Genomic DNA, 72,089 nt, shown 5'->3' on the forward strand with positions numbered 1-72,089 from the left:
ATAGTAGTAATCGTGTTTTGTACATTAATCTTTATTTCCTCCCGTAGTTTAAGTGCAAAATCTCATATAAGTCAAAACTTTATCGCCAATGCTCGCAGCTTATGATCTTATCCATTGTTGTACATTTAATTAATGGATTAGTTGATGAAAATGTGTTTATATGAGGCCCTCATGTCACTAAGTTTGCCTAGCTAGATCTTTCGGATACATAGTTGTGTCCCTGGTGTCACCTCCATGGGAAACCAAAGTTAGAAGAGAAGTTATGCTTCTCCATTTCAATTTTAGGGCGCCTAATCTTCTATGGTTATGCAACAAAATTATACTTTATCTATCCGGTAGATATTGTAATTCTAAAGATCTTGCTGCCTGAAATCTCTGGTGAATGACTAAATCTAATTTTAGTTCAACCTGCTGTTCACATGGATAAGAGATATCGGGTTTGGCGTTGGAAATCGATCTCTTGAAATGAGAAGAAACTTGAATACAAGATGATGTTCTTCTCACGATCTCCGTTGGTAGTTCTAGAGATGAAGAACCCAGATCTTCTACCGGAGTGGAGTTGTCTTGGATTGGAATTATCGGAGTTGTTGAATTCAGCCACTCACTTGGAAGTATCCATTCAAACCTCATTACCTTCATCATCAATATGAGTCTCCTGATGATTCGCTCTCCGACAAGTACCATGGATACATTCAACAAGAGGCTAATTACGAGATAGCATGTATAGAGACCATCTTGCTTAAAGATTTCATCACTCCGATGAGCCATAATTTCTCTTTTCCACCAACTGAATTTTTGATATAAAATCTATACTCCACTACACTTCATATTTATAACCATGCACTTCTCTAATGCACTTCTTCAGATGCAAAGTTATATATCTACGTTGCTTTCGAGTAGTTTATATTGAAAACATAACATGCAAAGTTATATACATGAATCTCTAGTATTGGAGACTTGATCATTTCATTAAGATTGTGTTAAGGATGAATATACAAGTTATATCACAACTTTGTTATATTGTATTACGAAGTATAATATCTATCTTTTGAACTTCGTAATTGCAACATAAACACTATTTTTAACTTGTTACTGTATTGTTTAAATAGAATTTAGATTGATTCCATGCCTAGAAAACTATGTCTGACTACATGAGTTTAAGGAAGTAAACGTGCGAAACTTGTTTCGTAGTTGAAAGAAATCAATGGTATTGGTGGTTCGATTCCTATTGAAGATCTATAGTAGGACCAATCGCTTCCTTAGGGATCTATAAAAGGACTGATCCCTATTGGGGATCTATAGCAGGACCAGTCCCAATAGAAAAAAGTATTTCCGGTTTCATATGTACTTTAGGGTCTGTGTGAATATCGACATATGAGTTGTTATTTAGGAAAGTTCAAGATGTGGACATAACGAGTAATTTGAACACATGCTAAAATTGTATTCTTTCATTGTTCAAAGATATTCCTTGATACTCAAGGTCAGATCCAAAACCAAAATATTTGAGAATCTTTTAGTTAGGGTTTTGGAATTTATAAGTTTTATTTTCCCAGTAAGTAAAACATATCTCTGGAAGATATATTAGTAAAGTATACTTGTATGCTTGTTAATATTAAGTTATCATCCAGGAGGGATTTCGGTTAATTAGTTGGATATTAGATAGAATTAGACAAAACCAAAAATTGGTGTTTCATGCATATCTTTTGATATTTTCGGTTATGGAAATTCCTTGGTATCCAATCTACCTTGTTCTTCTTACAAACTTATCATGACACTCGTACCTCGTTTCGTAATCAGAGTGACAGCCGATTAATAGTTTTACTTGTAATACTATTTTGGATAGGAGAGTAATCTAATAACACGAAATCTCTTAATTAAGTCCGCTGATTTAAAGTCTTATGTGGGATCAGGAAGCTTTAGAAGTACCATTGGTGAGAAATTAGAATAGTATTGTTATTTTAGTTTTCGATTATTGATTTGATTGACTAACTGTGGATGAACCTTAATATTCACCTAGATCAAGGATCGACATAATTAAGATCTTTTTTTTTTAAATCTGACGATAGGCTTGAAATCATCCGTTGTTAGACACCATTACGTGCGTGATTCATCATAAGGGAATCAAGTTGTTTGTGCAAGTACACTGAAGGCTGAAGATTTGAAGACAAAAAAAATTCTTATTGGTTTCTGATATTTGTGATTACACTTTGTGCACAATTGATTGACTGGGATCTAACACTTTGTGCACACTTGATTGGATGGGATCTAACATAACTTTATTTATATTTGATAAAAATCTAATAGCTTGTTGTATAGATCGACGATCTATCATTTGGTGGTTTTCTTCAGGATCAAAATCTGATAGGTTGTGAACCTAGATCTGATTAATTTGATGATCTAGATCTTGGTTGATCAAAACCGAAAAAAAAAAGTTTATAATATTTAAATGGAAGATCCTTTGTTTAACTCAACAATATCTTTGATTTAGTTCTTGAGAGTTTGAGAGGTTGGCGAATAAAGATTAGTCATTTACTATTTCAGAGGACGATCCAAAGGAGTTGAGTGCTTAAAGTCTTCACAGCATGTGGATCAACTTAAGAAAGTGTACTCTATCTTAAGATCACTAGGTAACTTGGAGTTAGTTTACTTGGTATCAAATATACAAAGTTGATAATAGTCTTTGTATAGCGGCTTAATACTAAAAGTATTTAAAACTGGACTGGGTCCAGGTTTTTCTGCATTTGCGGTTTCCTCGTTAACAAAATATTGTGCCGTGTTATTTAATTTACTTCTGCAATATTTTGTTTATCATTATAATCAAAGTAAATACACTTATACGTTAGTCCAACACTTGGATTTCATCCCTATAATTAGGTTCGGTTTCAATCGATACATATTTTATTTACCAAGTGTATATCTTATGGTTGCTATCTTATTGACAATCTCTGTCTATATTATATCATGCAAGGTGTATGTCACATAGGTTGATATCGGAAAAGTTTGTGGTGTACTTGGTACCGTCGTATTTTCAAGACAAATTTGTAGAACCTAACACTCTAAGAGGATTCAACTTAATAACATGTTTCATTAGGTTGTTCTTTGAGTAGTATTTTTTTGTGCATTCATAATTATGATATGTGATGACATAAGGAATTTACCAGAGTATACTATTGATGGGGTGTTCTAGGCTCTTTATAGCGAAAGATTAGGTAACAACTCGAGATATTTATTAAAGTACATGTATTATGATTGAAGATGATTCCTTAACCAATATTCTCATCTCACTAGTTCTTTTTACTCATTCTTTGCAATCATATTAATTAGATTAATCATATAAAATCCCTCATGTTATATAAGTTTTCAGATACAAATAGAAACCAATCCCTCCTTATGTAACGATCTTGTTATTATCATTGTACTTTAATCCATATCTTGTGGAATGAAAAATTTGAAATAATTTTGCGTGGTTAAAACCTACCACGAATCTTAGTCATTTTTTATCTTTCATCCCTAAGTATGATCCATGAAGCATAGATAATTTGTGGATTTCGTAAAGATTTCATTTCTAACCTATAACAAAATTAACCCTGATTTATTTACTGGACGTTCGATAGTTGATTATGATTTGTGATTATATATAAATTCCTAAACTAAAATTGTTAAATTAAAAATGACCAGGAGGGGATGATAGTCCTTTTGTTGTCCTCTTGAAAGTTAAGATATCTTTTCGAGAATTTATCTTATTTTCATTGCACTAGCGAATTAGTAGTGATTTTTTTTTAATGAAAATGCAAGCATATCTTAAGAGACATCGTATTTTCCTAAGATCGGCCACCGTGGACCACTTCTATCAGATTCACAACCAAAAACTATAGTCGTAAGAGGCGATTCATAAAGGAAATTATATTTGGGTGAAAATGGGTTGTGAATTCGCGGGCATAACACTAAATGATTTAGTGCTTAAAATTTAATTTTAAGGCTAAATCATTTTAGCGATGAGAAAGATCACTAAATTTGGCACTCCACGATAATATTAATTTGACATTTTTATGATTACACTTCAATTGCACTCCTAGCTAAACTTTCAAATATTATTAAAACTTCTCCTATGATCTAAATGGCTATATTTTTTAGAAAAAAATAGTTATTGGAATCTTTTCTATGTAATCAAATCCTTTGTTCATCATCCATACACTAAGTTTTTGAAACAAAAGATTATATACAATCAACACTATTAATGGCTCACTTGCGCTCAATTATGAAAGATAATGATTTGGTTGCAGTTATTGCGTACACCCCTGGTCTTAATATGCAAGATATCGGTAAGACCGACTCTTTCAACCACTCAGACATCCATCCAAAGAATTGACTCTTGCAGATAAATATTTCTAGTTGGGATCTTCATGTCCCTTTTCTTGAAGGGCGAATGACTGGGATTGAACCAGCGGATCATGGATTCAAAATCCACTTCCTTGAACAACTTGGATATATCCGCCCATACCTCATAAATTTTAGCATGTGAGTGAAGAGGGGGAAATTTATTGATTGCAAGAAGCTTCAGATCATGATCCTGATGGGTAAACCCGTTTCTCTACCCTGTTTGAATCAACATCACTCCTGGAGAGGGATTTGAACCCCCGGTACCACTTCTAGCACTTCGGTTTCAAGTCAATTCCTTCAACCACTCACATTCTCGATGAGCATGAAGTCATTGAGGGGTCAGGATAAGGACACAAGTAAGGGCACAACGAGATCTGTTAGAACACTTCTCGGTTGAATCCGCCTAGTGTTGGTATGTCAAGTTAGGTTATAAAATTTAGTTCCAAAACTCAGAGTCGCTTTCTAAAGTTAACTTCGTTAGGTTAAACTGAGAACAAAGGAATGTTGAAACTTTCTATACCTACTTGTGAACACTTGAACACGTACAAGAGACAACGTAGACATCGTCCTTATGTGCGAGGTTAGTAACTAAGGAATTGACTTGTTCCATTTCTATATTTGTTATTTTAAATCTTTATTGATTGAAAACATTACATGCGAAGTTAAATTTGTTACAATGACTTTAGTATTGGTGACTTGATCATTATATAATGACCAAAACGTCTTAAGGAGTGATATACAATAGTTGTTTCCACGAAGTATAGTTTATTTATGGACTTTGTGTTTTCGACACTACACTAATTGATAAGTTGTTATTATTTAGTGTGTCGAAATTATGTTAAAAATAATTTCTTCATAAACCGATACCATAATCGATCCTTGAGGTAAGGATCGATCCCAGGACCGATCCTGACTATATCTAATTCGTTTTTAATATTTTTCGATTGGTCTGTTATCTTTGAGTTTCTGCAAGCATCGACATATACGTACATGAGTTAGACTGAGAATGTTCATAAGTGTCAACATAATGTTTGAACATGTGCTAAGTCTAATATCTTATTTTTCAAGTATGTTCTTTTGATACTCAAGGCAAGATAAAACTGATTTATTAATACCAATTTTGGTACCAAATTATATACTTATCGAATCCCAGAGGTTTGCATATATCTAATTGTTATATTAGTCAAATACATGGATGTTTGCTAGCTAATATTAGTTTTTATACTACGAGTGAAACCGCTTATGAGATAGAATACAATTAATATTAGTTAATTTTGAAACTAAACATATATTGCTAATTTTATGGATTTACAAAATTGGCAGATCTTGTTTCCAAACAAGCATTGGTCGTAACTTTATAAATATGGAGTCTTGTATCCTTACAAACTCATCTCTTGAACACACCTTTATCGTGTGGGAAAGCGCAATTGAAAGAGATATTAGTAATTTAATTAAGTGAAACATCTTGCATTGCCTTTCATTTGAAGTCTTCTTTGGGATCAAAAAGCCTCTAAACTTATCGTTGGTGGAAGCTATACTATTATTTTTTTCATTGTTTATACTTGTTATGAAATAATAGTATAGTTATCTTTGTTAATACCGGAATTCTCATTAGGTTCTACCCGTCCTAGTCTACCAAAATGACCCCATTTTTCTTAGAATAGTATGAGGGAGAGTTGTATTTCCATTGTACCTTGTCCTTTCTTATATAGACTTTACAAAAGCCCCTTCTTTTTTATGACATCTTGCCATGTGTCCTAAACCTCCTTAATTACTACTAGTGCCATCCCTTCTCTAATATAACCTCATTCTTCCTTGTTAATTCCTTAATTGTCCCTTCCAACTCATGGATACTTCTTTGGTGGACTTGAGCCTTAGTCTCCAAGTCCCCATGTTCTATGTGTGGCCTTTCCCCTCTTTGGGGAACCCTAACCTGGTTAAGGGGAATTATTTTTCATGTATCAACATTATTCCCCTGTCTATGAGATTAGTCGTAAGATAACCTTATAGTCACACTCATATGATCGAGTCAGCATACACATATCTTTGTGCATGGGGAAGATCGCCGGTTACTGCCTCGTGAATGGTGTGTCTCTCTCTTATATATATATATATATATATATATATATGTACAGCTGGTACATTCTCATCGTATTCTTTAATATCTTCTTCTTTCCTTCTTTTGTGGGCTACTCGACTTGCATGGCTGACTCTCTCCACGGGTACGTGCTAGTCTTAGCACCTATTCCTGCAATAACCTTTGTGATGTTCAAGCATGACGAACTGAAGCGTCTGCTGCTTGTGAAGGATGAAGTCGAAGCGCTACGGGAGCGGAGAATTGCTAACAGGCATGGCGCGAATACTAAGTTTAGGGAGGTGTCTGAAGCTTATGAAACCGAGTTAGACACGGAGCCAGCGGGTGGGGTATCGTCAGAGACTCAACGCACGCTGAATGATGCCGCTACGGCACATGGCGCTGATAATCAGTTGTATGCAGATTCCTTGACGATAGTGGCTACAATAGACCGGGCTATTTCAGATTGTCGCCTCTGGATTTCCAACCTAGTGATGCGGCCACTCGTTGGTCACACTCTGGTCTTAACAACGACCACTTCACTTGTACCTCATCCTTATGTTGAGGACGAACTAGCGCGTTTACTTGTTCTAAGGGAGGAAGCGGGAATGTTGTGGACTCTTCGTGCGTTCCACTGAGACAAAACGCGTAGAGAATATGATGAACACGAGGACACACCCTTTCACTTGCCCAAAGGTCTGGGGCCGAGGACAAGATCATTCAGGCTATTACTAAACGAGTTCACGAGGCTGATTAAGATTTGCGCTTGGCTGATGTACAAGTCAGCGATAGTCGCCTGATGGTGGAGTCTCTGGACGTAGACATTGCTCGTTGTCGTCCGTTATCGGCAGACTAAATTTATTCTTTTTAGTATATATTTATTATTATATATATTTTTTTAATATTTCTCGGAGTACGACCCTCTTTCGATGATATCCACGTGTTAGTCGTGGTTTTGCGGTCGTTTTAATCGTTCATGATTTCCTGATTCTCTATAAATATGCAATTTTAGCTTCTTTGAGCTCCAACTTGTCTGTTTCTTTATTTTGTTCTAAATGGCATAAAGAGGAGGAACTCGCAAGGCTTTTGCTAGTAAAAGCGTAGATTGAAGCACCCAAGGCGCGAATGGAGATTGACAGGGATGCCAAACGGGCCCAATTTTCTGATCAATGCGATACATTATAGATGGCTGAAAGGGTTCGAGCGAAGGGGCGCGTATACGTCCAATCCGCCGTGCGTTAGACGAGACGGTTAAGATCCGCCAAGCTGCCGATCAGCTCTTTGAAGAGTCCGTTGTGATGATGGCCAGTATAGATCAATCCATAGTTGACTGCCGTCTATCTATCTCTGAGCGGGATTCCCTCATTTGCACGGTTATACTTTAACCCTTGCAGCGGCCTCCGCGCTTGTTCGCTCCTTCGATATCCCTGGTGAATTGAGGCGTTTTCTCCTTTTGAGGGGGGAGATAGATATGTTGTTGGCTTCTCGGGTGGTGCACGTGGACAAGATGCGTGTGATTTATCATGGTCGAGAGGAAATGCTAGACGCTGCTCATAAATCAAAGGTTCCCAGCGAAATAAATGATCTCGCTGAATTAGCTAACGAAGCCGATTATGCTATTGATCAGCGTGAGGAAGCGCTCTTAATGGTGCATTCCGTAGATGCAGACATTTCTCATTGTCGCGTGTTACTATCAGACAATGAATGAGTGACATTGTTGTCGTCAGGTTTAATTAGTTTTTTTTATATAGCTTTTCTTTGTACTCGGGTATTTATTCTATATAGTGTATTTTACTCCGTCTGTCTTCCTTCTCTTCCTCTATTTGTGAGGGTTTAATTAAGGATATGCTTATTTCATTTCGCTTTTAACAGGGACGCTGGGTAGGAACTTGTGATAAAGCATATTTACCCTCTCTTCCCCTCTCCCTCCCTTTTTTAGCGTGGATTGGGAGGGTGGTATGTATGTTAAACGCGCCTACTCCCCCCTTCGTTTTTCTCAATGGAGGTTGGGAGGGCGGGATGTATGTTAAACGCGTCTACTCCCCCTCTGTTTTTCTCAACAGGGAACTGGAAAGGAGGGATGTATGTTAAACGCGCCTACTCCCTCTCTGTTTTTCTCAACAGGGAACTGGGAGGGCGAGATGTATGTTAAACGAGCCTACTCCTCCTCTGTTTTTCTCAACAGTGAACTGGGAGGGCGGGATGTATGTGAAACGCGCCTACTCTCCCTTTGTTTTTCTCAACAGGGAACTGGGAGGGAGGGGTGTATGTATGTTAAACGCGCCTACTCTCCTTTTTTTTTTTAATTTGATGGGAGTCCGGAGGGCGGGATGTATGTGAAACGCGCCTACTCCTCCTTCGTTTTTCTCAATGGGGGTTGGGAGGGAAGGATGTATGTGAAACGCGCCTACTCCCCCTCTGTTTTTCTCAACAGGGAACTGGGAGGGCGGGAAGTATGTTAAGCGCGCCTACTCTCCCTTATTTTTTTATTTGATGGGGATCAGGAGGGCCGGATGTGTGTAAAACGCGGCTACTCCCCCATTTACATTCATGTGTCTTTTAGTAAGTTTGTCAGCCGATCGGGCGTCATTGGCATTCCCGCGGCCTTTTGTCAGATGATCAGGCGCCATTGGCATTCCTGCAACCTTTAGTAAATTTTTCAGCCGATCGGGCGCCATTTGCATTCCCGTAGCCTTTTGTAAGTCGATCGGGCGCCATTGGAATTCCCGCAACCTTTTGTCAGTCGATCAGGTGCCATTGACATTCCTGAAACCTTTAGTAAATTTGTCATCCGATCTGGCGCCATTGGCATTCCCGCAGCTTTTTGTCAGTCGATCGGGCGCCATTGGCATTCCCGCAACCTTTTGTCAGTCGATCAGGAGCCATTGGCATTCCTGCAACCTTTAATAAATTTGTCAGCCGATCGGACGTCATTGGCATTCCCGCAGCCTTTTGTCAGTCGATCGGGTGCCATTGGCATTCCCCCAACCTTTTGTTAGTCAATTAGGCTCCATTGGCATTCCTGCAACCTTTAGTAAATTAGTCAGCCGATCGGGTGCCATTGGCATTCCCGCAGCCTTTTGTCAGTCGATCGGGAGCCATTGGAATTCCCGCAACCTTTTGTCAGTCGATCAGGCGCCATTGGATTTCCTGCAACCTTTAGTAAATTTGTCGACCGATCGGGCGCCATTGGCATTCTCGCAGCCTTTTTTCAATCGATCGGGTGCCATTGGCGTACCCGTGATGTTTTTTAGTCATTACTAATCATATATCAAAATCGGCTTTTATTTGAAACAGGAGTTTTACATTGATCTGTTTATGCATAAAACTTCTTTAGCCATTTACTGTTGATGGGTGAATTGACCTTTGTGCCATTCATGCGTCTGAGCTTGTAATACCCGCTTTCTACTACCTTCCTTACTCTGAAGGGTCCTTCCCAGTTCGCGGAGAATTTCCCTGCACTAGCATTTCTTTGCACGTGAGGGAGCAATCTGAAGGACCAAATCGTCTACCTCGAATATCCTTTCCTTTACGTTCTGATTATAATAGTTCGTTGTGCGCTTCCTGTACGCCTCGGCAAACCATTCCGCACGGGCTCTCCTCTCCTCTATTGTATCTAAATGGGAAAAGCGGCTTACTTCGTCTGGTGTTGTATGGCTAGCCATTTCTACCCTCGCAGATGGAATTGCAATCTCTGCCGGTAAAATTGCGTCCCCCCATAGACCAGAGAATATGGCGACGCCCCCGTGGAACTCCGTTTCGAGATTCTGTATGCCCATACCGCGAGCGGGAGATGTTCGTGCCACTCTCTGAGGTGGTCTTCCACTGTCCTGCTCAAGATCCAGATGAGCGTCTTATTGCTCGCCACGGCTTGCACGTTTCCTTGAGGATAGTAGGGGGTTGACGTATGAAGCCTCACATTATATTGGCGTAGCAAATCTATTACATCCTTGTTTACAAACGACTTTGCATTATCCGCCCTGATAATCATGGGTGCGCCAAATCTGTAAATAATGTATTCTCTGATAAATGTTGCAGTAGTTACCCCGACATAGTCTTTGAGAGGTATCGCTTCGACCCATTTCGTGGTGTACTCGGTGGCGGTTATTATGTACTTGTGGCGCTTCGAGGATATCGATTTGATCTGCCCTATAATGTCTAAATCCCAACGGTGGAACGACCATGGTGTTACCACGCTATACAACAGGGTGTGGGGTGTTCTGATTAGGTCTCCGTGTGTTTGGAAGTTGAGGCATCTTCTCACAATTGGTAGCGGGGTAAGTTTTACCTCAGGAATTTCTTCCGCTTCCTTAGCCAAATCATAAAAAACCACTCCTGCCATATAAGCTTCTTCCGGGTCAAAGGGGTGGCTCGTGGCTGGTATCCGGAATTTCCTTCCTCCTATGTTAGTTTTGACGCACTGGTGGTATGTTGACGCTACCACCTTATGGTTGAGTAACCACCCTCGTCCTATCAGTACATGGAACGTCGTGTCGTCTTCCAGTACATAGAAAGGGGTAAGCCCGCGAATGGGACCAATCTTCATAACCAAATGGACGATCCCGATGGACGTCTGAGTATGTCCTCCGAATCCTTTCACCGTTGTGGTTCGCATTTTGACTGCAGACTGCTGCACCCCAAGAAGGTCTAGTGTGTATGTAAAGATTAAATTTAGAGATGCACCCCTATCTACGAAGGCCCTCTTCAAAGGAATCTTATTGATATGCGCGGTCAGATACAGGGGTCTAAGGTGCTCTCCCAGATAGCAAATATCCTCGTCTGTGAATACGATAGCTTCTTTGGGGTGGGAATCGTAGGGCTTTCCTGCCGCAATTGCTGCAATAACTTTGGCCGCTTCCCTACTTTGATCCTCGCTAAAACCCAGCGAGTCAAAAAACTGTTGGGCCAACATTGTGCCCGCGAATTTGCTAGCAACGCCATCTGTGTTTGTAAAACCATCGCATGCTCCTTCGTCCTTTTCTTCCCAGGGTTGCCACTCGTCTCCGCTGGGATCATGAGAAAGCATCATTACCTGATTTTGAGTTGCTTTTCCTCCCTCGAAATCCCCTATTTCGATTTCGCCCACTTTCAATTTCTTCTGAAACATTCTTTTTAGGTTATAGCATTCGACCGTGGGGTGATGTACTATGAGATGGAAGTGACAGTACCTAGTATTGCTCTTCTGGATATCGTTGGGGTACGCCCTTGTTGAAGGTGACTACATTTCTTTATTCGCTACCCACTGCTCCAAGAGTCCGATGATCTGCTCTTTACTACAAGGCAACGGGGGAGGAAGCGGTTGGTCCATGTATGAATGATTTGTTTGCGCGCCCCAACCTTCTTGGTTGTTGTTTGTGCCTGTGTTCCTTGGTGTTGTTGAGACAGTGTTGACTGCGTTGCGCCAGACATAATCCGAGTTGCTTTCTTCAACACAATCGGCGATCCTCGCTGCGGCTTCTTCCAGCTCGACGAAAGTTGGGAATCAGAAGTTCACTAGGCTTTTCTTGAAACATGGTATCATTCCTCGTAAGAAGATCTCCACTAATGCATCTTCTTTAACGTCCTCATGGCAATCCAGTGCGAAATGTCGAAACCGAGTGATATACTTCCATATGTCTTCCCCTAACCGCTGGTTACACTTACTCAAGTCGATGGTCGTGACTTTTCTTTTTGCGGAGTAAAACTTTCTGAGTAAGTGTGTGGACAGGTCCGTCCATGAGTTGATGCTTCCGGATTTTAGGTTATCATACCAAGAGAAGGCCGTCTCAGACAACGACTTCGAGAACTTCCTTAGGCATAACTTCTCATCATAGGATCGATCGTTCATAGAAGCGATGAATCGGCTAAGATGTTCTCGCGCATTCCATTGTCCGTCATACACTTTGAACTTTGGTGAGGTATAATCTTCTGGATATTGATAATCCACGATCTCAGGGGTGTACGGGGTTGCCATAAAATCGTAGTTATTCTGTTTTACCACTTTGTAGTTCGTCTCGAAAAACTTGGCCATCGCCTCCTGCATCATCATTCCGTGATCCTCTCCTTTATCCTCGGCGCTTTCTAAGGCTTCCTTGGCGCTTTGCTCATTGCTAGATTCTTTTAGCAATTTTCTCAACTCCCTTTCCCTGCGGATGTGTTCCTCCAACTCTTTCTGCATTTCCTTTAGAGGAGGTTGCGCGAGTGATGTGCTTCCGCCCTCTAGTTGCTTATCCTTCTCATGCGTCGCCTCAGGTCTTCTCGCTTGTAAGATTGGATCTGCCACTATCCCTATCCGCTCATCTTCTAGGTTAGGGGGGAGGTTATTCAGCTGACCGCTAGTCACGTTTGGGCTAGTATCGCTCGGCTGCATTGTGATAGACTAGGCACGAGCCTCCGGGTGTGATCGCCAAATGTTAATACCGGAATTCTCGTTAGGTTCTACCCGTCCTAGTCTACCAAAATGACCTCACTTTTCTTAGAATAGTATGAGGGATAGTTGTCTTTCCATTGTACCTTGTCCTTTCTTATATAGACTTTCCAAAAGCCCCTTCTTTTTTATGACATCTTGTCATGTGTCCTAAACCTCCTTAATTACTACTAATGCCATCCCTTCTCTAATATAAGCTCCTTCTTCCTTGTTAATTCCTTCATTGTCCCTTCCAACTCATGGATACTTCTTTGGTGGACTTGGGCCTTAGTCCCCAAGTCCCCATGTTCTATGTGTGGCCTTTCCCCTCTTTGGGGCACCCTAACCTGGTTAAGGGGAATTACTTTTCATGTATCAACAATCTTCAATAGATTAAACTTGTTTATTATGTGGTCTTTCTCTTCTGATATAAGGCCACTCAAATTTGTTTGAAGTTTTGACTATCACAGGTCAAAGTGATTCGAGACTTATAGGATAAAACCGTTGATCATTCAACGTTAACAGAATCCGTTCTGTGTATATTGTTCGATAGTGGATTCAAGTTGTTTGCAAGAGTTAATTTGACGATTCCAATTGAAGACTCGAAGACTTTTAATTTTGGTTCTGATTTTTGTATTACTTCTAGCGAACTTGATTATCTGGGATCCACAAGCGGTTTATCTTGATAGATGTAAGACTGGTAGGTTGCTTGGATAGATATTGTTTATCAAGATTGATTATTTCGATAATCATTGTCTTAGTTTGATTCTTAGATATAAATGTATGATCCCTTAATCTACTTTATCTGATCTAAATATTGAGTCGGGTGATATATAGGTAAGTTGGTTACTGGAACAGATTTAGTCCTTTAATGTTTCAGGTTACGTTCCAAAGGAGTTGAGTATGGAAATTTTCATGTTGGTGAAGCAACTCAAGATAGTGAACTTTATCTTGGGATTCACGTGCATTGGCCGAATTGATTGTAGGCACATAAATACTGAAAGAACTGGGTACTGAATGCATGTTATTACTTGGTCTCAACTATACGAAGTTGCGGTAGTTAATTTGTACAATGGCTTAATTATAAGAGAATTCAAAATTGGACTAGGTCTCGGGGTTTTTCTGTCAGGTCAGATTATAGAGAGGCCCGGTTGACCAGCCAAGTGGTAAAAGAGGATTTGTTATCCATTATTTTAGAGTTGTATGTATAAGAGCATCTCCAACAGATTTATTTTTATATGACACATAGGATTAGACCCCCTATTTAACTAAAACCATCTCCCACAGTAGGTCCTGTAATTCAGGAGGGTTGTCATACTAAATAAAAAGGTCTTGAAGAAAGTGTTAACTACACCTTCAGATGCACCTCCACGTCATGTTTTCTCTTTTAATAATTAATTCCGAGGAATAAAAATCTCTAAATGTTGAAGATAGTTTTTAGAAATAAGGTCCTAAATTTGCTCAATTGATGGATTGTAAAAGAACTAAATAATAAATCCACGTAGAATTTTTTTGTACCTTCCGTTGGAGATGCTCTACGAGAACAGAAAGTGCCGAGAAAAAGGTGAAGATATTTTAGATTGGAGAGGAAAGAGAGATTTAATTGCACGTGTTCTTGAGTGTTTGAGTCCATTTACCTGTAACACCGAAACTACGTAAACTTACTTTTGTCTTTACTTGGATTGATTCCTTTACTTCGTGTTTGGCCCCTTGGAAATGCCTATCCTAGGTTGGGTTATCAAGAAAATACATTTAAATTATGTTTGTCTTGTTATAATTCTAGTCTAGGATATGAACAACTAAATCTTCCTTGATTTTAGGAAGCTAAAAAAGCAAGGTTATGCTATTCTCCAAAATAGCCAGGATACCAATATCCTTGCCTGGGTTAAACGGTTATAGAGGTAGTTATTTTAATTAATCAAAATATTTTCAATTTTTTTAATTTTATTGTTACGTTTTTATTTTTTTCTCCGACAATTTTATCCATAATACATAATTATTTTATAAAAATACAGATTTAAAATATGGAGAGACAAACATAATACATGATAAACCCGTGATGGATATAACGGAAAGACAAACATCATCTTTATTAATACATCTTGAGATAATCCTGCTCAAGTTAGAGAAAAAAATTCCCTAACTAAGCTTTATGTAATCAAAGCTCCCAAACACGGCCTTAGTTCCTCATATTTGACTGACCTCCACTTGAATCATCACCTAGAGATCATTGGGTTTAGCTGTTGGCTTTCCAGCAGTTACAAACTCAGCTTAAATGAAAACCATAATAACATTTTCCTTGTTCGGAAAACTGAATTTATACATGTGTATTTGTCTATATACAAAATTATACTTAACGTTAGTGGTATATGCTTTGTTTGCATAACCCTTTTTCTTTTGGTTCACATATAAAGATAGAAAATACATCAAACGAGCTTCAGACTCCTAAAGCTTCGAATCTTGATGATTCGTCCTTCTTAATTCTTTTATTGTCTTAATCGGATCTTCTTGTTTCTACCATTGAAGGAAGGCTCACATCGTGTCCTAATTGATTACTCGATATAGGTTTGTGGAAGACAAAAGATTGTGGCTCTCTCTGTAATGGCTGTATGCTGTTATGTACTTGTATATTAGTAACCGGATTATCCCCAACCACGTTCTCGACAAAAAGCCTTCCTCGAGGTGATCTTGGTGGAGAAGCATACAAAATTGACGTTTGGAATATTTCATGTCGAAAATTTTCTTCTTCTTGGCGGAGCTTTTGTGCTCGCAATGCCGTTAAGTATAAGCCCGAAGCAAGGAATACCGTGGTTAAGCCAAATACTCCAGCGGCCAAAAACAAACCTTCACGAATGACCAGGCAACTCGGTCTCGGTCTCCACCATTTCCTTAGATGACCTGATTCAACTCCGAGCCCAATCAACAATAGCACCTCTGCCACCGCAAAGCAAATCCTACAAAATTCATTTGAATATCAGTTGGGAGGAGTTACTGTACTGTTGCAAGAATTGCTAAATTGGGTTTAAGAAATCTTACCAAGTCGTGATGAAAAAAAATCCGGCTCGCCATGTAAGACTCTTGACGGAGTTCGAATCCTGAGTACTCCAAGCAATTATAGCTGGAGGTGATGATTTACTCACAGCAATTAACATGTAAGCATGTTCCATGACCATTGCAACGGCCAAACCAAGAAATGCTCCACAAGCACATACTAATGGTATCCTCCCACTACCACTATATATGCATTCATATCTCTCTTCACCTTTAATATTCGAAACAACCCATGAAACCTGCACACAGATGTTCATCATCCAAAGATCAGGTGTTATTGATTTACAAAATTGAAAACAAAGTTGGACAATTTAAAGTAAATTCATACCTGAGATCTTGTTGTTTCGGCAATGAGGCAAAGAATGAAACTACCAAGACCAAAAAGAATAGACAAGAACATAAGAAAAACACCAGTTTTACTACCTAAATCAGAATACTGATTACCCGGGGAAAGATCGGCATGGGTAACTGCCATTTTCCTTTCAGAAAACGACGTCAAAGCTCAACTAATCTTCTTGAAAGACGATGAAAACGCAAAACATGAACAGATGAAAAATCAATCAACTGTATGTAACAAGAGAGAAGTGAGTTTATAAGAAAGAATGGAATTGCTTGTGAGAAAGGGTGGTGTAAAGGTGATGTTGGTGAGTGCTGCTTAATGGACACAGATTCTTCTTGAGAGAGAGCTTTTCTTTTTGAGTGGTAGGTTTTTCATACACGGACTTGAGTTTGTGTTCTCAAATACTTGTCAATAAAGTCGTCATAGAGACAGACAAATTTTCTGTGAAAGCCACTTTGTGGGACGGACTATTATAGTACTAGTACTATTCAGAGCTAACTATGATTTTATTTTTTGGTCGACATCTTTTTTTTCCTACCGTTTTTAGGGGCCATTCAAAAGGAATTAGGGGCCAACAATAAAACAAAAAAGGTCACCCAATCCTAAATTGTGTTCACCCCTTATCTCCAATATTTCGTAATGACAAAATTACCCTTCGATAGTCCGTAGTTTGAGCAGGATTCGGGTGATAAAAAAATTTGAGGGATTTTTTTTTTTTTTTTTTGCTTTTTCGAACTTTGGTACAACCATAATCGGTAGTAAAGTGTGTTACTTTAACTTCCGAATGTATATTGGTCCCAAAATGAGATTTTTCCAAAATCCTTTAATTTTCGACTTTGGTACAACCATAATCGGTAGTAAAGTGTGTTACTTTAACTTCCGAATGTATATTTGCCCCAAAATGATATTTTGCCAAAATCCTTAAATTTTCGAACTTTGGTACAACCATAATCGGTAGTAAATTGTGTTACTTTAGCCTCCGAATATATTCATTTTTTGAATCTTAGTACTACCATAATCGGTAGTAAATTTGACTTCCGAATGTATATTGTCCCCAAAATGAGATTTTGCCAAAAATCCTAAAATTTTCGAACTTTGGTACTACCATAATCGGTAGTAAAGTGTGTTACTTTAACCTCCGAATATACTAAATTTTTGAATTTTAGCACTACCATAATCGGTAGTAAATTTAACTTCCGAACGTATATTGGCCCCAAAATGAGATTTTTCCAAAATCCTAAAATTTTCGAACTTTGGTACTACCATAATCGGTAGTAGTGTGTGTTACTTTAACCTCCGAATATACTCAATTTTCGAATATTAGTACTACCATAATCGGTAGTAAATTTGATTTCCGAATGTATATTGGCCCCAAAATGTGATTTTGCAAAATCTTAAAATTTTCGAATTTTGGTACTACCATAATCGGTAGTAAAGTGTGTTACTTTAACCTCCGAATATATTCAATTTTCGAATATTAGTACTACCATAATCGGTAGTAAATTTGACTTCCGAATGTATATCGGCCCCAAAATATGATTTTGCCAAAATCCTACAATTTTCGAACTTTGGTACTACCATAATCGGTAGTAAAGTGTGTTACTTTAACCTCCGAATATACTAAATTTTCGAATTTTAGTACTACCATAATCGGAAGTGAATTGTGTTAATAAGTGATGCTTATTATCTGCCGATTGTGTTCATGGCCTCAAATTCAAATTTTCAAAACTTAACAAAAGTTTCAAAATTTTCTACTTTCACAATCGGTAATTAATGGTGTTCATTATCTATCGATTGTGCGTAACTTTTTGTACAGAGAAATTTAATTTTTAGAATCAAGAATAATCGGTAGATATCGATCAATTTACCTACCGATTATGGTCGATGTTCTTAAGAAACGAAGAACATCAACCATAATCGGTAGGTAAAGTAGATTATTATCTACCATTATGTTTCTGCTAGTGTAAATCCAAGAACATCAACCATAATCGGTAGGTAAAATAGATAGTTATCTACCGATTATGTTTCTGCTACTGTAAATCCAAGAAAATTTTCGGAACAAATTTTTGATTTCAAGTAATCAAATCCTAATTTTGAATCGCAACTACTATCATCTATTCGTTTTGTTTGTTGAACTCCTTTTTTTTGATGTTCTAAGTTTCAACTTTAAGGTTAATGAATTTGGGTTTTAATTTTAAACAATCAATCATAACATTTGTTTGATCGATGATCTTTGTTTTCAATCAAAATTAAAATGATGGAAAAAAATTTCAATGGGTGGAAAAGAGAAGAAGAAGTGGAATGATATGATTATGAAAATAAAGGATATAGGTTTAGATTTAGTATAAAGGTGAAGGACAATATAGATAATTTTTATTTTTAAGACATCCCTTAACCTCCTTCAATGGATGGGAATAAAAAGGTGGCCCCTGATTCCTTTTGAGTGGCCCCTAAAAATGATAGTTTTTTTTTTTGATGAAGATTGAAGCTTTTTTGATAGAATTTGAATATTAGGTAATCAATTCATTCATGGAGAAAGTAAGTTTGGGTTTGTTGGGTCCCACATGTAGATGAAACATCACAAACAAATAACATGTCATATGGTTTTCTTCTTTTACATATGTTGTGATAAAGTAATAGTGGCCTTAATTGGACGGAGCAAATAGCCAAAAATATATTGTTAGTTTGATGACAAAACCATAAGAGGATTTTCATGGAAAAGTTTGGGGGAGTTTGATTCTTTGAACTTCCAATATGATTTTGTATACTGCCTTGTGATGTAATGCAAATACATTATGCTCATACCACGTTGTTGCGGTCCCAATTTTTTTATACTTCTTCCATTTGTTTACCATTCAACTCACTATCTTTGCTAGGTCAAAATATTATTGGATGAGAAAGTCAAATCATGTTACGTTGATTGCCCACTAATTTTTTTTTGAGTTCGAAACTCGTCAGCAATGGTGCGAGGATCTTTTAGCTTTTACCTGGCTATCTGTGCTAGTAACTAACATACCTCTTCCTGTAAGAGAGGTCTTTTTCAAATGGTCGCATAATTCTCTTTGAAACTCAGTTTACAACCAAAAAAAGATTGTTCAATGCTTATTCAAGAATCAAGATACCTTAGATAAGAAAAAAAAAAAAAAAAGTAAGTGGCCCTAAGCGCTATCCTAATAGTGATTAGTGATATAATGCATGCTAAATTTTCTAAATCAGTGCAAGTTCTAAAGGACAACAAGACAATGTTTTTTTCTAAAAAGTAGAGAGAAAAAAAATGATATAAAGGGAGAAAAGACAGAGGAGGAATAGCAAGTAAAGAACAATTCTAGACTAGAAAAAGATGAAGCAAAGAATAATACCACTTTTCTATTTCTTTTGATGACCTTTATTTCTTGACATAAGCAGATTGCTTTTCGGGCACTCCCAAATGGCGTTAATGGGGTTCAAAACAGTGTTAAGTTGAGCAAATCAATGACGGAGCCACTGTACCAACCCCGCGAGGCTGAGGCTTGTGAAGCAAAGAATATCGTATTCATACGCTGTGGTAAGAACTCATCCATGGAAGTAGAAGGATATTATAAACATAAATGATGTCTTTTAACATGAAGTTATCAACAGGATAACTATATTTACATGGACTACATACATATATAACTTGAGATTCAGCTTCAACTTAATACAAAAATTACAAATGACTAGAACAAATTTAGGTGGAACTTCAAACTACCTAAATTTGAGGGATTAAGTTTAATCACCTAGTCACAAAAAGACCTATATCACAATAGAATGCGAAAAAACCGATAAAGAATCACACAGAAACAAATGAATTGAAAGAAATTAGATAAAGCTACCTGGAGGTTATCACTTCAAAACATTTAGATGGAACTCCGAATTCTCCTTTCTAAAGTTTGAGTGCAATCGCTAACTTCAATGGTTCAATATTCTTGCAGCAGACGAGCTGCAGCGCAGTGATGGCGCGTACAGTGACTTGTTTTTTTTCTGACAAAGGAACCTAACAAAAGCTTTTATCTTGAACCATCCTATCCTGCTGGAATTCCTATTTATGTTGAGGGTCGCGTCAGGCATATACGAGAGATAATCATATCCTATGTCCATCCCATGATCCCACGTATTTGGAAAACACATTGGTGTTTGAACATGAGACAAGTTGAAATCTCCTCCAAAATGCTCATTTGTGACTGCATGACCTGATGATTCACCTGTCATGAAATTGTTGCTGTGGATTGTAACACACGCTGTAGTTTGGTGATGAGCTGGTGCTGCAATAGTAACATCTTTGTGCTGACAGTGATCTTCATAGGCCAAACCTAGACGAGTTCCAGGTTGAACTGCAAGAGATTATAACATATACAAACGGAATATCAGAATCAGAGAATGCATTGGTGAACTCTGTAACTTAATCTGTTTAGCTCTAAGGTTGAACATGTCAGATAGATTGGATACAGACGAACTGGGACATTTTCAGGAAACAATCATCTGATGGGGAAATCAACTATGATGTCTGCACCATATGTAGTATTTTAAAATTGGTCCGTAAATCTGGTGGTCAATTGAGTAAGTGAGGTGTTCTGTAACGCATTTTACCTTGATTAGTAGTTTGGAAGTTTGGAAGCAACAAATCCATGGCTGGTTCCGGATTGGCAGCTGATTCAATTGGTAGGGCGATTGGATGGACATGTGCAGGCATCCAATCAATTTCAATGATTTCATTCTGGTGATCATAGGCATACCGCTTCATAGCCTCAACCAAGCTCTGCATATTCAAATAATTGTAGAAAATACACACCATTTGAGAATAGAATAAGGATTTGGAATGATAAAGAATACAGGGTAAACTAAGCAGATTATTGGAGAAAATACACACCATTTGAGATGGAGGGATATTAGCTAGAGGTATATAACTCAGGCCACCATCAAATGATGCCCCAGTAAGATCATAGAATGAATTGAAAAGTAGGCGACACTCTTGTCCAGCAGCATGCACAAAAATCCTGTTGTCCGGAGGACAAGTTTTGGCATGTCGGATGATGGCTTCCCATGTCTTACTTGCCGTACCATTGTCAAATGCCTATAGATAAAAATGAACAGAAGATATTACTATCTATCTAACCAATTAAATTGATGGGGAAAAAAAAAGGAAAAAAAGAGAGAGTTCCCATGCCATGGACATAAAAGGAGTACCTTGAGAAGGGCAGAAGAATCAGTAAAAAATAGCCTCAAGAAGTTTTCGACAGTTAGTATTCCCATGTCAGCCAGGCGTTGATGAAAAACACCATCTTTCCTTATCTTCTTCAATCGCCAAACCTCGTCACATGGCCATGGAGGAAAGTGTTTCTGGTAACCTGAATAACAACATAATGTTTAGCCTCAGAACAGCAGGCATGGGTTTCAGAGAGAACCAAAGAACTTTAATTTGAGTTGACAATGTTTTTATAAAATTTACATCATAATTCAATCAGTATGTGTAGATTTTATGATGTAACCTTAGTTGCAAAAGAAATGAACTTGCCTTGTCCCCGGTGATCCCGTACTACAAATGATCCAGTTCTTGCTTCTCTAATCCTTTCAGTATTGCAGGGTTGGACCACTCGAGCCCCCAGCTTGAATTTCCCACTCCTTACCCAGCTGGAGTTGTCAGTTACAGTGATGTCGGAGAGAAGGCCGCTCCCGTTGACTAGGTTGACACACACTTCTCCTATAACCAAGGGCCTTTTGCCCTCTCTTGCTCGTTTGATAGATTCGTCAAATTGCTTTTCTGACCAATCTTCTTGTTCGTCTGTACCGAAGTCACCATCAAGTGCAAAAACCTCGATCTTGAGAGAGGACAGAGGCCCAGTTCTGACTACATTTAGATCACCATCGAGAATAACCACCTGGAGTGGTACGCTTCCATCTGCTAAAACTCTAGCTCCCGTGAAGTGCAACTTGGGTAAGTTATTCACAAACTGCAGCTGAAAGCCTCTTGGTCGCGAAGCTTGAATTTGATTAACAGAAGGTCTACAACAAGGTTCATATGAAAACAGACTGAGGTCAAGAGATTGAAAATACCAAATTCAAGAACAAGCAGATCATATGTTGTGCATGCAATGAAGATCTTTGTAATTAAACAATCTTATACATGCGCCTCATAAATAGATGATATCAAACTGACCTTTGAGATGATAGTGAACATAGCGGTAGCCGACAATCCAGCTCCTCTTGCAACTAGAAAAATGCGAAAATGTACAAGGATTAAAACACACACTTAAGGCTAATCAAGGTCTTCAGGCAAAGTTTGGTGATGTCTTTAAACCATGCACTCTTATGTACACTTAAGAACCCTTGGATTTAAATTCTTGATTTACAAACACTAATAACAAAACCTGTGTTGTACTTGGATATCCATTGAAGGCACAAGGGAAAACTAATAACTGAGGTTATATTTGTATGTAAATGTTAAGGGTGTGCAATAATTTCAGAAGACACACATAATCAACAAAACATGAACCTCGCTAAAATAGGAGTAGCACGGATCAAGGTGTGAAAGAAAGAATATAAGCTTCTATACCCATACAAAGAGAATTATAAGCATCTGGAAAGCAAGTCAAAGTGTAAAACTCCATAAACATAGTAGCAATCGATAAGAATCGACGAAATCCAGAACCAACAGACCTCAATTTCAGCAGGACGTAACACGTTCCACAATTTAAGTTCTAGATAAAACAAAAAATAACCCGATGACAAACTATTGCAGTGATCAGATTCCATAACATACTCATCTTTATATGCTCAAAAAAGATACTACAACATACTGTACCATTTATGATGCATAAATTCTTTCAACATAAGAAAATGACTCTAGCTCTACAAAATTACGAACATATAGCAAAAGCATAAAAGTAACTCAAACTCAACTAATTAAGCATTGAAAATAAAAGAAGCTATAATCATATCTTACCACTTTCCGAAAACAATTTACCAGCGCTCCCACAAACTCCTCGACAACCAGTTCTCCTCTCAAAGCCCTACCAAACAAGAGAAACCCACATTCAGAAAAACACCAAAACATACAAATCGCAACAGAAACCAACAAATTTCAAGTATTAAACTCTTTATCTACCAAAACCCACATAATGAAAAAGTCTCAAAACACATGAACTACAACAAACTTCCGGTACCAAGCTTTTAACTACACAGACCCACTTCAGAAGAGTAGACAAAACATCTAAGAACAACAAAATGAAAAAAAAATATCATCAAATTAATGTTAAGTTGTGTAAACATTCAACTTACGATTGAAGAGAGTTGTGTGGTCGCTTTGATTCATGGGCATCATCATCTGATTCTTCATCATAATGCCTTTTTGTTACCATCAAAACCAAATCAAGAATTCCTTCCTATAACTAGTTATGATATCTAAAATCAAAAAGAAAACTGCTAAAAAGAAAACTGTTTTTCCAATTATGAACAACACAACAACAACAATAATAACAGCAACTGAAATAGGGTTAACTGTATCGCAGCAAATTCAAGGAAATTTCAGGAATCGTAACAGAGACGCTTTTTTTTTTAAAAAACCCACTTTTAGCTTTTCCTGTTTGATTTGATTTGGATTATATAGAGATGGATGAACAGTAGAATTGTGGAAAAAAATTACGCGTTCTTCTTGAGAGTCAGTCAGGAAGCTGCGAAGAACAAGGGAACGCGTTTGCAATTCGTCGAGTGACGAATTGAATATGACGTATAAGCCCAAAATTTGATTTCAATTTATAATTAGAAATCGTTGAATCTTGACAAAATTCACCCCCAAAAAATAAGCCCAAAATCTGATAAAATCCAAAACCCTAACGACTCTGAAGAAGAAGAAGTCAGTCTACTCTAGATTCTCTCTTCCACTAGGGAATGTACGGTCTACATCTTAGCCTTAAGAATTATGCTAAGATTTTTCCCGCTATTTCTTTGGTTTTTTAATTACAAGTAAAAATTAAAAGTTATGGCACGTAATAATGCCATAAATTGTTCACTCACTAGTCACTGGAGTCGCTACTTGTGTCAGTAATTAGAAACTTACTTATTCCGAAAGTGCTACTTATTCAGTCAATTTTTCAGACAATGTGTTCATCGCAGGAAACATAAAAAAAGGACAAATTTGACTTTTTTTTGTACTCGTAACTTGATTTGGTTTTTCAGGAAACGCGTTATAAGTTAACGGTCGGTTTGGGAATTTGTGGGTTCAGAGGATTTGGTAGAATTAGATTTTTCTCTGTATGTTTGGTTGTCCGAATCTTTGGAATCACGTTTTCTACGGGATTCGGTTTTCCAGCAAATCCTCCATATGAAGTCTGATACTTCCCTCTAAAATTTGTTGGGAAACTTATCAAGGGATTTATGAACCCACTTTTCTTAACTCTAAATCCCATATATATGCAATTTTAAGATTTGAGGGTAATGCCAAACGATACAAAGACATTACGGAAAATGGGTCATTTGTCCAAATATTTTTAAAACATAGTTCTAATGGACGAGTAAAAATTAATATGGGTGAAATGGACACCAAAAAAATAGCAAGAATGAAACTGGATTCATCCTGGCTTAAACTTAAAAAAGAGCGAGGATGAAACTAAATGCATCCTGATGTAAATTAAAAATAAGAAAAAGTATTTGAAAATGGGTAGGATGAAATTGTTTACATCCTGGCTATTTTTACATTCTCGTCAATTTAAACAGTATCAAATTCTACTTGTCTTTTTCACCCAGAAATTGTTGATTGTGGTCTTTTTAACCAATTTTGTGAAGACATTAACACAAAAAAACTCTATAAATACTAAGAATTTTTTTGAGTTACCAAACACACAAAAAATTTACATAAATCCCAAAATTTATAATCCCATAGAATTATAAATTCCTGGAAACGGTGGATTCTCCAAACAAACCCACCGTAATTAGATTTTCTTACTTCAACTGCATCATAGCAGCTACATTTCTGTCGTTGGAATTATTCGATGATGTTCCTTTCTCTCTAAATTTGAATTTAGTTGTTTTGATAGAAATTAGATTAGACAAGATGCACAAGCATTACCTTTCTCAACTTCTAACTTCTTCTTGTGATAAGCACTTTTTCAACTTTATTAATTTAGACAAGTTAGAAAAAACAAGTTTAATTAATGGTTAACCATAAATTCTGATAATCAGCAGAATTTAAGAATAATTGGTTCAATATCGACGGTTGTTTCCGAGAATGTTACCCAGGCAGCAAGTCACTAAACTAACTACAAAGTGTTTGTATTAGCCAAGATTGTGTCGACACTTGGGCTAATCAGTTTGGGTTTAAGCATTTACTTATCCAAGTCAATTGCTATACTTAGACGACAAAGCAAACTAGTAATTTTTAAGATTTAGTCAGTTCGCTAAACAGAGTTGTGGACTATTCTTGTCGAGACAAGTAAGACCCACCTAATTTTACGACACGCGTGATCTCCTTCGTGTCTATTCGTCCACTTGGTAAGCTGGGTTGGTGATTGACTGCGATTTTATTTCGTAGACCCACATTTAACTCGTAACAGGTGGAGTCTAGTCATTGACTCACTGGTCACCGGTACAGTCACTGCTAAATTTTGATTCTAAGTAGTTAATGTAATTAGAAAGCGCTAATTAGTACTTGCCAAAATAACTCATTATGCAAAGCCATTGGCAGGAATGTGAAAATTGCAGCCGCGTCACTCCTTGCTCGTATAGTCCTATTTCAGCTACCCCACTTTCTTTCTCAATGTTTCCCTTTTACTTTCACTTTCGCTTTTCTTTTTAACATTCAATCACCTTCCGCGCAAGAGGATGAGGAAAACTATGCTCCAATGTGTCGTTTAGAGAAGCTGTATCTGGTCCACGTGTCGTTCACACTTGTTCTTTTAACGCTTGCAGCTGCTGCATTTGGAAAGTGAAAAATGTAAAACTTGAAAGCGAGAGGATATGCTTTTTTCGGTGGGTTTTTCATTCATCACCTTCCTCGTAAGAGGATGAACTCCAAAATTTTTTTCCACAATTGCGTTGTTTCTACGAACTCTGGCTGACCTACTCCCCCATGTGACATGTCATTCATGGTCATTTTGAATCGGCAGGGTTTATTTCGTTGTTGATTTTGAAAGCGAAAGAATAAAGCTTGGATATCTATACGCACAATCAATCACTTTCGCTCTATCTCCTTGAAGATCTTCTGCTTTTTGATGTAACTTGTAAACTAACTGCAGCACAAACTTTAGTAAGTTGAAGAACCATATCAAACGGGTTGGTAAGTATAATGGTAAGTATAATGGTCGAGAGTCGAGGAGGATTCAGGGTGATGGTGAAATAATGAGAAATAATGACAATTCATGATGATGGTGAAATACTCCTTTTTTCGGATATTTATGGTTAACCATATGGTTCGCCAATCTTTCCTGAGTCTAGAATTCAGTAGTTCTAATACACTTTTCTTTCTATTGAAACATTCTCATTTTCTATACATATAAGATACCGTTGTTTGGGTAATTTTCAAATGATCCATATAACACAAAAATAGTTCTTGAACCACAAATTGTTTCGAACTAAGATTTCTAAGGACCAATAAACATCCATTGCTTAGATTATATTTCGAGATATTTAACAAGACAAGCTTGACTCAAAATTTCTTATTTGTAATATCAAATCTACTAAAAGTCATACGACATCGTCGCATAAAGATAGCATGGTAATGCATGTGAGTAAATAGAATGGTTCAGTCTTCACATGCCTCTTGTGTTGATGAAGTTCTTTAAATGTCTTCGTCGATCATCAGTCTTCAAGGGTTATTCAGTGATGTCTGATACTCAACTACCAACTTTTATACCTAGTCCGAGACTTGACTTTAGTATACTGAAAATTAAGATATAGTTTTGTTCAACTTGACAACAAGCTTGAGATAGCAAAACTTGCGAGTTCGACCGAGCAGTGCTCTAACAATCTTCCTCTTTGTCAATTTTAGTGACAAAACTGTTAATACATATGGATTCAAAATAAATTGATCTTTCAGCTCAAAATCCATCATGCTTGATTTCCTTGGTTCTTCAACATCATTTTGAATTCTCCGTACTTCAAGTTCTTCTATGGTTCTGCATGTGTTCGTTCAGCACCTTTATTGTTGAAGGTCCTTGGCGATAACAATTTATGATAATACTCAAGAGTGGCTCCAAAGGAGTATTCCTGAGTAGCTCTAATCGAGTATTCTAGAATGATAAATCACTCAACTCAATAGTTGTTATATAGAAACATAGTATTGAATTTTGAAGCAACACTATGGTGATATGTTCTCCCCCTTATTAAATACTTATATCTTTTGCAAAATAGGTAAAAACCTATAGATTATAACTCACTCCCCTTATATAATGCTCTGAAAAGCCATATGTATGTTGTACGATGCTACTTAATGACCCCCCCCCCTTTTTTGTTAACAAAATTGGAAAACACGAAAAATAAGGATCATAATGAATTAAACAAAAGAGTATCAAGACTAGAGAACACATACCAGCTTTTATTTAGCCGATTTCAGCAAGCAAACACGTTGTTTTCATCAAGGAGGTGTATAGGTACAAGCATATCCTACAATGCCACAGTTGCACTCCCTACTAACATATGACAACTAAGCACAAGCTCAAAAAGATTTCTCCCCCATTTGAAGTCACTCCCGAAAGAACAACATGGGAGACCTCACTCTAATCACAAGACAAGAATTTTCTTGGAAATTAACGAATTTATTTGCTAGTTACGAGAAATGTAGATTTGTATCCAATTACTTTTCTCTTTTCTCTCCAGTTACAAACAAAGAAGTTAAAATAACAATGTTAATGTTAGAGGCACTAAAATACAAGATTTTCGTGAGAAAAATAATCAGCGATAAAAACTATTCTCTAAGCCAGTTATGAACAAATAGGAAAATTTATGTGATATGACTCCACATAAATTTATATCTTCCCTAGCCATGTCTGCATATAGAGATTAAATTTCACAAACTTATTCCATGGCAGATACGCAATTAACGAGGAAAGTCGATTCCTAGATAACATCTTGCGGAGTCCTGAGCAGTATATTGACAAAGTGTAATCGTGGAGAGATCAAAACTGCAATTATCAAAATAGTTTACTCCTCTTTAGCCACTGACTAACACAAAGAGTTAAGAGCTTAACCTATGAGAACAAGCTATTCTAATCACCGGATATATGATAACAAAGAACAAATCTGACAAAATAAGCAATATATATAATCAATATATACTAGGTATTGCGAGTCTTCTTCCAAAATACATTTTTATTAAATAAAATTTAAACATGCAAGATGATAGTATTTGGAATAGCTAAAGCAATCCTATAAAAAAAACTCCAAAAGCTATTGTTCCTCCTTAAACAATAAGAACAAAAATTCCTACAAGGAGTTAATTAGTAAGAATACCTTTGAAGAATTCTTCATCATTCCCGAACTCGTTATCAACAACTGGCATCAGAACATAGGGTTTATGAATAAGCATGGTAACTCCTTCAAACCTATTTGGTTGTTGTTTGACAAGTTCTTCTTGAATCTCGAGATTTCTGTAGAATGTCCTTAAGTGCCTGCACTTCCATCTTAGTTTTCTTAAGTTTTTCAAGAACAATTATGAACCTTTGTTGGTTGGAGGAATTTGCTCGAGGCTTCTTCTTGTTCTTTCTTTTCCTTTTCAAAAGCGAATATTTTCCCTTATGGTAGGATTTCTCTTCTTCCTTAGTTGTGAGATTATCAACAGCCATAGGAATACATGTCACACTAGAAAATATTTGCTTGAATGCTCCATAATTATTGCAAATATGAGTTTGTGGTTAAGACCACAAATATATATGGATCTTTTTCAAGCAATCCCTTTTTGGAAGAGTTCCAAAAATAGTGAGAAACTTGAAAAGGAAAAATTGGCAAACTATGGAGTTTCGGAACCAATAGAATTCCTAGGAGTAAGAATTTCTTTCACGAACTAGAACAATCAAACTAGAAGGGTGAATTTATCCTACCTTAAAGTTTTTACACGAGACAAGTCAAGTATTTTCAATACCATTACTTGAAAAATAACGAGAAAGGAATATATGTTGACTGAGAAAAGTGTATGTCTCGAGAAAATGAAACCTTTGAAATTTTTTGCCATAGTTTTAACATATCAATTTGTATGATTAAATTATCTAAACGTATATACAAAATCTTAGCTTGTCAAGTAAGAACTCACATAAATCATGTTTTCGTCTCTTGCTTAAGAGTGGTATAGGCGGGGAGAATTATGTATTGACAACATTAGATTAATTGATATCTACATTAAGTAATTTAGTTATGGACTTTTGTTGTGATGTGGTAGTATCAAATCATGGACTTATTGACATTTCTGCCACGTAACTGAGTCAAAAACCAGATTTGGATGCAATATCTTATACTGGACTAGATTCAATGGAGCAAGGCTCAACATAAACTATCGTTATTCTCTGTTTGTAAATGGTTATAATTGTCAAAGAATCTCAAAACTAAATTCCCCACTCTATAAATCAGGACATCGAAAAGAATACAAATTCAAGTAATAATATTCAAGACACAACCTAATTAAAGTTTGACCCAAAGCCCTTATTGTGCACAGTTCTTGTCTGTTTTTGCAGGGCACACGAGATAATAATGCACTTTTTCAACACAATCAAGTTGTGTTAAGGTGAGCATTAGTAAGCTCACCACTAGAATCTTGCACGGGTTTGTCAACATCCATGTTCACTGATCATTTATATCTATATCTGTTTTTTCCTTTAGATTTATATCTATTTTTTCCTTTCCCTTAGAATCATCCAAACTTTTAGGAGAAGAAAATGAAACAACCTTACATACCTTGGAAGGGTTTGACTTTTGAAAGAGTTGAAGCACATTTTTCAAGCGACTAGCCATACATTGTAGTTTGTTGACATACCTCACTTTTAGTTTGTACTTAAAGCACTGTTGGAGTCTGTCACCTTCGTTAGTAAAATAAGGGCATGTTCAGCTGAAGACGACATCTCATGTTTCTGCAGATAGGCAAACTTGAGATGATCCTGAAATATTAGTAACAATTTTTTTTAGTAAGCGAAAAATTCATAATGTTTTCAAGCGAATTTGATGAAGGATCTTAAACAAGATTATCAAGATTGATATGAGTATTGCCACATTCATCGAAATTAACCACTTATACTAAATGTGTTATGCTTGAAATATCTTCATCTTCTGAAACATAATGACCATACGTTTCATCAAGAGTTGCCGCAAGACCCTTGTTACCAGTGTATTTCCTGCGGTTTGGACATTCGTTAGCAAAGTGATCAAAACGTCTACATTTGAAGTTGCTAGAGCATAGCTCGGTTGAACTCACCAAGCATCGGTATGTCAAGTTTGGTTGTCATATTTTAGTATCAAAACTCATCTAGATTCGTTTGATTAAATACTAGAGTCAACTTCGTTTAGGTTAGACTAGAAATTATAGGAATGTTGAGACATACAAGTATTACTCCGAAGACCTGAAGAATGTGAAGAAGTAACAAACTACAACGATGACATCATCCTTCCACTTGAGGTTAGTAATATTGACTTGAACTGTTTCATTCCTAACGTATCTTTCAAGTCATGTTATATTGAAAACATAATTATGAAGCTGTATATACTGTACATATTATATAATACTCTTGTGATGTGATATGGTCATATTTTTATGATCATAGTATTAGGGAATTAACCTACGAAGTATAACGCTTATCTTTTGAACTTCGAAGATATGACATCAACATAATCTTGTATATATTGTTATGATTATGTGAATGGGTTATGACGAAGATTTCATCCTAGGAAATAACATTTTACATTTGTTTAATGAAATTCATGAACTTGTTTCGTGAATAGAAAGGGAAATCATTAGGCTTATTGGTCCGGCTATTCATTGCAAATCTTTGGATGAACAATATGTGTGAGATGGTAGAACTTATCTTAACTTAGGTTATTTATCTTGGTATAACTAATCACAATGCCTGACTTATGATTTGGTATGACTGGTTCTTGTTAATTGGTGTAACCGATCCTAAGTAATCACCATGTGATGATATGACAGATCCTAATAATTGGTGTGACCGATCATGAGTATATGTTGTTAGAGCATTGCTAGGTCGAAATCGCATGCGTTGCTATCTCAAACATGTTTGTCAATGTTAGTGATCAAAACTATAAGTTTTGATTTCTAGTCTATTATAGCTAAGTCTCAGACTAGGATAGAAAGTGTAGTTGATCTCAAGGACTTCATGGCGATTCATCATACAAGTAGAAGAACTACTCAAGGAACCGGTGGAACTTCTCGACAAAAAGGTATGTGAAGACTTGAACTTATCTATCACTCAAAAGTCTATGTACTATATCTCCTACTCTTTGAGACAAGAAGTCGTATGCTATATATATAGACTTGGATTATACACATTTGGTATTTCGAGTCGAGTATACCTCGCCTATCTATATCTCGAAATATGTGTTGGTAATATTTTCACTTCAATCAAGTTTATCTTTACCATGTGACGAAAGTCATGATATGTTTCAATCATCTTGAAAATTGCTTTGACGAAAAATAGTGTAACAACTACATAACGTCCTCTAAGAATGTTTCAATGATTGAAATGAGAGTTTAGATTACATAACCAATAGTGGACATAAGCATTGTTGTGGAAACACATTTATGTATAAGTCTTATTTCTTGAACCAAAGTTTGCGAACTTTGTTGATCAAGAGAACCGGAAGAATGGCGTGAGCAAAGTCCGCGAACTGCCGAAGTTCTCAAACCCGAGAATTTTTGTTGGAGTTGACAAACTACTTGCGTGAAGCTAAGTCCGCGAACCGGCGAAGTTCTCATACCCGAGAATTTCTGCTGGATTTTGTAAACTCTGCCCGGTCACTTAAGTCCACGAACCTAGTCTGCGAACTTAAGAAGGTTATATATTTGAAGATGATTTCTGAACTTAAACTTAAAAAGACTAAGGAATGCAGTTTGCAAACCGTGGCTATAAAAGTTCATGAACTGATTCAAGTGAATCAAATCATCTTTGCTTCAATTGTATCTTGTGTAGTACATAAGATTTCCTTGCAATTGAACAACTCTCTAACTAGTTCATTTGAAGTCATTTGAACTAGTTATGGTGAAGAAGAACATGGTTGATATGAAATGCTCATATGGATAACCTTTTGGTTAACTATTGTTGAACCAACAAGTGCATACATTTGGGTACGGTTAACAAACCTAGAAGCGTGCATTGTCAAGTGTGTGTAACAAGATAAGTTTTCGATCTAACGGTTGAGAAATATTAGCTTGAATCTAAATCAGGTTTTCATCTAACGATGAATATTGAATGCTTTTTTACTAAGCTAACATTGATTGCAAACCCTGATTTGAAAGACTATAGAAAGGAGACATCTAGTATTGTGCAAAACTAATCCCCACACCTTACTTGTGATACTAGTTTGCGTGCTAGATTCGATTCTCCTTTAACCTTTGATTTTTTTCTTCTAAAACCAGGTTAACGACTTAAAGTCTTCATTGGAATTGTGAAGCCAGGCCGATACTACTTTTATCGTGGTTGTGTGATCTGATCTTGCATCTTCTATCGTACCGGTACAATCAGATTGAGTGTCTTGAGATTGATATCTCTGATAGGCAAGATATAAAAAGTACTCACAAACATCTTCGTCTCATTGTTTGTGATTATGTAACATCTTGTTTAGCTACCATACGATTAAGATTGTTGTGAGGTGATTGATAACTCTATGCTGTTCTTAGGGAATATAAATCCGGATTATCAATTGGTTCCTGTTCACCTTGATTATTATCAAAAGACGGAACAACACCTTTAGGGTTTATTTGTGGGAGACAGATTGATCCTTTGATAGACTTGAGTCTGACTGTCTAGTTGATTCTCTAGTAAATTATATTGGAGTTAGTTCATGCAGATTGCTAAGCGAAATATTGGGTGGTGTTGTTAAACCCCCGCTTTTTCAATTGGTATCAGAGCAGGCAAACACGTTCAAGACCTTACAAGTCTATGTTTGTAGCGATCTGACTCTATGGACAGAGGTGCTATTTCTATTAACGTACCACCAGTCTTCGATGACTCTAATTATTTATGGTGGAAAATTGTTATGCGAGCTTTTCTTCAAGCACGTGATTTTCAATCATGGGTATTTGTTGTTAATGGCTATGACGCTCCCGTTGTGGCAGTTGGAGATGTAAACGTTCCCAAGAATATTGGTGAATACAGTCCTGCCGAGATACTTGACGCAAAGAAAAATTCCGACGGTTTGAATGCAATCATACATGCCATTACCCCAAATCTTCAACACTATGTGTCAAATTGCACTAGGTCTAAAGATGATTGGGATATCTTAGAAACCGTATTTGAAGGTAACTCTAGTGAAAAGGAAGCTAGAATTCAAAATCTTAATTCCGATTGGGAGAACCTTCGATGGCAGATGAAGATACATTTGATGAATTTAATCACAGAGTGTCTGAAATCGTTAATGCATCTTTTGCATTGGATAAGACTATTCCTGAAAAGGACATTGTGACGAATATTCTCAGATCTCTGCCATCTAGATACGAGTTTAAGAAGCATGCCATCGTTGAGGGAAATAACCTTGATAATCTTTCCAGAAATATATTGGTTGGAAAGCTAAAGATCTTTGATCATGGTCAAACATCCAAAATCGGAAAGGATGTTGCCTTTAAAGCACAGAAGAACACTAAATTACTTGATAAAGGTAAAAGTGTTTATGTCTCTGAGGATGATCGGTCTGAGGATGATTTTTCGGATGAAGATCTTGACAAATCAGTCTCCTTTATCACACAGTTTAGGGATCTTCTATTTAAGAGAAGTAAACGGTTTTCAAGAGACAAACCTAGGTCATCAGATAAACCTCACAATCGCGTTCTTCCTAAAAACAGGGATGCTGACGAGGATATGCCATAGTGCTTTAAGTGTAAAGGCTTTGGTCATTTTGCAAACGAGTGCCCAAATCGTAGAAAATACACTGGGAACAAAGGTCTTGCTGTAACGCTTGATGAGATGTCTGAGATCTATGATTCTAATGAAGACAGGAAATCAAGTGTCGGTCTTCTATGTGAAAACATTGATTTTGATAATTGTAGCAATACATATATCAACCTTGATGGTTTCGGTGAAGAGGAGAATCCAATCAAGCTGGAAGAATCAATTGACCCATCCTCTGGAAACTCTGGTTGTATTATGTCAGGATCTACTATATGTCTAGCTGCGTTTACACCACAGATGCCTGAATACTATCCAAGTTTGACATGCTCGTTTTTTTCTCAGTAGGGTCATGAACTATCAAGATGTTACAAGTTCAAACATCAAGTGAGGCACGCCAACAAACTTCAACGAAGAGCAAATCTATTGGCAAGGAAGCTTAAACTTGCTCAGAAGATTGCTGAGGTATGTAGGATTTTATCTTCGTCTAAGAAGTTGGTTTCCAAAGACAAAATAAGACCATTAGAGAAGAAGGTATGGTCAAATATATTTGATAGACAGAAGTCTGAGGATTCTTCTCTAGAGGAAAATGGTGGACAAATTGTTGTTCACCACAACACAAATTGATTGTGTTTTTTAGTAAATCTTGTCTCATGTGCCTGATCAAAAGAGATAAGATTGTGTACCACTCATGCTTTAGGGAAAGTTTTTTTTTTTAGGTTTGTTTTTCCTGTCTATCAAATAAAGTAAAGGGTTTTTATCGACAATTCTACTCTTTATCGGGTTTAGAGTTGGGCGTCCACGAACCTGTTTAAAGGTTGCGAACCCTACATTCCTTTTTCCTCTCTGATATCCTTTATATCTTAAGACTGCTTAATGAGATTGTGAATTCCACTCACAAAAACCAGTTGTTTGTAATTGTTCTCTAAGCATCATGTCTTTGGATGGAAAAGATATCAATATGATTGTTAATCCATCAATCAAGGAAAAAGAGAAATCTCCAGTAACTTCTTCCTTGAAAAGAAAGAGGAGGAATACAAGAAAGCCAAGGGCTATCCCTTTTAACTCTCAGAAGTTTTCAAATGTTCTTGATGAGTTGAAGGAAGTAAGAAAGGAGATTAGTGAAATAAAGGATTGCGTTTTAAGATCTTTGGAAATTCATAAGGCCTTGGTTCGACATCATCAGCCAAGACGGTTCGTTGGTATTGACTCCTTCCTCCATGAACCTTATATTCCAATGGTTTTTGACGACAAGGAGTTCGGGAATGATAAGGAATTTCTCAAAGACATTGTTGCCTAGTATGTCTTCTTTTTGATTTAGTTGGAAGAATAACTAGTGCTTTTAATAGCAATGATTGTGACTACATATAGCTATTATGTTTCATCTTCTTGTTTTTTTTAGGTTTATTGGTTTAAATTCTAAAAATATTTGGAGGATGATGTTTTTGCAGTATTAATCTTTATGATTTTATATATTGCAATTTTTTATGGGATATTGGTGTTTACGTCCGTGAACTATGTTTGTCCCATACTTTGTCAAAAAGTAAAGTCGTTCGTGATCGGTATTCACGTACTGGTAAAAGAATGAATGGACTTTTGAAAAATACAAAAGTTAAGCCTATATTGTCAAACATTTGATGGAAGATAGGTTAAAATATTTTTTTTCAAGGATTATGTCTATTAATTGTCGTTATGAAAATAGTGATTGAAAATAGAATGAATCCTTGTGTATTCCGCAGTATTGATCATCCCTGATCCATATTTTATGTATTACTATGAGGCTCCGTAATGTATCTTATGTTGAGCACTATACAACCAAGTTTATTTTTTAGCTTAGTTGTTGTTCCATGAGATATATTATGTCGAGCATATTGAACTAAATTAATCATCTTGTTTGGTTATTTAGTTATTTCTCCGTAAGTTTTCTTATGTCGAGGAAAACAAATGACAATTAAATTGATTACTTTTTTGATTAGTTTGGTTGTGTGTTTCAATTAGATTAATTATGGGTTCTCTTATAATTAATCTAGTTGAGTATTTTCGTGTCTCCATAAGTTCTCTTAAGTTGAGCATAATCAATTGAATTGATCACTTTTTGTGTTTAATTTTATTGCGTATTCCGATTAAATTAATCATGGGTTTACTTGTGATTAATTTGATTGAGTTTTTGGATATAAGAAATCATTCTCATGGTTTTTTGTGTCCAATAAAAATCCTTTTTTTCTTTCGAAATTAAGGTCGCTCTTGTTGTTCCTTCGGGAATGACATCAAATGGGGGAGATTTCTTTTGAACTTGTGCTTAATGGTCATATCTTGAAGGGTGTGCGGCTTTGGAATTTTAGAGGGGTTATCTTGTATCTTTAAACTCCTTGATGAATGCATTTAGCTTCGGCTTTATGATTGCATCTAAATTAGTTGGCATGTATTTTTTTTTTCTTTTGTCATGAAATGTCTCTCGGAAATTTCATTATGATCTCGTTCTTATACCTTTGCGAATTTTATTGAAAAAAAGGGGGAGAATTAATATGTAGTTCATACTACAAATACATATGGTTTTCGGATCATTACGTAAGGGGGAGTGGTTTCCATGTGAGATGGAGTATTGACTAAGGGAGAGTGATACATATCACCATATTATTATTGTTGAAGTTGTGATACAATTGAACTTTGACGCTGTGTAATAATACTATGACATTGTATAACAATGATCGAGAACTATGTTTTGTCATTGTTATAGCTACGGATCTTCAACAACGATGATGCTAAACTTACAACCTTTGGGATCATTGGAGTACTTGGAAGTGACGAAGATTTCGAGGAATGTTGAAGATTAGACATGTGAAATAAGAGCTACTAAAGTTTCTTTATCTTTTTTGTATTCCATGTGTATTGATAATTTTGTCACTAAAATTGACAAAGGGGGGGATTGTTAGAGCATTGCTCGGTCGAAATGGCATGCGTTCCTATCTCAAGCATGTTTGTCAATGTTAGTGATCAAAACTATAAGTCTTGATTTCTAGTCTATTATAGCTAAGTCTCGGACTAGGATATAAAGTGTAGTCGAGCTCAAGGACTTCATGGCGATTCATCATACAAGTAGAAGAACTACTCAAGGAACCGGTGGAACTTCTCGACAAAAAGGTATGTGAATACTTGAACTTATCTACCACTCAAAAGTCTATCTACTCTATCTCCTACTCTTTGAGACAAGAATTCGTATGCTATATATATAGACTTGGATTATACACATTTGGTATTTCGAGCCGAGTATACCTCGCCTATCTATATCTCGACATATGTGTTGCTAAGCTTTTCGCTTCGGTCAAGTTTATATTTACCATGTGATGAAAGTCATGATATGTTTCAATCATCTTGAAAATTGCTTTGACGAAAAATGGTGTAACAACTACATAACGTCCTCTAAGAATGTTTCAATGATTGAAATGAGAGTTTAGATTACATAACCAATGGTGGACATAAGCATTGTTGTGGAAACACATTTATGTATAAGTCCTATTCCTTGAACCAAAGTTTGCGAACTTTGTTGATCAAGAGAACCGGAAGAATGGCGTGAGCTAAGTCCGCGAGAATTTCTGCTGGAGTTGGCAAACTACTTGCATGAAGCTAAGTCCGCGAACTCAGCGAACCCAGTTCGCGAACCAGCGAAGTTCTCATACCCGAGAATTTCTGCTAGAGTTTGTAAACTCTGCCCGGTAACTTAAGTCCGCGAACCTAGTCTGCGAACTTAAGAAGGTTATATATCTGAAGATGATTTATGAACTTAAACTTAACCATGGCTATAAAAGTTCATGAACCGATTCAAGTGCATCAAATCATCTTTGCTTCAATTGTGTCTTGTGTAGTACATAAGATTTCCTTGCAATTGAACAATTCTCTAACTAGTTCATTTGAAGTCATTTGAACTAGTTATGGTGAAGAAGAACATGGTTGATATGAAATGCTCATATGGATAACCTTTTGGTTAACTATTGTTGAACCAAAAAGTGCATATGTTTGGGTACGGTTAACAAACCCAGAAGCGTGCATTGTCAAGTGTGTGTAACAAGCTAAGTTTTCGATCTAACGGTTGAGAAATATTAGCTTGAACCTAAATCAGGTTTTCATCTAACGGCGAATATTGAATGCTTTTTTACTAAGCTAACATTGATTGCAAACCCTGATTTGAAAGACTATATAAAGGAGACATCTAGTATTGTGCAAAACTAATCCCCACACCTTACGTGTGATACTAGTTTGCGTGCTAGAGTCGATTCTCCTTTAACCTTTGGTTTTCTTCTTCTAAAACTATGTTAACGACTTAAAGACTTCATTGGGATTGTGAAGCCAGACCGATACTACTTTTATCGTAGTTGTGTGATCTGATCTTGCATCTTCTATCGTACGGGTACAATCAGATTGATTGGCTTGAGATTGATATCTCCGATAAGCAATATATAAAAAGTAATCACAAACATCTTCGTCTCATTGTTTGTGATTCCGCAACATCTTGTTTCGCTACCATACGATTAAGATTGTTGTGAGGTGATTGATAACTCTAGGTTGTTCTTCGGAAATATAAGACCGGATTATCAATTGTTTCCTGTTCACCTTGATTATTATCAAAATATGGAACAAAACCTTTAGGGTTTATCTGTGGGAGACAAATGGATCCTTTGATAGACTTGTCTGTGTGTGACAAATTTGTTCATTGTCAAAGCCTGTGATTTTGGGTCGTAGCAACTCTTAGTTGTGGGTGAGATCAGCTAAGGGAATCAAGTGCGCAATATCCTGCTGGGATCAGAGGCGTAGGGAGTACAACTGTACCTTGGATCAGTGGGAGACTGATTGGGGTTCAATTCAGTCCAGTTCAAAGTTAGCTTGGAGTAGGCTAGTGTCTGTAGCGGCTTAATACAGTGTATGTTCAATCTGGACTAGGTCCCGGGGTTTTTCTGCATTTGCGGTTTTCTCGTTAACAAAATTTCTGGTGTCTGTGTTATTTCAATTTCCGCATTATATTGTTTTATCTTTATAATTGAAATAATACAGGTTGTGCGTTAGATCATCAATTAGAGTAAGCCAACCTTTCGTTGTTGATTGTCATTGATTGATCCTTGGATATTGGTCATTGGTACCATCCAAGTTATTCCTTGTATTTGATAAAGAATCGATGATTGTTATTAGCTTGAGGAAAGATCCCCGCTTTTTCATACTTTAATCTTGATTGAGTCTGACTATCTAGTTGATTCTCTAGAAAAGTATATTGGAGTTAGTCCATACAGATTTCTAACCGAAATATTGGGTGGTGTTGTTAGACCCCCGCTTTTTCATATGTGTGACCGATCCTTGTAATTGGTGTAACCGGTCCTGGTAACTGGTATGACCGATCACAAGTAATACCATGTGTAGATGGAACCAATCCTTGTAACTGGTGTAATCGATCCTAGTGACTGGTGTGACTGATCACAAGTGTTTCCATAATTAGGTATAACTGATCCTAGTGATTAGTAGAACCGACTGAACCCATGTATGTGATTTGGTATTTGATCAATCACATAGTAGTCTTGGAAAACATGTGAACCAATTCTAAACTTGTTTGGAAGTGTGGTATAACCGATTCCAAGAGTGCAAATCCATGTAAATATGAAATAAGGATTTGCAGTGAAAACATGTAAACATACTTTAAACATGAATGGTAACTCTTATAATTTATTGTTCAAAGATATTCCTTAGTACTCAGGGTGATCATGTGCCGAAATAAATTAAGAATCTTTTGATTAAGGTTTTTGGTTTTATATGTTTTAATTACCAACAATTAATACATATCTCTAGAGAATAAAATTTAGTAATGTGCATTAACTAATTGGAGATTTTCTATTGGGAGATTTCAGAAAATACTGGACAAGCATTTATTGGAATTTCGAAAACCACATTTTTTCAATTCGTTGCAAATCTTGCGAATATTTTCGGTTTTGGAAATTCCTTGGTGTCCAAACATCCTTGGTCTATAAGTACCTAAGTTTGCATTTCTATCAAACTATTCTAAGAACCGGGCAAACTTCATTTCTTGTTGTTTCTGGTGGAGACATTTATTCAGAGAGGAAAGTATCCTAATTAGGTGAAATCTCTTACGATCGCTCGTTTAAAGACTTTTGTGGGATCAAGAAGCTCTGCGAGTACCGTTGATGAGAAACTAGATAATTGCAGTGTTATTAGTTTTTGATTGAGATGGTTAACTAATGGTTGTTGAAACTCTTATTGCACCTAGTTTTTTTATGCTTGAGAATCTTCTCTTATGTTATAAGATTCACCCAAACTAGATCGAAGTATCGGTGGGATCTTTAGAACTGTTGTTAGATCTAAAGACATATTGTGATAATCCATTGTTAACAGACTCCGTTATTGTTTGGAATACGAACCAAAGGACTTGCTATTCACGTGTGTGACTCTAGAAGTCGAAGGTGCAGGGATACTGAGGGAACTAAGTAGCTAGGGGAAGTCTTCCTGGTCTCAACTATACGAAGTTGGTATTAGTTTTTGTATATAGGATTAATTATGAGAGTATTCAAAACTGGACTAGGTCCCGGAGTTTTTCTGCATTTGCGATTTCCTCGTTAAAAAAATCTTGTTGTGTATTTTACTTTGATTTCCGCATTATAATTGTTTATTATAATAAAGTAAAATACACAAATACGTTAACTCTGCATTATTTGATAGTGATCCTATAGAGTTTGGTTATTACCGAACCTATTATCAAGTAACACACTTTGTTGTCGTGTAATCTTGATCTCGTATCCATAGACGATCACACGAAGTGTAAACCGAATTGTCGTACTGTCTCGACTCTGTCTATAAACAATCACTTTCGGTAGATGACTTATAGGTTGAAACAAAATGATTGTGGTGTATTTAGGCACCCTCGTCTTTTCATAAGTACTGAGGTATGTCCTCATCATCACTATCGTCATCCATTTTTTTAGGAGGAATACAATCATATGGCTTGTTTGATGATGACAGACGTTCTCTGGAGAATCGTTTATTTCTCTTCTTGAGAAGATATCTAAACTGTCTTATAATAAGTGATATGAAATTGTTAACATCTTCATCTGATAATTCATCACCAGGACACTTCTCAGAGATTCCAACACTTTCACTTTTGTCAAGTATTTTAGTGTTTTATGTGTTTTGAAGGAAATGTCTTTTCTAGCTTTATTTTATTGTTCATGATCAAAAATCTTTAACTTTCCAACAAGGATGCTTTTAGAAAGTATATATAGCAAGATCGTTTCCTTCAGTGATGGCATGTTTCTTAGACTCGTATAGAGATGGCAAAGATCTCAAAATTTTCATCACAGTATCCCTTTCAGGAATAGTCCTTCCTAATGCATGATAAGCATTCACTATTTGAGATAACTTGTGATTAAATTCCTCAAATGAATCTTCACCCGTCATACGAAGTTTTCCCAGTCAGAAGTTAGGTATTGAAGTCTTGTTTATTTATCTGCAGTATTCCCTTCAAATACGGTTTCTAAGATATCCCAAGCTTGCTTCGACGTAGTGCACGTCGGTACATGATGATGAAGGTCTTGGCTTATGACATGGATGATAGCGTTCAGACCATCATATTTGTGTTTAGCATCACTGATTTCGGCATCTCTATATGTAGCTATGACTTTTGCAACAGTTGCTTCTCCTTATGCAACCATTGTAACATTATACCCACTTACCACAAGAACCTGTGTTTTGAGCTTGTAAGAAAGATCACATAAGTAATTTGTGTCATCGAAGGATTTAGCATAACTAATATAACTAATAGAGATCGCACTTTCCTCTGTAATTCATATCATCACAAACACATGATTGTTAGGTCTAAACGTTTTTTCCTTCTCTAATACTAACTTTAAAGGAGAGAGTACCAAGTAAACCACCAACTTTTTCGTTTGGCAACTTGTATGGACAAAACTTAATACAATTGCAAGTAGACCAACTTAATGATCCTTGAAAAAATGTATATAGAGTTTATATCTCTATCTCTTATCAATTAGAAAGTTTAGACTCAAGATTCCGTGAACCTGATTGTTAAGAAGTGTACTTGGACGACCACAAAAATCAATATCCAAGACCAATCTAGTCGTATCCAAATAATCAAATTGGAATTCTGCCAAGTATGAATTGAATACGTACTGCTTGTGTAAATCATATTATAAAAATAAATAAATAATGCAGAAATGGAAAAAAAAAAAAAAAGGCACTAAAAGTTTTGTTAACGAGAAAACCGTAACTGTAGAAAAACCCGGACCTCGTCCAGATTTGAACACCGAACTGTATTAAGACGTTACAGACACTAGTCTGGAATATAGTTGAGACCGAATTCACTCTCCAAGCAATTCATCTGCAGTCGGGCTCTTTACGTCTCTTGAACTTCGCAAGGCTCTACGCAATTGATTCTCTTAGATGACGCCCTTTATAGCCTAAGTGTTGCTTCAGCCTAAGTGAAGAATTTTGATACCAATCTGCCTTTATAAGCATATTTGATTTCCCTTTAGATCGAATACATCAAGGTTTGAAAATCTGTTTGCAATAGACAAGACTAGCAAACCTTACAAATCTGGAACACTTAGGGCAATTCCTATGGAATAAACAAATCAAAGATTTGTTCATTTTGCTCCCACTATGGACTCAACAAACTTGAAAAACGGATGGGAAAACCAATAAATTTTATGCTTTGTTGAGTGCAGTCGTAGATTACCCGCGCGTTTAATGTATAACCGCGTGGACAAGCTTAATCCCCATGAACCAACCAAATCCGTGAGAGTATCTTCCTCAACCACCCGCGGGTCTTCCACAACCGCCAACTACAATTTCTGTTTCCCAAAAATATATTTTCCTATTCTTTATCCTGTTTTATCTCACTTAACCTATTTTACCTCACCTAAATATAACAAGTAGAGTGCACGTGCACTGCACGTCGGCGAACACTGGGCATTCTACAATTTTCTTCGCACGAAGACGTTATACTAACCAATAACTTTGTACCATCCAGTCCCTAAGATCAACTGCAACACCTTATATTTTCTACTTCCCAAGTCTACCGCCACTTTCTGATTGAAACTCGACAATGTTGCATACCTAAGATAAAACTCGGTAAGATGGACTTAACGTCTCATCCTTGGTTGTAAGTAGCAGTACCTCCATAACTGTAAGAATCTTGTTGAACCTGCGTAAAAAGAGAATTCAAACAATTCAGATCACGAAGGAAATGCACGTGTTTATACTCAAGTAAGCAAAAGACAAAGATATTAGATAATGAAATATTCGATTGTACACAAAATGCAAAGATCGGAAATTCTCAATGTAAGGTACTATACTGACTGACTTAACTGAATCTAAATGTTAGTCACATACATGGGAAGGTGACAATGTAACAAAATTAACGGAAACCATTACAATCGATTATCATGTGAACACTCCTTTAGACATCAAATTAAAATTGATACAGATTTGACCAAAATTGTTTGTACTGTTTTTCTAAACAATTCACAATGAGATACAGATTTAGAATAAAATTGATACCTTTGTATTCCATTTCCTCCTGGGCTGGAACGCGTAGATGCGGACACGATATGATGCTGACGCGGACACTATAAATTCTCAAAAAACTAGGACGCGGACACGTATATACATATATTATTTATATATACAACCATGTATTTATACAACAAAGTTAAGTGTTTCGATCCTAAAAATTAGAAAATGATGCTACATGTGTATAAATTTCAAAAGAAAAGAAGAGATTGTTTGTTTATACACATCAAAGGTCAAGCAATCAATCACTACTAAACACATGGCACAATCAAAATGCATTGTTAGAACAACATATACTCAACCAAGGGTATACGTGATGTCATTTCCAATTACACAACCTTAATAAAGACCTAAATGATTGACCTAAATGTTTGCGTTTCTTCATTTAGTTAATAATAGTAAAAATAATGAAAGAAATTTAAATGAAAATGAAAAAAAAATGCTTCAAATCCGAGTTATCAGTGCATACAAACCAGACACGCACATTGGTGCATCGGACACGTGTCATGTCAGCGTCCAACGAACGTCGGACACGGACACGTCTCAAAAATGCTGCGTCTGTGCAAACCATCTCCTGGGCGACATGCTAGCTATTAATATTATTCAGAAAAGATTTTTGTTTTACTGTCCGTCATAGTTGCACACAATGTTTATGCTCTAAAGTCTAAAAGCACATCAAATTCTTGTCGAATCAAAATTTTGAAGATAAAAACATTCTGAAAAGAGAGAAGCATATGGATCAAGATCATCGACATTGTTGCACTAAGTCATTCTTAATAAGAATTAAATTCTTAAGAATTGTGAAAATCTTACCTCCCTACAATTAGGTTTTCCTTCTTCTATTGTTGTTTCCATGATCAGATTGAGGATTATCCAGTTGACCAACATTAATTAAAAAATCATGCATTAAGAATTACTAAGAGCTGTTGCAGGAACACATTCAAAAATAATTACAATTAAAAGTACTTCGAAACGCAAATTCTGCAAACCCCTAGTTTTCAAAGTAAAACAGGGAATCAACAATTTAAAATAAAATAAAAATAAAACTGAAAGCAATTATCAGTGAAAATGATTTTGAACCTCTTTACTAAAATAGATTTGCAATATCGAACACTAACATGAAGATTTCAATGACGAATTGATTAACTGAAACTCGATTTGGATGGAGATAAAAATTCAATTCAATTGAAGTTGCCCTAGAAGAGGATAAAATGAAACCAATCGAAATTATTGTTGAACGAATCAACAAGTAATGCTGTGTTATACAGAAGATTTCTGTTGGGAGATGACTTGAGAAGATCCATGAGAAAAAATAAAAAGAGAGAAGAAGACGAATCATCGAGGAGAAATAAAGAAGTGATGAATACGTTTAGATACTAATTTTATTGGATCGGACGGCAATAGTTTGAGATGGACGAAATCCAACGGCATATCTTAAAATGCGTAGGACGAATAATACGTGCGACGTACGAAAAATACGTGCGCAGACGAAAAATTTAGCGACAACGAAAAAATGTTAGCGTTTTTAAGTAAGGGTTGTTGGCATTAAAAGGGGGAGATATTTTATGAACATTTTATATTAAAATAATAATAGTGGGCCCTAAAAAACAGATTTGTTGATTTTGCTCTTATTTTCCATAGTGTAAAAACGCATTTGTTCATCCACGTTGAAAAAACGGGGGTTTAACAGCCTCACCCAATATTTCGCTTAGTAATCTGTATGGACTAACTCCAATATACTTACAAGAAAATCAACTAGACAGTTAGAATTAATCTTATAAAAAGTATATCAAAGAGTTATATCTCAATCTCTTAATTCAATCCGCAATCAAACAAATGATAATTTACGAGTCCGGTTGAATATAAGAGAGATAACTTGAACGGTACCAAAGACCAATGTTTAAGGATAAATCAATTTCAATCAACAACCAAAGGTTGGATTTACCAATTGATCGATTCAATGCACAACCCGTGATATTTCAATTATATAACAAAATATAATGTGGAAAACAAATAACACAGATACCAGAAGTTTTGTTAACGAGAAAACCGCAAATGCAGAAAACCCCCGGGACCTAGTCCAGATTTGAACACCACACTGTATTAAGCCGCCACAGACACTAGCCTACTACAAAGCTAACTTCGTCTGGACTGTAGTTGAACCCTAATCAATCTCACACTGATTCAAGGTACTATTGTGCTCCTTACGTCTCTGATCCCAGCAGGATACTACACACTTGATTCCCTTAGTTGATCTCACCCACAACTAAGAGTTGCTACGACCCAAAGTCAAAGACTTGATAAACAAATTTGTATCACACAGAAAAGTCTATTGAATAGATAAATCTGTCTCCCACAGATATACCTACGAGTTTTTGTTCCGTCTTTTGACAAATCAAGGTGAACATGAACCAATTGATATACCAGACTTATATTCCCGAAGAACAGCCTAGAAATATTAATCACCTCGTAATAATCTTAATCAATTAACGAAACAAGATATTATGGAATTACAAACGATGAGACGAAGGTGTTTGTGACTAGTTTTCTATATTTCCAATCAGAGACATACATCTCAACCCAATCTTACGATTATACTCAATCACGATAGAAAGCAGCAAGATCAGATCACGCAATTATAGAGAAAATAGTTGGGTCTGTCTTCACAATCCCAATGAAGTCTTTAAGTCGTTAACCTACATGGTTTCGTGAAAAACCTAAGGTTAAAGGATAATAGACTCTAGCTTATACAACTAGTATTACATGGGAGGTATGGGGATTAGGTTTCCCAGTTGCTAGAGTTTTCCTTTATATAGTCTTCAAATCAGGGTTTGCAATCTAAGTTACCTTGGTAAAAAAGCATTCAATATTCACCGTTAGATGAAAACCTGATTAGATTCAAGTTAATATCTTTCAACTGTTAGATCGAATTTAGATTGTTATACACAAATGAAATGTAACTTCATTTAGGTTTGAGTAACTGTACCTAAACGTGTACACTTAGTTGGTTCAACAATAGTTAATCAATGGTTAGCCATATGAGCACTTTCATATCAACCTTATTCATCTTCACCATAACTAGTTCAAATGACTCAAATGAACTAGTTAGAAAGTTGTTCAATTGCTTATATCTTATAGAAGTACACAAGACACAATCGAAGCAAAATCGGTTTTGATTCACTCGAATCGATTCATGAATATTATATCCACGGTTTGCAAAGATTGCATTCCTTATTATATAAATGTTTTAGTTCATGAACAAACCGATTTTAGAAAGTAACCTACCTAAGTATGCAAACGGGTACGCATACTTAAGTAACCGGATTGAGTTTGTTTTTCACTTTCAAACTCCAGCAGAAATTCACGGACGTGAACTTTCCTCCAGTATGCGTATGGGTACGCATACTCACTCGAATTTCCAACAACCGCCGGTACGCGTACGGGTACGCATACTTTGGGTTCCCGGTTTTGGAGTTTTACACAAATGTGAGAACACACTATGTTTATATCCAAATATGGTTACATGTTACTCTCATTTCAATTATTGAAACTTTCTTAGAGGATGTTATATAGTTGTTATTCACAAACTATTTTTCATCAAAGCGATTTTCAAGTTATTGAAATAATCAACATGACTTTCGTCACGAGTAAAGATGGACTTGGCCAAAGCGAAAGATTACCAACACATATTTCGATAAATAGATAAGCGACATAAACTCGGCTCGAAATAACAAATGTGTATAATCGAAGTCTATATAGCAATCCGACTTTTGTCTCAAAATATGAGATATAATAGATATACTTTTGAGTGGTAGATAAGTTCAAGTCTCCACATACCTTTTTTTGGTGAAGTTCCACAAGTTCCTTTAGTAGTTCTTCGTCTTCATATGATGAACGTCGTGGAGTTTAAGGCTCAACTACACTTACTATCCTAATATGAGACTTAGCTATAAGTAGACTAGAAATCAAGACTTATAGTTTTGGCAACTAAACTTTACAAACAAGCTTGAGATAGCAACGCTTGCGAGTTCGACCGATCAGTGCTTTAACACACGTAGATCAACAAGAAAATATTTTTGCTGATTGCAATAGGAACTGCCCTTACACTCAGTTAGCTGAGAAGCCTGGATTATTAACCACCTCTCCAGAACAATCGTGAACTAATCAATTAAGAATAGTTTTTAGATATCTATCTTGAGGAATGAAAATTTCTGAGACGAAGATAACTTTGATATTTCTTTCAATCTCACTCCTGAAGAGATCATTAAGACCTCGATAACAGAAAGAACAAGATCATGATACATGAACTATCAAGGTAAAGATAGTCGGACATGGCTTCACGAATCCATAATTGAAGTCTTTCAGTCGTAAACTTTATTATGTTTCTCGAGGAAACCCAGGTTCATAGAGGACGACTCTAGCAATCAACTAGGACATATAAGTGTCAGCGATTTAATCTCCCAGTTGAATGAGTCTCTTATTTACAGATTTTCAAGACCGAGGGTTACTTAGAATTCAAGCTAAGATAACTTGAGATTCAAGCAAACACTTTTTATTTTTTAGATGAAATTCTAGTATGGTTTTCAAGTAAGCATGAGAGAAGTTTATCTAGAAATCACATAAAGAAAATGCACTATGGTCCAGGTTCTGGAACCGTGTATAATGATTGTTCTTGGAAAATATGCACTTGAAATCGATAACAGTTTAAAATGCATAACCGTATTCATCTAATACTTAATACTTAATACTTGAATCATGATGCACATACACATGGTGTCTTAGTGATCAATGATGTCTTAGAGGTGTTTATCAGAGTCATAGCAATGCTAAAAGGTTCATAAAAATTGTTTTGAGTATCTGTTAATATTCACTGAGACGGTTTGTGAAGTGGTTCGTTAACATTAGCCAGTTTGTGAATTCACGGAGCTACAATTCGTGAACCATTATGTTATTCCCGTACTTAGACGTCTACGGTTCGTGAACCGTTGGCTATTTCATAAATTTAGATCACCGCAGTTCGTGAACTGTCCCATTCGTAACTTTAAAGTTTGTGAACTAGTTCACTAATATTTTTGAACATCAGATATCCATGGTTTACAAAGTGGTTCGTCAACCTACCCTGAGTCCAGATTACAGTAGTCTGAAACACTCTCTTTTAACGTTGAAACATTCTCAGTTGCCATATATATAAATATCATTGCTTGGGAAAATTTTAAATGATCCATATGACATAAAAATAGCTCTTGAAAAGTAAATTGTTTCAAACTAAGACTGCTAAGGACTAATGAACATATATTTCTTAAATCATATTTCGAGATATTTAGCAAGACAAGCTTGACTCGAAATTTCTTATTTCGCAATAAATCTACTAGAAGTCAAATGACATAGTCCCAAATAGATAAAATGGTAAGATAGTGAGTAAATATAATAGTTTAGTAACACATACCTTGTTGATCAAGTTCTCCAAATGTCTTGTTCGATCTTCAGTCTTCGAAGGTTATTCAGTGATGTATAATACTCAACTGCAAACTTTTATACCTAGTCTGAAACTTGACTTTAGTATACTAGAAATCAAGATACATTTTTGTTCAACTTGACAACAAGCTTGAGATATCAAACCTGCGAGTTTGACCGAGCAGTGCTCTAACACAAACTACCTTGGTCATTATAAATAATGAAGTTTGTCTTTCTTGCAAACTTATCCCTTAAACAAACGTACTTCATTTTATAGTCGGTGTGAGGAAGCCCACTAGAAGTACCCTCCTAATACTCATTGGAGAGGAAAGTATCCCAATTAGGTGAAATATCTTATGTGTGCTTTGTTTAAAAACTTCGTTGGGATCAATAAGTGTCTAGTAATATTGTTGGTAGGAAACTAGAACCGTATTGTTATTTTAGTTTTCGATTATTGATTTGATTGATTAACGGTATAGTTCAACCTTGATGATACCTTTGATAAAGCCTACCACCATGGGATAGAACTTAATCCCGCTAAATAAAAAAGCCACACAAATCATAAGGGTCACATTCATATGAGATCGAATATTAAGGTTAATAAAAACCGAAATCAGACATCTCATAAAACGAATACACATAGCAAAAATATAAGCATTCATTCACATGCTATGTAATCGGTAACCATCACACAAAAATTATAAAATAATAATTTTATTCATAAATAATAATGATAATTTTGTTCAAAATAGACCTTATACAATAATTGAAGTAAATCAAAACATTGATGTCTATTTTCTGGATCAAGTATTACAACATATAACTTAATCCCTAGTGGTGCTCTGATTGTTCACTGAGGTTTCTTCAGTGTTCAAGTTCTTGAGTCTTCTCTTTTCTTTCAGATGATTGAGTCTCCTCTTCAAAATTTTCACCTCCAAAATCAACTTCAAAAGATTTGACTTTAGCCACTCCACTTTCTTTACAGATCTTCCAGTTGTTGACGAGCAATTTCAAAATCTCGCATTAGCATAAGCCTGGGCTCAAAAGATATTTGAATTCTCTTATGTTCCTTTGAGAAATAGCACTTAATCTCAATGGGAAGATAAGTTTCAAGCTTCTGTAATTGGGAATCAATATCAATAGTATTTTCACCCATCCTGAAATGCAAACAGATTGTGGAGGGGAGAATCAGTTTTTAAGATGTTTTATATATCAAATAGAACTTTTTTTCCAAATTTTAAAACACCTAACAAGGTATTTTATTTGAATAAAACAGGCATAAAAATATATAAGTTCGGAAATAAAAGGAAGATATTCCGAAATATATTATTGGAAAGAAAATCTGAATATTCCTTGTACCAATTTATCATGAACTTTCCTAAAATCGAAAGTATTCTTATAAATAGAATAAGGATTCCAAATTTAGAAAAATACTCAAGTTGTTCTTGATACTGGTAGATCGAGTATAGTATTATAATCTCAGATGTTCTCGCTGCTCTTTTAAGAACTTCCCATTTATTTAAGTCGAGCACAAAACTTTAGGAAGTTCCGATCAACAAGCTTAGTTGTTGAATTGAGCTCCCAATGGCTCAAAGGAAGATGATCTATCTTGATGTTCTTGGACATCTTCTTTTCTGGAAAAATCCAAGAATAGGTTTCACACATCTGTGAGTCACAACCTGAATTACCTGGTTCAACAGATGGAGTTATCCGAGTATGAATACGATTGATGGTGTGACTAGAAACCTTTTGAGTCATGAATTGATTAGAAATCTTGATGAGACTGTTTGCTTGATTCTGATTTGGACAAAAGATCACTAACAAAACTGCATGATCTGAAATCATTTGTTTGTGTGCATTTAAGCTGATCTTTGTCACTTTCAGAGAGATAATCCTTGTCACAACAAATGACAGTTTTTCTTGACTGAATATTAGTCACATGATTATGTTTTGAAACAGATCTCTTTTGATTCATAAAAGTGGTTAGACTATTGAAATCAAAATGTTGTTTATTAGTTAAGAGATTCTGAGAGATAGAATCACATATCCTTATCTTAACTAATAAAGATTTTCTGACTTTAAGATCATTGTTAGAATTTTCAGATTCAGTTTCAAGAGAAAAAGAAACTGTATTTTCATTTTGACATAGAGTAGATGTGATTATCATCATGTCAGGAGGTTCATGAATTTCAAGATTTTCTTGAAATACATCTTCTTCATGAGACTTGGTTTTTATCAAAGAATCTTTGATAATCCTTTTGACAGATGGATAATATACATTATCTTTTAGATTATTTTTTCCAGCAAGCTTTAATTTAATCTCATCAGTGTCATCTGAATCTGACTTGTGCACCACATGTGTTTGTATTCTTATTAACACATCATGGTTAATATTTCCTGAGTTGTGTTTAACCATTGAACTAACAATGTTGAGTTATTTATCGGGATATGAAAACAAATTGACTTTCTGAAGTATATCATCTTCTTGCTCTACGTTAAATGAATCATCCATTAGATTCAATTCTTATAGGTTGGATCGCACCAAACACAGATTGTTGGATCTTTTCTTGTTTTCCTGCTCTGATACCAATTGGAAATACGAGGGTACCCAAATACACCACAATCTTTTTGTTTCAACCTATAAGTCCTCTAACGAAAGTGATTATCTATGGACAAAGTCGAGACAATGCGACAATTCGGTTCACACTTCGTGTATGGATACGAGATCGAGACAGTACGAAAACAAAGTATGTTACTTGATAATAGGTTCGGTAATAACCAAATTCTATAGGATCACTATCAAGTAATGCGGAGTTAACGTATTTATGTGTTTTACTTTAGTATAATAAACAATTATAATGTGAAAATCAAAGTAAAAGACATAGAAATATTTTGTTAACGAGGAAACCGCAAATGTAGAAAAACCCCGGGACCTAGTCCAGTTTTGAATACTCTCAGAATTAAGCCGCTATACAAAATCTAATACCAATTTCGTATAGTTGAGACCAAGCAGACTACCCCTAGATACTTAGTTCCCTCAGTATCCCTGGGTCTTCGACTTCTAGAGTCACACAGGTGAATAGGAAGTCATTTGGATCGTATTCCAAACAACAAAGGAAGAATCTTTTTGGTAACTACTCTAATCAATCTTGCTAAAAGATTTAGATGAGTCATTGACAAAGGCTCTTCCGTTTAATCTAATAAACTCCTATATCTGGTTTCCCACTAACCGTTAGTCAATCAAATCAATCGAAAACTAATAACACTTCAATTATCTAGTTTCCCACCAACGGTACTCGTAGAGCTTCTTGATCCCACAAAAGTCTTTAAACGAGCGGTCGTAAGAGATTTCACCTAATTAGGGTACTTTCCTCTCTGAATAGACGGCTCCACCAGAAACAACAAGAAATAAAGTTTGCCCGGATCTTAGGATAGTTTGCTAGAAATGCAACCTTAGGTATTTATAGACCAAGAATGTATGGACACCACGGAATTTCCAAAACCGAATGTATTCTCAAGATTTGCAACGAATGGAAAAATTCAGTTTTCCTAATTCCAATAATTGCTTGTCAAATATTTTCCGAAATCTCTCAATAGAAAATATCCAATTAGTAAATGCATATTACTAACTTTTATTCTGTAGAGATATGCATTAATTGCTGGTAATTAAAGCAAATAAAACCAAAAATCTTAATTAAAAGAATCTTAATTTATTTCGACACAGGATCACCTTTAGTGCTAAGGAATATCTTTGACAATAATTGATAAGAGTTACTGCTCGTGTTCAAAGTATGTTGACATCTTTTCACTGCAAATCCTTATTTCATATTTACATGGATTTGCATTCTTGGAGTCGATTATACCACACTTCCAAACAAGTTTAGAATTGGTTCACCTGTTTTCCAAGACTAATATGTGATTGACCAAATACAAAATCAAATACATGGGTTCAATCGGTTCTACCAATCACTAGGATCAGTTATACCTAATTATGGAAACACTTGTGATTGGTCACACCAGTCACTAGGATCGGTTCCATCTTCACATGGTATTACCTGTGATCAGTCACACCAGTTACCAGGACCGGTTACACCAATTACAAGGATCGGTCACACATGTAATCATGATCGGTCACACTAATTACTAGGATCAGTCACACTGATTACAAGGATAGATCATACCATCACATGGTGATTACTTAGGATCGGTTACACCAATTAGCAAGAACCAGTCATACCAAATCGTAAGTCAGGCATTGTGATTAGTTATACCAAGATACATAACCTAAGTTAAGATCGGTTCTACCATCTCACACATATTGCTTGTCCAAAGATTTGCAATGAATAGCCGGACCAATAAGCCTAATGATTTCCCCTTCGATTCACGAAACAAGTTCATGAATATACTTCCTTTAAACAAATGTAAAACATTGTATCATAGGTTGAAATATTCACTATAACGCATTCACATAATCATAACAATATATACAAGATTATGTTGACGTCATATTTACGAAGTTCAAAAGATAAGCGTTATACTTTGTAGTCTAATTCCCTAATATTATTATGATCGTTTGTTTATTATGTGATCCTTTTCTTCTGATATAAGTTAACTCAAACGATATTAAGTGAAAAGACGAGGGTACCCAAATATACCTCAATCTAAAACTTTTCTACTTGTAAGTCCTTACTCCAAAGGTGATTTTCTATAGACTGAGTCGAGACAATACAACTAGTCGGTTCACACTTCGTGTGATAGTCTATGGATACGAGATCGAGAAAATACGACAACAAGATAACTTATATGATTGAATACGGATACAAGATCGAGACAATACAACAACGAAGTATGTTTACTTGATAATAGGTTCGGACTTAACAAAACTCTAGGGATTGTCTATCAAGTAAAATAGGAATTAGCGTTGTGTATTTTACTTCTAATTATAATTGCGGAAATACAAAACTAAAACACACAACAAGATTTTGTTAACGAGGAAATCGCAAATGCAGAAAAACCCCGGGACCTAGTTCAGAATTGAATACTCTCAGAATTAAGCCGCTATACAAAATCAAACCAACTTCGTATAGTTGAGACCAAGAAACTAAACCTATACTTCACCTAGTTCCCTCAGTATCCCTGCGCCTCCAATTTGTTAATAAGTCACGCACTTGGAACAATTCCTTTGGTTCATATTACAAACGTAAATACCAACAAATCTGTTCGATAACAACTCTTTTCAAACAACGTGATATGAGTTTGACAAGGGCTCTTCCGTTTAACCAATAAACTCCTTTCTCAGGTCCTTAGATCAATCTCTCAACAACTACCGAAATAATTGTTAGACTATGCAATCAATATTATTAATCACTAAGAAGTGTATTGATGCCGATCTACTCAACTAATCAATCCAATCTATCACAAAGATAAACCGATTATAGTTGGATCCCTTTCCAGCCGAAACAAGTATTGTGCACTCCAAAGATTATGAACCCAAAAAGTCTTATTTTCTTCAAATCTTCTTTTATCTTCAATCAGCACCTGCATACAATCAACTTGAATCTCTTGTGATCAATCACACACAGAACAGAGTCTGTTAATGCTGGATTATCACAAGACATCTTTAGATCTACAAACAGTCTAGAGATCCCCGTCGAAACTTTGATCTAGTTTGAGTGAATCTTATATCAGAAGAGAAGATTCTCAAGCATAAACAAACTAGGTGCAATCAAAGTTCCACAACCGTTAGTCAATCAAATCAATCGAATACTAATAATAAACCGCAATTATCTAGTTTCCCACCAACAATACTAATAGAGCTTCTCAATCCCAAAGAAGTCTTTAAAATGAGCGGCAATAAGAGATTTCTCCTAATTAGGTTGCTTTCCTCTCCGAATAGGCGGCTCCACCAGTAACAACACTGAAAATGCGAGGGTACAACAACTACAACCAACAAATTTGTTTGGCAATCTGAGAGGACTTAATCTAATATAGTTTCAAGAGAATCAACTAGACAGTCAGACTCAATCTTGAGAAAAGTATATCAAAGAGTTATATCTCTACTTATCAATTCAATCTGCAATCAAATACATATGAATTTGCGAGCCCGATTGAATATAAGAAATAACTTGGACGGTATCAAAAACCAATATCCAAGTGTCAATCAATTTAATCAACAACCAAGGTTGGATTCCCAATTGATTGAATTTACGCAAAGCCTGTGATATTTCAATTATAAAGATAAACAATATAATGCGGAAAAGAAATAACACAGACACCAGAAATTTTGTTAACGAGGAAACCGCAAATGCAGAAAAACCCCGGAACCTAGTCCAGAATAAACACACACTGATTATAAGCTGTTACACCAATTTCCTACTACCTATTCGGACTAGATGTAATACCTGCTTCATCACTAATAAAACTCCTAGCACAACACCGATTGTCTTTAAGAATTCTTCTCGTAAATCTTCTAGCAGAACCCAAGGCTCTCTTTAGAATATACAACAACACGATTGATACGATTCGATCTTTTGTTTGCACACAACACCGATTTGATTTCCCTTTAGATGTAAATCAAAGTTTTGGAAATATTTTATTTATTTTGATAAAAACAATTACTAGGTAAAAGTAATATTAAAACAAACTTGTAGATTAGGGATTATTATACTCTTCAATAAAGGAAGAGAAACCTAATGATTCTACAACAAGAACAACTAGAATAAATCTAAAGATATCTTGTTTAAAACTTCTCAAGGTTTTTTACGAGATACCTTAATCGAAGTTTTCTTTCTATCTTCCGATTTTAACTAACAAGTGTTGGTATACGACCGAAAACTGAAATCTATCAAAACCTAGGGTTTATGATCAACAACTCTTGAATGGTTATATATCAGAAGAGAAAAACTTTGAATAGACAAGAGGTGAAAAACCTAGATTAAAAGTTGTATAATCAATCACGAAGATTAAACAGAACTTGGATTTGTGATCCCCAAAACAAAGACTTTTATCTCACTCTTGTTCACGAAGAACAAAAGACATGGAAAACAACCTTATGAGCTTACACCAATTTTCCAAAGGGGGTGAAAAACGCGTAGCACTCACTAACCCTTTATTTATAGTGAAAGATAGCTTGAAAGCTAAGCAAAGATATTTTCATTTTTCAAGACTCTCCTAAATTTGGGAGTCTTTCCTAAGTTACAACTCTTGCCAAAATAATTAAATAAATAATTAATTATCAAATATTGTATTTATGTGAATAAATCACATTTTAACTTAGGCAGGAATTAAGAGTTACAACAAACACTTTAATATGGTAATCGAATAGCCATCTTGCCTAGATAAGGAAACATCACCAATTTGACTAAAAAAGACTCCTAGTCACGTAATTGGGCCCAAGTCCGTGACCGTTACAAGCAGTCCATGGATTGTTTCCTACTAACGAACTGTAACAATTACAACAACACTTATAATTGTTACTTTAATAAATCACTCATAACTTCATCGTTATCACTCGAAATTGAGTGATTCTTAGCTCGTTGAATTCGTAAGCTCATTCACTATAACATGACAATCTTTACAGGGATAAAGGTTATTGTCACAAAATTCGTGGCTGAAATAACCTCGAGTATATATACATAAATGTACATTTATCGTCATAGGAATTGTTCCATAGAGTGAGCATTTGTTTGGATAGATTAGAAAGGTAGAAATGAACAAGAATCCAAATGAAATCAATTACCACATACCTTTGTTGATGAAGTCCTTGTTGATGTATTCTTGTAATCTTCAGTCTTCATCCCTAAGAGTAGTTTTTCTTAGACCTAATCTAGTCCGAAACTATATTTAGTATACTAAATCAAGAATGCATTTTGGTAACTAAAATTGACAACTAACTTGACATACCAACGCTAGTGGGTTCAACCGAGCAATGCTCTAACAATCTCTTCCTTTGTCAATTTTAGTGAAAAAAACATTTTACATATGGATTGTACTCATTACATCTCCAAAATCCAACATGCTTGATTTCCTTGGTTCTTCAACTATGCGTGTGCTCATCTTGTACTTGTTGAAGATCCGTCATAGTATTATTACACAGTATCAAAGTTCAATTATATCACAACTTTGACAATAATACTACAGTGATATGTATCACTCCCCCTTAGTCAATACTTCATCTCGACATGAAAATCACTCCCCCTTACATAATGATCCGTAAACCATATGTATATGTAGTGTGAACTACAAGATAATTCTCCCCCTTTTTGTCAATATAAATTGGAAAAGATACGAAAACAAGTGGGATCCTTATGAAATTTTCATAGAGAAACTTCTTGACCAAAATAAAACATATCAGTTTTACTTTAGATGATATCACAGAGTCGAAACTTAATGACTTCATCAAGGAGTTTATTAAGATACAAGTTAACCCCTACATGTTCCACAACCGCTTCTCCCCTCAAAGATATGACAATTAAGCACAAGTTCGAAAAGAACTCTACCCCATAAAATGTCATTCCCGAAAGAACAACAAGAGTGACCTTTCTCCAAGGAGAAGGATTTATATATTGGATTTTATAAATCCAAATCCCACAAGGAGATACGAGCTAAGGACCAATCATTGAAAGTCTCTCATGAGATCATGTTACTAAATAAATAGAACTGTCTCATGGTAACAATACACAATATATAATCATGAAGATCTAGTATTGTGATCATCTTTTCTAAGATACAAACTTGTATAAACAAGAATTGATATGATTAGAAGGAAGAATAACCTTTTTCACAAGGATTTACACCAATGGTTACCATAAGTGTATGAAAAGGATTCTTTGACAATAAAAACCAACATCCAATGGTTTTGATTATTGCTTCTAACCTGTTATGCTTAAGAATTTTAATCACAAATCAAGTTAGGTAATTAAGAATCATACGCGTGGTATTTAGACATATTCATCTTAACCATAACTAGTTCAAATGACTCAAATGAAACTAGTTAAAGAGTTGTTCAATTGTTTAGAAAACACAATTAAAATCAAATCGGTTTGATTCACTTGAATCAATCATGAACATTATAGCCACGGTTTGCAAGGATTGCATTCCTTATGATTTAAATGTTTAAGTTCATGGACTTGACTGATTCGAAAAAGTAACCAACTTAAGTATGCGTACGGGTATGCGTACTTAAACAACCGATTTTTGAGTTTGTAAAGTTTCTAAACTCAGCAGAAATTTTCGGTTCAAAAACTTCCGCTATTATGCGTACGGGTACGCATACTTAAGGTAACTAGTTAAGAGTTTTGCGAAAACCAAACTCAGCAGAAATTCTCGGTTCGAGAACTTCCGCCAGTATGCGTACGAGTACGCATACTTAAACTGTCTCCTTCACCAATTTCGTATACACACATATGCATACTCTTGGCTTCCGGTTTATGGACTTATACACTAATGTGGGAACACACTATATATGCTTATATCCAAAGATGGTTACATCATCAACTCTTTATTTCAATCACTGAAACATTCTTCTATAATGTCAACAGACGTTTTCACACACTATTAGCATCAAAGCAATTTTCAAGATATTGAAATAATCATTATTGAAACATTCCAAGCCTATATCAAATGATTGTGTCACACAAACCATGTAAGATGTCACTCAGCAATTTTCTCATGATATAAGATGAACTTGGTCGAGTCAAAAGCTTACCAACACATATTTCGAGAAATATGTAAGCGAGATATACTTAGCTTGAAATAATAAATTATTCCACATATTCAAAAATTACCCAACACAATATGTGCGCCCCAATTCTTTTGCAATCCTCACCGCATTTACTAGGGCTTCTTGATGAGGATGCACTTCCAACACAATCAGGTTGTGTTGAGGTGAACAAAATCTTGCTCACTACAGGTATTTGAAACAAAATCATGCATGGACTCTAGGAATTTAACAACTTCCTTGAAACTTTAAATAATTGTTCCATACCTTTTTAAGATGTTATCCCTTGTCGAACTCTTGTCTGGGAGATCCTTCTTAATAGTACTCGTTGCTTTATTGATCTTCTTTGGTACCCATTTCTGAGTAGATTTTAGAGAAACGTATTTCTTTTTCTCCCCAATATAATTATGAAAATTTTTGGAGGGAATACTAGAAGAACTGAAATTATGAGTCTCATTTTTTCTCTTGTTTGGAACATCATATCTTGTCATCTTAACAGAATCAGATCTGATTTTATCTCGTTTAAGATATCTGTAATTCCTTTGCAAGCGACCTGGTTTTCCACAATAAAAGCAATGTTTAATAGAATGGAAAAAGTTATGTTTAATCTTACCTGAATATGTACGTGCTTGCTTTGGAGTTTGATAGAATTTCCTCTTTTCGTCATCGGCAATTGGTAGAGATACTTCACTTTTTTCAACCTTGGAAGGTTTTGGTTGAGAAGAAACTTTATCTCTGACAAATTTTACCTCTTTGCAAATACCAGGAGCGTCTATTACTTCATAGCCCAATCCTCGTGTATCACAATGAATTCTACATGCTCCCAATATTGAGGTTAATTTATCTTAGCTGTTATTTCTATACTAGCTCTCTTTTAAGCTCGAGTTCTCTTCTTCCAATCTTTTGACCTTTTCAAGGGAAATAACTAGATCATTCTTGGATGATTCATATTGAACTTTGAGATCTTCTCGTTCTGAATCAAATAACAAGTTCATCTCAATGTTCTCCAAGTTATCTAGCTTTGCTTGAAGAGTAATTTCCCGATCACGACCTTCGGCAATTTATTCTTTAAGCTTTCATATTTGGTGGATATAATATCTTGCACCAATAGAATCAAGTTGGTCTTGCAAGTCTTTATTCTGACTACGAAGTCTGTCATATTTAACTTTCTCACTGAAGAGTTTTTGATGACATTCCTTGAGAATATTATTAGCAACTGGATCTTTATGAACACTTCTTCGTCAGAATCAGAATCAGTATCCGAAAGAATTTTTTCAGAAGCTAATGCAACCTCGCCTGCGTACTCTTGGTGATCATAATATTCGGGTCCATCATCAAGAGTAGGCAAAGCTGCTGCATATGCCGATTGTCTACGGCTCCAGCTAGGACATACTGAAGACAAGTGCCCGAAACCAGGACAGTTATAGCATTGTACATCATCATTAGGATATGTTGTAACTTTAGAAAAACGCTTTTTCCTGTCTCTCAAGAGTTTCTAAATTGTCGTGGAGTAACATCCTTAGTATCTGGCGAACCAGATTTATCCTTTGAGGATTCATAATTGTTTGCAACTTTAAGAGAAATCACCTCTTTTCTAGATGCGTGTTCATTATCAAAGATCTTTAACTTTCCAACAATGGAATGTAGAAAGATCGTTTGCTTCTTCAATGGCATGTTTCTTAGACTCGTATCTTGATGGTAGAGACCTGAGAATTTTGCACACAATAACTTTCTCCGGAATAGTTCTTCATAACAAATATGAGGAGTTAACTGTTTGAGAAAGTCTTTGGTTAAACTTATCAAAGGTTTCATCATCAGACATGCAAAGGTTTTCCCAGTCAGAACCTAGATTTTAAAGCCTTGCTTCTTTCTTTATGGCATTCCCTTCAAAAACGGTTTCTAAGATATCCCAAGCATATTTAAACTTATTACATGTAGTAACGTGGTGCTGAAGATCTGGGGTAATGGCATGGATGATAGAATTTAATCTGTCAGAATTTTGCTTTGCAACAACAATCTCAAATTTATCATAATCACCAATATCCTTTGCAACAGTTACACCGTCTACTATAACTAATGGAGGATCATAGCCATTAATAATACGAACCCATGATTGAAAATCTCGCGCTTGTATAAAAGCACGCATAGAAATTTTCCACCATAAATAGTTCGTGCCATCGAAGACTGGTGGTACGTGTATAGAGATCACACTTCTGTCCATAGAATCAGATTGCTACAAACACAAACTTATGAGGTCTTAGCATGTTTGCCTGCTCTGATACCAATTGAAAATGCGGGGGTACAACAACCACACCCAACAAATTCGTTTGGCAATCTGAGAAGACTTACTCTAATATACTTTCAAGAGAATCAACTAGACAGTCAGACTCAATCTTGAGAAAGTATATCAAAGAGTTAAATCTCTATTTCTCAATTCAATCTGCAATCAAACAAATACGAATTTGCGATCCCGAATATAAGAAATAACTTGGACGGTATCAAAAAATAATATCCAAGTGTCAATCACTTTAATCAACAACCAAGGTTGGATTCCCAATTGATTGAACTTACGCATAACCTATGATATTTCAATTATAAAGTTAACAATATAATGCGGAAAAGAAATAACACAGACACCAGAAATTTTCTAACGAGGAAACCGCAAATGCAGAAAAACCCCGGGACCTAGTCCAGAATAAACACACACTGATTATAAGATGTTACACCAATTTCCTACTACCTATTCAGACTAGATGTAATACCTGCTTCATAACTAATAAAACTCCAAGCACAACACCGATTGTCTTTAGGAATTCTTCTCGCAAATCTTCTAGCAGAACCCAAGGCTCTCTTTAGAAGATACAACAACACGATTGATACGATTCGATCTTTTGTTTGCACAAAACACCGATTTGATTTCCCTTTAGATATAAATCAAGGTTTTGGAAATCTTGTGTTTATTTTGATAAAAACAATTACTAGGTAAAAGTAATATCAAAACAAACTTGTAGATTAAGGATTATTATACTCTTCAATAAAGAAAGAGAAACCTAATGATTCTATAACAAGAACAACTAGAATAAATCTAGAGATATCTTGTTTAAAAATTCTTAAGGTTTTTTACGAGATACCTTAATCTAAGTTTTTTTTCTAGCTTCCGATTTCGACTAACAAGTGTTGGTATACGATCGGAAACTAAAATCTATCAAAATCTAGGGTTTATGATCAACAACTCTTGAATGGTTTGATATCAGAAGAGAAAACCTTAGAATAGACAGGAGGTGAAAAACCTAGATTACAAGTTTTATAATCAATTACGAAGATTAAACCCAACTTGGCTTTGTGATCCCCAAAATAAAGAATTTTATCTCACTCTTGTTCACGAAGAACATAAGGCATGGAAAATAACCTTATGAGCTTACACTAATTTTCCAAAGGGGATGAAAAATGTGTAGCACTCACGAACCCTTTATTTATAGTGAAAGATAGCTTGAAATCTAAGCAAAGCTATTTTCCTTTTTCAAGACTCTCCTAAATTTGAGAGTCTTTCCTAAGTTACAACTCTTGCCAAAATAATTAAATAATTAATTAATTAACAAATATTGTATTTATGTGAATAAATCACATTTTAACTTAGGAAGGAATTAAGAGTTATCACAAACACTTTATTATATATATAGTTTCAGGAGAAAATACTCTGTTGTGGTTAAAAGCTGTATCAAGCTCGAATTCTAGAGCTTCTGGCCCCACTTAGAATATTTAGACCAATAGGAAAATTTTGTTTTTTCACACCACAAATATTTCCAAATTTCCACACCACTTCTCTATCTCGAGTTTCGACCTTTTTTTTTCTTTTCTTTTTTGTTGCGCAAACCCTAATTGCCATTTTCCCTCTTTATCTTCTTTTACCGCCTCTTCACCACTCCCATTTTTCATCATTTCTTCTCCGTTTCTCTGTTGTTTCCACTGGTTTGTATCAGGTTTGTTCCTTTTCTATGATTTATTTCATTTTGTTTTATTTTTGCAGGCGAGGGTTCATCTCTCATCACCAGACATGATTTAGGTTTATCTTTTGAGCGGGTTTTCTTATTTTTGGTTTTTCAGTTACAACCTAACCAAGCTTATTGTATTGTTTTGATTTTGCAAGAAAGTTAATCTCTTTGCAACAAGGGATATTCATAGTTTGCTTTTGATCTACATATAAAACCTTTTTCTAAGGCCCTCAATTCTTAATAATAGGTTTTTTCTCCACTGCATGATAATAATCAACAGTTTCGCGACTGAAAAAGCAAGTCATTTAACTCGTACCTATGACTTGCTTTGTCGGTCGAAGAAAGGGTCGTTGTTTGAGCATCTTTTTCAACTATGACGTGTCTCTGGGGGTCGTTGAAAATATTATATCAATGACCGATGTTAACGGTCAAAACTTTATGACTGTCTTCAATCAGTCATGGATATAAATCTTAATATAAAAAAAAGATTCAGATTGGCTGTCTGGCATGACTGAATCTGTCTGAATCTGACTAAATCTGAAATTAAACGGAAATGAAACTCAGATTAGAATTCAAATGAGAATCAAATGAAACTCAAATTAGAATTCAAATTTCAAATCAAATGAAAACCAATTTCAAATCAAATAAAAATGAGAATCAAATTACACTTGCACACAAATAATGATTCAATTTAACATTCATTGATTCATTGGTTTCAAATTACACAAAGGATTAAAATCTGCAGTTCTGACCAATGTAATCTGTAGTTCTAGGATTTGATTACAAAATGATGAACTAAAAAATTATTGATTAAACAGCAAAATTATAAAATCCGATGATGATAAAAAAGTTATTCCTACTTCATAATGGCGTACCTGCACAGAAAAATCCATCAGCAAAATTGCAGAGAGGGCCCAAGATGAATAACCAAAAGAACTAAACAATTTTAAAAACTTTAACAGGAAGTAAGATTTGCCAATATATTCATCAAATTTAACGAAGACAAGCAAGCGGCAGCAACAATATAATAAGATAGACAAATTGTAATAGCAAGTCCCTTGTACTGAACTAAGAGCAAGGTAGGGGTCTCTTTAGACAACTAACAACTCTTTTCAACATGATTAGGAGCTTCCCTCAGTAAACCCATGTTTTCATCCATTACCATATATAAGGATAAGATCATATTATTGGTTCTTTGAATTTTACAAATACAAGCTCATCATGTGCTACCACTGCACCCCATGATCAGTTTAATTTCACACAATTCTAACAAAACAATTTTGAATTACTAGTGAAGCATGGTAACCAGTGGAGAAAGAAAGTATAGAGCACTCTATAAACTACTTTTGCAGCATAGAGTGCAACTGAAATATAACCAGTTCAGAAGATGAGTACTCTATAAACTACTTTTGCACCCTATAAACTACTTCAATAAAATTTAGGATGACCGACGTCAATCCATATCATCTCATTTCGTAGTAAGTAATACACTATGACATAGACAAAACTAAACTAAGAAAACAATTTCAGAACTTGCACTAAATTTGGTGTCAAACAAGCATAGGGACCCTAGAATTCACCATCCACGCTACTAAGTTCTTTTTTGTTTATAATAGTACTAGTTCTAGAAAAATTCCACTATACGATGTTCTTCGCAGGCATGGGTGTCTTATAGAAACCAAGATTATATCATTTACTTAACCATATGATGCCTTCCTGTTTCCTTGTTCTTCTGACTTTCAAAATTATGGAAGGAAAGGTGACTGATTCATTGTAAATTCATTTAAGAGACAAGGTTTACCTTTCTGTAATTAGGTGTAACTGTGTACATGATTACATATATGCCACAATCCATATTCAGGTAGTTTCCTTCCAACATCAAGAGTTGAATCAATGTTCAAATCTCCATGTACATAAAAAAGGTAAAAAAAAAACAACTAAACAGGGAACTGAATAACATTTTTTACCTCAGCATATTGATCCCAATACTCATCATTGTCCTGAGCATCTCCATTCCAATACTCATCATCTCCAACAGTTTTCGAAATTGATCAAGCTTCATTCGCGGCTCCAGTAAAGACAAATGAATCTTCATAAGCGTTCTTATTGGGGTGTGATCTTATTGGAGATTCCAAAACCAAAGTCCAATTCTTCCTTGTCACATCTTGGCAGTAAAAAAATTGTCTAGCTTGAGAAGCATGGATGAATGGATCGTCGGCTTCTCTTGAGCTCCTCATAAACCTTTCGAAGTTGACAAGCCTTGAGTTTGTATCTCGATCCACATATGATGCCTTTACTTTGTCTTCCATTCGCACCCAATGACAGTTAAAAACAATTTCTGTTGAAAAATCCATAGTCCACTTCAAATATATCTTGCAGAATTCCATAGTATGTAGTATCATCATCGACAAGGTTAGTATCTCTCGAACTTGCTCTGAAACTGGTACAAGCATCCATGGTAACTCCACTATTTTTTTTAATAAAACCTTTTTCTGCATCGGCTGTATAGAAAAGATATCCATTAATAAAGTATGCATTATACGAAACTGCCGAGAAGGAAGGACCAATTGCCAGCCTACGGAAATCTGTCATGGAATTACCTTCAAGTTGTTCTTGTAGCCACGGAATGTAGTCCAAACACTTCATCCTTCTCATACGAGTTTGGTCAAAGTTGCGAAGATATATAGAGTATTTCCTGTCACACAAAAAAGAAAGAAAAGCAAATACAACACATACAAAATTTTTTTTTTGTTGACCTCATTGATATGCCTCTTCTGCCAAGTGTACGACAAGATGAGTCATACTAACAAAAAATGCAGGAGGGAAATACATTTCAAACACGCATAACTACTCCACGACACGATCATGCATTACACGAATCTCAACACGATCAATAACCTTAGAGGTAAGGACTTTGAAAAACAACGACAAGTTTCTAACTGCCTCGCGCAAAGGCTTCTGTTTTTTGAAACAATGCATTAAAAAATAGGCATTAAACCCTGCATAAGGATGTGATAGTCGTGCGACTTTAGACCCTTCAATTGGAACTCTTTCAAGCATACTTTTTTTTTCCAATTCCTACTGTAACCAATTGGAACTTTAAGTGTGCTGAAAGTTTTACAAATAACTTCCCTTTCTTTCTTAGACATCCAATAAGGTGCAGGAGGGAATATGTCTCTTCCATTCATTTCCGTCAACCACAGGCTAGGCTTTAAGTTTAGCATTTTTAAATCTCTTCGCGTTGGAGCCCCATCCTTGAACTTATCCTTATGGCACATAAAAGTTCCAAACATATTCTCTACAAAATTCTTTTCTACATGCATGACATCCACATTGTGCCGGATTTGTAGGAACTAATAAGATTAAGTTAGACGTTATAAAGAATAACAAACAACAAAACATATTACACTAAAGTAGGGAAAGATTTTGCTCTGACTGAGTTTGGCAGACATCATGAGGCCAGAAGAATAATCGTCCTAATAAAGTTGGCCCCAAACTACCATTTAAGTTCCCTAAAAACCACATGAAGAATTCATAATATCTACTTCTTTTTACAGTCCGAAGTCTGAACTATATCTTAATTATAAAGGTAAGATAAGCTAGCAGTTAAATATGAAGAGTACTATAAGGTCTCAGCAAGATCATCATCTCATATTCTTCCCTTACTCTGAAGATGAGTACTATATGAATTATGAAGAGTTACATGAAACAGTGTGTTAATTACAAAAGAAAAACAATAACTCCAGTTAAATAACAGGTGATGTAAAATTTACCTTCCAATATGGGAGATGAAAAAAATTGACCTCTTTGACCAAGGAGAATCAACGGCAGGGCGCTTTACCAACTCCCCAAATTCTTTATCTGTAGTTGCTGTCTTGTGGAACAATTCACCGCCACTCAAACGTCTTGGTGCAACCCTTAAATCCTCTGATCCGTTGAATTGGGATGTTTTCTTTCTATAAGGGTGAAACCGATCTCTTAGAAACCTTCTATGACCCATATAAGCAAATTTGGAACCGCATTTTAGCCAAAATTCCTCCGTATTTTTTCCACACACGGGACAACCATATTTTCCAGAAGTTCGCAAACCAGAAACATGGGCATACGCAGGAAAGTCATGTATACACCACAACAACATTGCTCTCATTGTAAAGTCGGTCTTCGTATGTGCATCGTAGGTTACCGCTCCAAGTGACCATAACTCATTTAACTCGTCGATCAGTGGCTGCAAATAAACATCAATGTTATGGTTGGGACCAAGTGGACCAGGAATCATCAGGGTTAACATTGTGAAATCCTTTTTCGTGCATTCAGATGGTGGAAGGTTGTAACAAACAATCATAACAGGCCAAGTATTGTGCGTGCTCATCATTCCAAAAGGATTAAAACCATCTGTTGCTAATCCTAGACGAACATTTATTTTTTATGAAGCAAACTCAAACCACTTATTATAAATCTCCTTCCACTGTGCAGAATCCACCGGATGTATCATGTGTGTAGCACTTTCTTGAACCTTAGCATACCATGTCATCAACTCAGCAATCCACGCGGTGCCATACATCCGTTGCAACCTTTCCGTGACCGGAAAATGCCCCAGTCTCTTCACCGAAACCTTTTTATCAGTTGGACTACTCCCTTCTGGTGGTTTTTGCCATCTACTTTCACCATATTTAGGACACTTATCATCATTGGCATAATCCTTGCGATAGAGAATACAATCTTTACTACAAGCATGAATAATTTTCACCGGCAACTGAAATGACTTGATCATCTGCTTAGATTTACTACAAGTAGATGGTAACGTATTCCCAGCTGGTAGAATAGTTTTCATATATCCCAATAACTTTGTCATGAAAACATCAGAACATTGATACCTTGCCTGCATACCTAACAACTTAACTGTTGCTGACGGTTTTGTATGTTCATCACCACAACCTGGAAATAAGGGTTGCACTGCATCCTTCAACCTCTTCTTGCAATCGACGGTAGCCTTATCTTGAACATTACCACCAGAACAATCTTCAACAGCAGCAGCTGGCAGGTGATCAGGATCATTATGACATTCTTCCGGGGTATCAAGACCAAGTACACCTCCATGCGCCTCATTGAACAAGTCATATATTTTCGAATGAGACACAACATCATAATTCACAACATTATTTGCAGCTAAGGTGGGAGCATTAACATTATTCACCTAATCTTGCTCTCTATCATGGATCCATATTCGGTATGATAGTAAGAACCCATTATCAAAGATATCCCCATGTACATCATCTAGAGATTTTGGTAAACTACCGAAATTCTTACATTTCATACAAGGATATCGAAATTCTTTGATACCTTCACCAAGACTCTCTGCTGTAAATTGGATGAAAGATTGAACACCTTTAATCCATTAAGGTGAACCCTTGGGTGCAGTCATCCATTCTTTACTCGGAGTAGTTACACGATGTCAAAACATCTTCAAAACAGTGCATAGCAAATCAGAACCCACAATTAAGAAGAAACTGCATTAAAGTAGAAGGATTTACAGTACAGTAGAGAAGCATATTGCGTCTCTAGACAGTCTGAACTACACAACAATGATGCTAAAAATAAGAAATGAGAAAACATTGTTTCTTAAATACTTATACCCTTTTTTATCAAAGAATATAAAAATCCAACGTTATGAATGTAACCAGAACATAGTCCTTGCCACTCATCTTAATACTATGTCTTGCATGATATTTTCAAACTAAAGGATTACTCGATCACACATGCAATTCTTATTAACTAAGATCATGTATTGATAGACCATAACTTAGAAACAACAAAAAATACACACATCTACAAAGCTCAAAGCAACAAGCAAAATCTGATAACAACTTCAACCCAGAAACTAATGAAATTGCAAAACCAAGAAGTTTAGTCCACCAGATCAATTACTTTTGTTACAGACTATGAAGAATAAGAATAGAGAAAAAAGATCTTACTGCCTACCCTAAGTATGAAGAATAAGAATTGCAAAACCCAGAAACTGTATTTAAGTTTAGTCCACCAAACAATTTGGAGATTCAATACACCCTGCACAACCTCAGTATCAAAATAAAAAAAGCTAAACAATAATATAGTCCCGACTGATCTGATTCTACATATCATTCATCGCCAAACAAATAAACTTAAATACAGTTTTAAAGTCAGAGTCTTTGGTTTGCAACAATGTTGGGATCCATTCTTTAAAGTCAATTAACAAAACTATGATGATGATGAGAAAATTAATCAAATCCTAGACCAAGATACTACTCATCATATTCATAAAATAATTACTTATTTTGACCTAATTAAGCAAAACCCCCAAATTTAACATACACATAAATCAGTTAAAACTCAAATCCTAGGGTATACTAACCAAAATTTTCCAACTGAAATTCAAATTAGTAGAAACCCAGACAAATTTTAACTTAGAATTAAGAATTTACCTTACAAAATTGTTGATCTGTTGAGTTCTGAAATCAAATCATTGTTTCTTCACTTCATAAATCCTCTCAAGTTAGAGTTAAAAGCTTAATAAATTTATCGCGGAATAAAGACCCTGACTACCTCATAATTTGTTGTGAATTACAATGTTGCATATCAATTCGATGATACAATTTTCCGATGAGAAATGATATTGTCTGAGAAAGTTTGCAGAAGTAAACAATGAGAGAGAGTAAGGAAAGAAAAGAGATAAGTTTATGAGAGATCGAGATTTCCTTTTTTCTAGATAAGAAGTTTGTGGTCTAAAACGAGTCAGATCTATAATTGACTCAGCTGAATGGGATGAATCGCTTCTCAGCTGCTTTAGTCTGAAATGAGTCAGGTTTTGTAACTGACTGAGCTGAATGGAAGTCCTCTTCATAGTACTAATGCTAAAGAGTCAGGACTGAAATTTCTTTATGGTAAAGAGATAGTGTATCTACCATTTATCTGCCATTTCTAAGAATTTGGATTATAAGTATACATCTGAAGTTTGTGCAAAGAATTATTGACTAGAAGACTGAAAATGAAGTTGAAAGCTTTGATATATTTGGTAGATTGAAACAATTGGATAAAATTCAAACAATGTTAAAAACTGAACAACATTGATACTAATATATTCATTAGATAAAAGCAGGGCTCTAAAACCTGCTGAAGCTACATTTCCAGAGAAGTTGCAAGACACTTCTTTACATGTTTTGAATCTCTTCTTCATCACAAAAAAAAAGATGAGACTCAAAACCATACATCTCAAAAAAATATTCCCATAACTAGTTACATATATTGCCGAGTACGTAATATATCCGAAAAACTTACATGTATATATATACCCAAAAAAAAGTCCCAAACCTCCACATAAAACCAGAACTCCAAATCCATTAAAAGGCAGCACCATCTGCGACAACTAGGAAAACATAGTGTTTTGGCCACATAACCTTGTCACATATGGAAACATCTCTAAAAGTTCCATCACCTTCACAGAGACTCTCAGAAGGTAAACAAATTTCATCAATGAGGACCAAATGAAATTCATCATTTATTGGAGGCCTATTGCTAAATATATAACCTACTGCAACAACTCTCTTTCTCATGTTCTTCAGAATTACCCGTTGAGATCCAGCTGGTTGACAACCACCACTATTCATACCCTGCAGATGATAAGCACATCCAATATGGAAATAAGATTACACTGGTGTACAGAAAAGAGATAGTTTATGAGAATGGAAACAACACCATGTATACAGAACATACTCTTGAGTCCAAACTATTATTAACAATCAACATATCTATTATGGCTAATATAACCAATCAAAAGTAGATGAATACAAATATGTAAGTATATATGTTGCATCCATGTCCAATCTCATCTCACTGTATAACATACTTCAACTAATTTTTACACAACCATATCCACCAAGTTATTCATCTAATTGCTCCCTAACATACAAATAAGAATTAAGCAAAATCACCACTAGTTATTAATGCCACTTAGATTTACAAAACCCATATTAATTATACAATCTGGCAAAGAGTTCATTTAATTGTAAACTACAAATATTAGTGGCACAAACATAGGCACTGCATACCAAGTAACTAATGATCTTGTCATTTTGCAAATAAAATGACATTTGGTAGATGAAAGCACTTTGCACACTGAGCAATCGTATACCAATATTTTAATTAAAAATGAATATTTCCTTTTGCTAGACAAAGAGGTTAGAACAATATTTATGAGTTACAAATTAAAAACTAGTTATAGAATATTATTACCCGAGCATTAAAATTATTGGGGTTAGGATTGCAACTTAGACCGGCCATTAGTGTCTCAACAGTTTTTTCGAGATTACAGACCCGATCTTCTACAGCTCTAGTCTTCAGCACTTGCTGTCTTAACTGCTCCCTAGGAACTGAAGAAGCAATTATTCAGTCTTGGATATCCCACCGCCCATTCCTCGAACACAACCTCTATCATCAACTCCAAACACCTACAAAGAAGTAAACAAAATCAGTTAGCTAGCTAGTAACTAACAAGTTTATTTTTTTTGGGAAACAACACTGATGTGATTTGTAGATAGTGGTAAAAGTGGTTCGATTCTCAGACTTGTGAAGGATATTAATTAGACTTAAATTCTAATATTAAAATAAAAAACTCACTAAAAATTATAGCAAACTCAATCAAAGATGATATCAATACTAAAAGAAACACTGAGGCTAAGATTCCACTATTTTCCAAGTTCAAAGTGATTAAACCAATACTTATATTTATGCAATTTTCTTGTTTGATTTGATTCTAAAATATTGCAACAAGTAGATTTTCAAAAGTAATAATTGTAAATACCAAGTATGAAGCATCAAAAGTCTTAAAAAACTAAGCATACTCCATCAAAATAGATCACAATAACTCAAATAAAAATCATATTCAATAATAGTTCAAGGCAAATAATCATATAATTATTGCAAATAAAAAGATAAAATAGAATATACCACTTTTTGTTGGAAAAATAGCTTCCTTTATCGCCTCAGCAATGGGGTTTAGCTCCTCATATTAATCATGATCTCAAAATATGTGTTTGT

General features: G+C 35.6%; 2 protein-coding genes and 1 long non-coding RNA gene across 3 annotated transcripts; all 3 read right to left on the bottom strand.

Annotated features, from left to right (window-relative positions):
• Positions 1–14,885: 14,885 nt before the first annotated feature.
• LOC113346859 lies at positions 14,886–16,597 on the bottom strand. Its single transcript, XM_026590396.1, has 3 exons — positions 16,219–16,597; positions 15,876–16,129; positions 14,886–15,793 (listed from the first exon to the last, which is right to left on the bottom strand). The coding sequence occupies exons 1-3, from the start codon at positions 16,363–16,365 to the stop codon at positions 15,334–15,336; spliced, it is 861 nt and encodes a 286-aa protein (XP_026446181.1). The 5' UTR covers positions 16,366–16,597; the 3' UTR covers positions 14,886–15,333.
• A 3,178-nt stretch (positions 16,598–19,775) lies between these two features.
• On the bottom strand, positions 19,776–24,027 carry LOC113346860 (calmodulin-binding protein 60 B-like). The gene is made up of 8 exons (XM_026590397.1): positions 23,524–24,027; positions 23,189–23,255; positions 22,403–22,455; positions 21,761–22,248; positions 21,433–21,593; positions 21,116–21,319; positions 20,836–21,004; positions 19,776–20,579 (listed from the first exon to the last, which is right to left on the bottom strand). The coding sequence occupies exons 1-8, from the start codon at positions 23,601–23,603 to the stop codon at positions 20,158–20,160; spliced, it is 1,644 nt and encodes a 547-aa protein (XP_026446182.1). The 5' UTR covers positions 23,604–24,027; the 3' UTR covers positions 19,776–20,157.
• An 18,758-nt stretch (positions 24,028–42,785) lies between these two features.
• LOC113352954 lies at positions 42,786–45,328 on the bottom strand. Its single transcript, XR_003361006.1, has 2 exons — positions 43,845–45,328; positions 42,786–43,488 (listed from the first exon to the last, which is right to left on the bottom strand). It is a non-coding gene; the product is annotated as an uncharacterized LOC113352954 (long non-coding RNA).
• Positions 45,329–72,089: the final 26,761 nt, after the last annotated feature.

The sequence above is a fragment of the Papaver somniferum genome, chromosome 2 (genome assembly GCF_003573695.1).
Source record: "Papaver somniferum cultivar HN1 chromosome 2, ASM357369v1, whole genome shotgun sequence".
Lineage (NCBI taxonomy): Eukaryota > Viridiplantae > Streptophyta > Magnoliopsida > Ranunculales > Papaveraceae > Papaver > Papaver somniferum.

Bases quoted from the DNA above. Each gene is read 5' to 3' on its own strand.
- LOC113346859 (XM_026590396.1), bottom strand. From the start codon at position 16,365: ATGGCAGTTACCCATGCCGATCTTTCCCCGGGTAATCAGTATTCTGAT. The intron at 16,130-16,218 runs GTATGAATTTAC...ATCTGTGTGCAG, and splicing joins CCGAAACAACAAGATCTCAG to GTTTCATGGGTTGTTTCGAA. The intron at 15,794-15,875 runs GTAAGATTTCTT...TGAATTTTGTAG, and splicing joins TTTTTTTTCATCACGACTTG to GATTTGCTTTGCGGTGGCAG.
- LOC113346860 (XM_026590397.1), bottom strand. From the start codon at position 23,603: ATGGTAACAAAAAGGCATTATGATGAAGAATCAGATGATGATGCCCAT. The intron at 22,249-22,402 runs GTCAGTTTGATA...ACCTTGTTGTAG, and splicing joins TGTTCACTATCATCTCAAAG to ACCTTCTGTTAATCAAATTC. The intron at 21,320-21,432 runs GTACTCCTTTTA...TTTTATCTATAG, and splicing joins ATTCTTCTGCCCTTCTCAAG to GCATTTGACAATGGTACGGC.